This window comes from Talpa occidentalis, unplaced genomic scaffold (assembly GCF_014898055.3).
Source record: "Talpa occidentalis isolate TD23 unplaced genomic scaffold, MPIMG_talOcc4v2.1 talOcc4.7, whole genome shotgun sequence".
In the NCBI taxonomy this organism is placed as follows: domain Eukaryota; kingdom Metazoa; phylum Chordata; class Mammalia; order Eulipotyphla; family Talpidae; genus Talpa; species Talpa occidentalis.
Window position 1 is genome coordinate 68,939,979 of NW_023605083.1, and position 72,089 is coordinate 69,012,067.

Below are 72,089 nucleotides of genomic sequence, written 5' to 3' on the forward strand. Positions count from 1 at the left end.
GTAGGTAAGAGGATAGTTCTAAGGTATCCATTTTCTGGACTTTGTTATACTTGATGCAAGCAAGATCTGCCATTTCTGGTTCTGTAATAGGTATCTGGATCAATGCATACTATCTTTATCTCTATTTCTGATATTTATACTGGACTGTGTTAGAGCATTTTCTAATATATACAAAAATAACCTACCTATGTCTAGCTAGCTAGCTAGTTAGCTATCGATTCCAACTAGAGATAGATAGAAGAATTTGCATTATACAAAGAGGTCACAATGGTATTTCCTGGTCCACAAGCTCTTCTGCAATATAACTTTGCAATTACTCCATGAGAATGTGGAGCTTAACTCATCCACTTGAATATGGGTAATTGGTTTGACAAGTAGAGTGTGGTAGAATTGTGCCAGTCCTCAGCAGATCCTTTATTTGTTTATGCAGCATCTGCTTTCTGACACTAGGAGCTAGTCACCATGTGAAAATCATGAGTACCCTAAGATCACCTTGCTGTGAGCCGCCCAAGTGAGTGGAGTCATCCTATCATTTTATATTAGAGCAATGATATGCTAAGGTGAGAGCAAGAGCAAGCAAGTAAGCAAAATAGCATCCAGGGGCCAGACATATGCATTAAGAAGACATCTTCCAAATGTACCTTCCAGCCTCAGATTGGAGACAAGCTGCCCAATGAAGTGTTTCCAAATTTGGAACCCACAAAATCTTGAGAAAGGTCTAATGCTGTTTTCTGGTACAAATGGTTAGATGACAGTTTGTAACATAGAACTGTATAACCAGGAAAAACAATGTGAACAAAATCATGCAGGCTTGAAATGTCACAAATTGTTCAGAATCCAAGTGAGATATCTTTTCAATTCTATAGGAACATGAAAGTGTCCGAGCCCGTGGACTGGTCAATGAGGTTCTCGGGGGGAGAGCAGCGACCTGAAAGAACAGGGGTACACCACGGAGGGAGACACGTACACTCGGTTCAGCTAAAGCATGTCTCTTTTACTTTCGGTTTCGGCGGGGCTTTATAGCTGGGGACCGGAAGCGGAAGAAGCAGGCCAACAGTGCCTAGCCAATGATTAAACACATAACCTTATTTGGTGCGCCAGAGGCCGTCATGCGCACTGGGCCAAAAGAAGCACAGCTAATCCCGGAAGGGCACATGCCCTTATTTGGTGCGCCAGAGGTCGTCATGCGCACTGGGCCGAAAGGAGCACAGCCAATCACGGAAGGGAGAAGTATCCTGATGCCACGAGGTAAGGCGCCAACAGATCCCCCTTTTCTCTTTATTAGTGAGGAGGAATGTGCCTGTCTTAGGTTGTGAATTGCAGGGACGAGCCTTACCCGTCATCACCCGACGGTCCTAGATGGAAAGGGAGCACGGGCTGTCTTAGGTTGGTCTTGTCCCGCATTCCATCTTACCAGTCATTGGCTATCCATTCCAGCATCCTCAAGGGGGCCCAGGCAGGAAGCTGGATAATGACTGACGTTAAAAGGCTACCAAGGGTCAGGACGGTGGGACTCCCATAGCATGTAGGCTGTGCTACCTACTGGCCAGGCGCAGACGGCGACCCGAGATCCGTATATGCATCCCCACTTTCCAGCATTTCCAGGTGGTGATAGTGCACCTGGATAGGTCTCGCCTGAAGGGACTGTGTTTAAAACACAAGGACCCATAGCAAGTAACAATAAAAGGGATAACAGGGGACCCAACAGGGGAAGCAAATACGGCAAAAGTCCATTAAGTTCAGTCCATAAGGGGTTGGTTGCAAGATCCTGCCAGCGTCTGTCTAGGTCTTCTTGGACTTGGCGGATTTTATTGCGTACGATGCCGGACTTATTGGCATAGAAGCAACAACGCTCCTGCAGGACCACACAGATGCCCCCTTTATCAGCGGTGAGGAGGTCAAAACTGCATCAGTTTTGGAGGGTAACTTCGACAAAGAGTCTAGTTGGTCCTGAAGATCTTGGATGGTGCTAGATAGTGCCTGTACATCATCAATGAGTTGTTGAGACAAGGTATGGTATTGAGAAACGGAGATGGCCAAACCAGAGGCACCTGTGGCCAGGGCAGAGGTAATGCCTTGCAGTTGCAGGGCGAATCCAAGGAAGAAGACGCGGATGCGAGAGAGGCGGGTGGTCCAAGGCCGGCTAAGACACGGGCGACAGGCTACTGTAGAAGAACCAGGAGAATCCAGGTGGCCACAGGCATCCTGAAAAGGAAACAAAAAGAGACGCCTCAGAGGGACTCAGCCACCGCGCCTCGGCGGCGTCCGGAGGTTTTGCAGTGGCGCTGGGTGGCGCAGGTACAGCGCGAACCAAGCGCTCTGGGAGCCAGCGAGGAGAGTCAGCATCGTGGGGGTAGACACAAACCGCTCCACGAGCCAAATCAAAACAGGGTCTGGACCATTCCAAGAGCCAGTAAGTGGGTCCTTCCATTTGACCAATGCAAACTGAGTGGAGGTAGAGGAGTGCCAAAAGTGGTCGGCTGCACTTTTACCAGCATCATCTAGGCGGAGGAAATTTAAAATAAACAAGGCATGACACAGGACATTGCGGGGCGCCAACCGGGAGGGGTACCAGGAAGATTGGCGGATTTTGTGAATAACGGTGTTGAGTGTCTGGTGGGCTCTTTCAACGATGCCCTGTCCCTGCGGATTATATGGTATGCCAGTAGTATGAGTAATGGAAAGGGTGGAAAATTGATTTGGTTATTTTGGTCAGAATAATTGCCTTCTCCAATTAGCATTTCAAGGATCCAGCCATTGGGGGCCTCGCGGTTTTGTCTTTCAAAACGTTACAATTATCAATAAACTCAGCCTTCCAAAGGAGGTGATCGCCCCCAGAAAGGGTGGCCTTTGCCAGGGAGTACCAATCCGACGGAGTGAGAGAGGATTGGGCTAAGGTGTCCAAAACAGTGAGGGTGAAGGGCGCCGTGACTCCATAAAGGGACACAGCCTCTTTTAGTTCTTTAATGTTGCGGAAATTATGAGGCTCATGATGACGTTGAACAACGCCCTGGGCGTTGGTGGTTTCAACCACTAGAAAGAGATGTAATGGAGCAGGACGCGAAGGAGGAGGGAGGGACGGAGAGAGGGCGGCTGAGCAGGAGGAGTCAAAGAAAAAGGCGGCAAGGCAACAAGGGAGGAAGAAGGAGGGCAAAATGGCGGCAAGGCGGGAACAGAAGAAGGACAAAATGGCGGCGGATTAACTTGTGGGGGAGGAGCAGAAGGGCTGTCAGCAGACACGAGGAAGGCCGCACACAATTTATCAAAACGGTTAACAAGAGTATTAATTTGGTTTCCCAAGGTCTCAAGCGTTTGTATTAAAACAGGCTTTTTTACGGGGTCCTTGGCAATAGAGGTGGGGGGAGGCCAGTAGCGACCCTCTTGTTCTGCCAACTCGTCCCAGTCTACCTCGGAAGCCGGAGGGGACCTACAGCGGGGTCGCGGCAGAGAAGGGTAGAGGCTTTTGCATGGGGGAAGTGTATTTGGACGGGGCTCCTTTACGGGGGTGCCGGCAGGTTGGGGGGTACCATCTGGTACTGGGGGCGCATTATTTTGGGGATTAGTCTCATCATAAGGGTTGGGGGCCCCTGTCGCATGTTTTGGGGGCGAAATTTCTTCATCCTCACTATGGGATGAAATTAGGTCCTCACCGCAAGCCCCAGAAGGGGGAGCCTCAGCTACACTGGAGGGGGCACTTTTAAGGATATTTTCAGTATGGGAGATAGCATGTTGTAAGCCAGGATCAGTTTTTCGCTTAGCCAACAGATCATTAATAAGATTCCAATATGAAAAGGCTGTTACGGGAATCTTTTCGGGCCCAAAAACTCGGTAAAACTCGTTGAGAGCATCTCCCACTCTCTGCCAGCGTTTTTCATCAATAGTTCCTTCTTTAGGGAACCACGGGCATGTTTCTTGGACAAAATCAAAGAATAAAAAGAGGTCCTTGGACTTAACCCTAACTCCGCGTGTCCTAAGAGCTTCCTTGAGCTGGGAAACATAAAGCTGGTGCTCACTAAGTGCCTGTCCCATTTTTAAAAATATCAGACGCCAAAACTTACCTAATGACTGTCCCGCCGGGTGGGTCGGGGCCTGAGTAACTCGCGCCGCACGCCGCGTCTGGGTCTACTGGAAATCTCTCGTACCTCGAGCGCCACGTTGGGCGCCACCTGCCCGAGCCCGCGGACTGGTCAACAAGGTTCTCGGGGAGAGAGCAGCGACTTGAAAGAACAGGGGTACACCGGAGGGAGACACGCATACTCCTGGTTCAGCTATCGCAGGTCTCTTTTACTTTCGGTTTCGGCGGGGCTTTGTAGCTGGGGACCGGAAGCGGAAGAAGCAGGCCAACAGTGCTTAGCCAATGATTAAACACATAACCTTATTTGGTGCGCCGGAGGCCGTCATGCGCACTGGACCAAAAGAAGCACAGCTAATCCCGGAAGGGCACATGCCCTTATTTGGTGCGCCGGAGGTCACATCCCTTATTTGGTGCGCCGGAGGTCGTCATGCGCACTGGGCCGAAAGGAGCACAGCCAATCACGGAAGGGGGAAGTATCCTGATGCCACGAGGTAAGGCGCCAACATGAAAGAATGTTATGAGAATAAGAATGTTATAGGAATAAATGTAGGCTGGGCTTAATTTCAGAACCCTTACTTTGTACATTCATATATCAATGGGCATATGTATTATTTTCATATTCCACCTTTGAGTAATATGAATAATTCTACTATGTACATTGTTGTAGAAATGTCTGTTTCAGTTCCTACTTTTAGTCATTTGGGGCATAAACCCTAGTAAAGAAAAAAAGTTTCAAATGGAATTCTTCATACCATGTCCTAGCCAGACTAAATGCCTGACCTAACACAGTTTCAGCCCCTCCCAAGGACAATCTTTAATCAAATCAATCTGGAGTTTCTTGATCAGCACTAGTGAGGTCACCTGTCTGATAAGACATCCCCAAAAGTCCCCTGAGGGGAGGTGACTTTACCTAAAATATCCTTCCCTTTCCCTTCCCTTCCCTTCCCTTCCCTTCCCTTCCCTTCCCTTCCCTTCCTTTCCCTTCCCTTCCCTTCCCTTCCCTTCCCTTCCTTCCCTTCCCTTCCCTTCCCTTCCCTTCCCTTCCCTTCCTTCCCTTCCCTTCCCTTCCCTTCCCTTCCCTTCCCTTCCCTTCCCTTCCCTTCCCTTCCCTTTCCTTTTCCTCTTCTCTTCTCTTCTCTTCTCTTCTCTTCTCTTCTCTTCTCTTCTCTTCTCTTCTCTTCTCTTCTCTTCTCTTCTCTTCTCTTCTCTTCTCTTCTCTTCTCTTCTCTTCTCTTCTCTTCTCTTCTCTTCTCTTTTCTTTTGCTAATAACAAGCACCTTGGTAGTCTAGTGGATAGAATCTAGCACTGTAAGCCCTTCTGTCTCGCAAGGGCACATCCCCCCCCATAATAATTTTGCCCCACCCTCTTTCTGGCTCTAAAAGTCCTACTTTTGTGAAAATCCTTGCAATGTCTTTCTCCTAGCTACATGGAATACTGCCTGAATCATGATTCTTTTAATACAGCTAATTGACTCTAAATTCATGAATTTTGGTTTTTAACAACTTAAAGTGAAATTGCTGAATCATAAGGTAATTCTGAGTTTGAAGTTTTGAGGAACTGCCTTCCAATGTTTACAATTTCCATCATTTTACAACTGTCTGCATCATTTTACAATTTCATCAGCAATGCCTAAGTGTGTCACTGGCCAATATCCCCATCAATGCTTGTTATTTCCTCCCTCCTTCCTTTTTCCTTCTTTCTTTCCTTCTCCTTTCCTCCCTTTCCCCCCGCTTCCTGCCTCCTTTCTCTTTCATCTTTATTTTTCAAAATAGTCACCCAAATGTGAGTGAGCTTTAGTTGAGGCTACTTATAACAGGCAATCACAAAGTTGAGATTTTAGTAAGTAAGCCTTTGGTAGGAAAAACTAGTGGAGGGCATCAGAATATTCTCAAAGAGGGCAGATCCTATGAAAGACTGAGGCAACAGAGAGGGCATCATATAAACAACTCATTAAAAGGCCAGAGGGATACTATGGGGAGTGGTGAGATGTAGGGATTGAGGAGGTAGTGGAGGTACATCTTGAAGTCATGCTTTATGGGTTGAATAGTGTGCCTTACCTCCCCCACAAAAAAAAAAAAAAAATGTTGAGATCTCTACCTCTCATACATCAGAATGTGATCTTATATAAAGAAGTAGGATTATTGCAGGTATAATCAGTTAAGATGAAGTCACACTAAAGTAGAGTGGGTTCTTAATCCAGTATGTCTGATATCCTTGTAAGAATGAATATATGAAGGCAGAGACTCAATAAGAATACCATGTGATGACAGAGGGCTGGAGTAATTCATCTGAAAATCAAGGGTAGGTCCTCCCTGGTGGTGCAGGGGCTAAAGGCAGCACTATCAAGTTATCACCAGCCTCTGCAGCACTGGTTTAATCCCTGGCTGGCCAGGGAGCTACCCACATGGCACAGCAGAACTCTACTGCCTTGCTCACTGCTCCCCTCAGCAGTGTATTTCAGTCAGTCTGCCCATTCTGTTCCCCACTCTGTCTCTGGTGAATCATCTCACCCCCTGTACCTCTGGCCTATACCCCAGATCTTGTATGCATAAATAAGTAAATTTTTAAAAAAAGAAAAAAAATCAAGGGTCACTAAAGACTACTGGGAGTCACCAGAAGGTAGGAGGAGGCAAGCAGTGTGTCCCTACAAGTTTCAAAAGGGACATGGCCACCCTACTAATATCTTTATTTTAGACATTTGGCCTCCAGGACTATGAGAAAACAAATGTATGTTGTTCAAGTCACTCAGTTGTTTGTGCTGCTTTGCTATGACAGCCTGTATATAGGAAATGCATGCACCTTGTCACAAAAAAAATGGAAGTTATCCCAGGAGAAAGAGTAGACCTGTGGAAAGGACTAGAGAGAAAAGAGAAAAACTGGTGAGGCTAGTTGGGTTTCTCTGGGGAGATTTACAATGGAAACACTGAAAGGGTACATTCAGAAAGATGAACAGAACAGATGTGAGATGTTTCATCAGAAAAATACCAGTACTCACTCAGGAGAATAATAAAAACAAACAGAAAATGCTGATGATAATAGAATAATAATAAGTATTTACTTATTGTTTATTCTTCTCCTAACACTGAGATAAACACTTAATGGTGAACTATTTCATTTACTTTATGAAACACACCTATCCTATAAGTTACTATTTGAAATATACTGATATTATAATGAAAGTGAGTCTTGAAGAAGGCAATTGTCCAAGGACAAATGATAATTAACTGTTCAAAACAAGATTCTAACTGAAACAGTTTTTTTCCTGGAACCTGAGCTCTAAACCAATTGTCCTTACTTATCGCAATCAGAAGGAACAGTGTGAGGCTGAGACGGTAGAACAAGGGAGGCTTTTATATGAAAAAAAAAAAAAATTAAAAATGATTAAAACTGAGATCATCGGGGCAGAGAGAAATTGACAGTGTCACTCACATAAATAGAAATGTTGGTATTTGGAGCACTTGCCAGCCAGTAAAGAAGGAAACTGAGTTCTTTTTAATCAGGAATGGGAAATTGTCTCATGTGCCCAGCCTTGAATGAGCCTGGTCATTTCCTTTGAGTGGTGCCCCCATCCGATCGCAGCCACTCCATGGATGATGTGCAGCTGTGCTCCCTTCCCTTGTTCCAGGAAAGCATCTGGAAATAAACAGCACTTAGCCTTGCTGCCGAGACAAAGGCATTGTTTCTTTAATAACACGTCTCTTTGGAAACCGTCTCCCGACCTATTTCAGAAGCCAGGCCGCACTGACCCTGACATGATGTAGCTTGCAGAATTCTGTTGGGCAGAAGAATACATGGGAGCTATAGTGGACACCTAAAGAGGAAGGAAAGTGGGATTTGGAGGTGACTTTGGTGAGAACCCCTTGTCTACTTACCAAGAATGCAGACAGTGGGATCCCAGTTTTGTTAATTACAAGTGTGTGTGTGCATTTTTGTGTACACTCACTGAAAATCCAACAGAAGTGAAACATCACCCAACAAGTGTAATAATGACAGTACACAGTGAGCTGACACCTCCTGATATGTACATCACACAGGTAACTGTGGAGGAGAGAATGTCTACCATTTATTGAACACAAACTCTATCATTTACTTAGTGGGTGCTTGCACTCTGTTATCCCACATATGGTCAGTGCATCAATCAGCTGCTGCTACAGAACTGTTGTAAAACCATCAGCAAAAATCTTTATAAACTAAGCATGAATTCTTGCTAATGTGTCTAGAATCAATCAATCCGTTCTATGCTGAGCTAAACTTAGAGAAACTCACTCAAGTATTAGCCATGGGCTTCCTACTGCATTTTGCATGTAATCCAACATCCTTAGTCAGGCCTCTCATATATTTCATGGACTGGCATCATTTTGTGTCATTCTTCTACTTGTTCTCTCCCAGCCTAAAATCAGGGGCCATGATGGCCTCTCTCACCTTCTAGCATTTATGCATGACCTCCCTTATATTTGGGACACATTTTTTCTAGCTTCTCACAATTTCTTTATTTGGTTAACCCTTGTACATTCTTTAGTTTTTGGTTATATTAGATTAGTTAAATCCTTCCACATTCTAAGACATTTCCATAATACGCTATACTACTTCCTAACACTCTTATTTGTAGAGATTTGCTTCATTGATGGCCTTCTCTCTAGAACATGGGCTAGAAAATATTTTCTTTGAAGAGCCAGAGAGTGTGTTATAAGCATGTGGGCTATTCATTGTTATTACCCTGCTATGGTAGTGTGAAAGCCCTTGATTCTTGGTTTGATAACCCTTGCACTAGGTTACAAATATCATGAGATCTGGGATTTAGTCCATGTAGTTCACCACTGGCTTCTAGCATCCTGTACAGAAATAGCACATGTTTTCATTCCTCCACCCCACACTTCCCAAATGCCTCATATTTTTTGTTCAGCATTCAAGGTTTTTCTTTGTCTGACATTTTGTTTGGTTTCTCTATATTCCACATGTAGGTGAAACCATCTAGTATATATCTTTCTACTTCTGACTTTTTTGGCTTAGCATAATCCCTTCCAGGTACATCTGTGTTTCCTCAAATTCAACTGGCTAAAACTAGACACAACCTGCCAAAACTGGCCCAAATTGGTCAGAACTGGCTCAAACTGGTTTCAGCCAGATGGAACCAGATGAATGGAGCTGCAACCTGCCAAATCTGGCTCTTACTAGCTTGAATCGGCAACAAATAGCTGGGGCTGTGTCAAATTGGTTTGAAGTGGATCCAACCAGCTCAAAACAACTGGTAACTGGTTCTAACTGGGTTAGGGTTAGGGCCAGTGTTAGAGGGTTTAGGGTATGGGTCAGGGTCCAAGTTATTTTCTTATAGACTGAACCATGTTGAAGAGTGTATTCTAGAGTACACTATAACCTATCCAATCTAGAGAGCCAAGGCCTTGTGATCATTCTCCAACTTAATTGTTTCAAAACTGGAATATATTAGTCCTCTCCACGATGTCCATTAAAAGATTAAAGGAAATATCTATAGAGGGAAAATCTTGCAGGGAAATAAAGCATAGACTTTGGCTAGTCCAGATGTCTACCTAGTCATATTTATTAGATTTGCATACCTCAAGCTTGATGACTTAAAGCAACACAAATTCATGACTTTATAGTCTGTTGTTAAGAAATCTGACATGGCTCTCCTCATCAGATGTATAATTTTCAAATACATTTCATAGATTCCCATTTCACTCTGTTGACTATCTTGTGTTCTGCAGAAGCTTTTTAATTTGATATAGTCCTACTAATGTTTGGTTTCATTGCTTGTATTATAATATAGGAACTCATGCAATGTGAGAGTAAGAAAGGAGAGAGACCATTGGAACTTAATTCATAAGAAAGCTGTTTTGTTTTTCAATTTTTGAAACAATTGGATTCAAATCTGCATTTTTACTTTTATCATAACTGAAGTTTTATTATCATTGACCACTCTGGGTTTCTTCAACTGTAAAATGAGAATGATATTAATCCTTACCTCATAGGTTTCTTATAAAAATTACTAAGGAGTCCTCCCTGGTGGTTCAGGCAGTTGAGAACAGCACTGTTAGGCTGTCCACAGCTTCTGCAGTGCCAGTTCCATCCCAGCCAGCTTTGGAGCAACCCACACGGTGAGCAGAGCTCTCCTGTCTCGCCCGCTGCTCCCCTCAGCAGTGTGTTTCATTAGTCTGCCTATTCTGTTCCCCACTCGGTCTCTGGTGAATCCCCTCGCCCTCCCACACATCTGGACTGTACCCCAGCACTTGCATAAATAAAAAATAAATCTTTAAAAAAAATTACGAAGGTCATGCCTGTTAAATATTTAGCATCAAGTAGTTGTTCAATAAATATTGGTTATTCCAATTACATAGTAGTCAAAAGACACAGAGCACAGGTTAGCAGAGGAGACTTCAAATCCAGACATCCTGTGTTCTCAGGGATATCTTGAAGGTATTTGCATTACAAAAGTAAGCCACAGAAGGAAAATGCTGAGAAAGTGAAGTAAGTACATTGATAAATAGTTCTAAGAAAAAGCAATTTCAGTCTGAGACCCTTAGGCTGTCTTCTTTCTCTTTGGGTGACTGTCAAATCCCAGAGATATGGCTTCTTACAGCTACAGACATGGAGACAAATTATCCTTTGGATAAGGCAAGGTTTCCTTTAACTACACATGATGTCCAGGTGGGCCAACTTGCTGTCAGAATGCAGCACAATAAAGCTTGCTACATTAAGGCAAAAGGCAAATTAAGGTGTGTATATGTATGTGTGTATGTGTGTGCACACATATGTGTGTACTTAGCCTGTAAAGCAGGTTTATTTTTGGAAGATAAATCCTGCCCTGTCTTTTCCTTCTAGTTTTTATGAAGTCAACCAGGCACTTTTCCAATTCACTTAATTCTCCATTGCCCATTTATTCCATGTATTGAATGCTCAGGGGATCTCCAGAGTGCACCCGCCAGTTGTGCCGATCACGCCAAGGGCTGCACAACTGTCTTTTAAGGACTTGACGGCATCAGCTCCTTTCACATCCATAATGAAGTAGTTCCTTCTTCCCAGTGACTTATGTTGGCAACTGTCTTGAAGAAACAAATTAGGAGGTGTATTGGCCAATTTGTGAGATTGAAATTTGAAGCAATAAAGGAAATAAAAGAGAGCAAAAAAAAAAAAAAAAAACTTTTCCTAAGGTAAAATATCATGCTTTTCACATAACTTCTAACAATTCATCAAATCAATTAACACATTTTCATTTGCATTACTTCTTTGAATTTCAGTGTATTTTCCTCACATGCATAAACTAAAGAACATAATAACCTGAATCTAGGTGGAACAGATTGATTATACATGTTTAACAAATGTAAAAAATATATAATCACATCTATCTAAATATCCAGAAAGTATTTTCTACTAAATTTATTTTATTCTAAACTTACTCTCAGTATATATGACTCCCTTGGGACCAAGACAGTCTTTAAATTAAATAGAGGATATTTGGCTTGCAAGCACAGACTTGGCGGTGAGTTTGATTAATTAATTCAAACAAATCACTGCAAAAACAGGTCATCACTGGTTCTCAGTTTACAGTATTACAGTTCCCTAGTGCATATAGAAATATGTAAGGGTGAATATTTCTGCATGAGTATGTAGAATTTTTTTAATTATTATTTTTTTTAATTCTTTACATCACTGTTCATTTTTAAACAATATTTGCTTCCCCCCACCCCCTCAGCCCTCAGGCATAGTCCCCATAGATTTTCCTTTATGAATGCACCCATGCACCATCACCTCAGTACCCTGTGCACCTCCCTCCCTCCCTCCCTTCCTCTAATCCCTCTCCCTCCTCCTCCCCTGCAATATATCTCTGATTTATAATTGACTGTTTTTGCTTTGTTGTGTTTTGTACTGTAAATGTGGAAACAACCCAAATTCCCAAAAATAGATGACTGGATCAAGAAGATGAGGTACATATACACAATGGAATATTATTCAGCATTCAAAAAAGATAAACACATGCCATTTGCATCAACATGGATGGAGCTAGAAGGAATTATGCTCAGTAAAATAAGCCAGAAGGAAAAAGAAAAATATTGGATGGTTTCACTTATAACAGGAATATAGGGGAACCAAATAAGACATCAATGTAAAAAAATAATAATGGCATATAGAATTTAACAAGAGGTTAAGCGCAGCACTGTGAAGCTATTTGCAGCCTCTGCAGCATGAGTTTGATATCCGGCCAGGCAGGGAGTTACCCACATGGCACAGCAGAACTCTCCTGTCTTGCCTGCGGCTCCCCTCAGCAGTGTATTTCAGTCAGTCTGCCTGTTCTGCTCCTCACTCTGTCTCTGGTGAATTCTCTCACCCCCCCACACCTCTGGCCTGTACACCAGTTCTTGTATGCATACATAAATAAATCTTTAAAAAAAAAAAGAATTTAACAGGAAATTAATGCCTGAGACCAGAGTTGCTTAATTTCCTGCAACATATGAATGATACAGCCAGGAACTACCCTGCCAATTTTGCCAAACTCTAGTCTATTAGAGGTAATTGAAGAAGATTCTAGAAAAGGTATTTTGGAATACTGGTCTGTGGTTCTGTGACTTCATGAGCACTCACTCTCATTAATGGGATAGGGTCATTTGGATAAAAATGAGCACAGGCTATAAAGGAAAAGGTCAGTTTGTGAAGTCCAATAAATAAATAAATAAATAACTACAGGCAGAATGCTTCTTTGCTAAAAATGGTGATTATAAAGTTCATTGAGGCCAACCCCTACATAATAATATTAACACCGCTACATGGTCATTAGCACATTCTGATTTTAATAAGACTGTTAATAGCAGTGCTAGATGGGGTTTTGTTAGGGGTGGGGGTGTGTGTGTGTGTGTCCATTAATAAAAGCTTAAAGGAATAGATGGGGGAAGGGAAGCTTATCAAATCCTTACCAATGTATCTGTGGAAATACATTGTGGGAGCTTTCTGTGACTGTAACATCATGGAGGAAAAAAGTTCTGTGCTCTGTGAGGTGGGAGGCAGTGAATTGAAACAGTGAGTTAGGGCCTGTTGACATAAATGAGAGGAGACAAGGCCGACCTATGTGCAACAGCCTCTCCACAAAGTTTAGACAGGGCAAAGATGTTTCTTTTCTCTCTGTCATTCTTTCTCTGCAGCCAGCAGATGAGTATTTCATAGTAGAATAATTCAAAGTGAAAGAACCCATGGGTAATGCAGCAGCAGTCATCGAACATTCCCTAAGCCATTTGATCTCACTGGAGCATCCACAGGCCATAACTGCCTTTTTGCAGGAAAATTCTATGCATTCAATTGGATTTAAAACTTTCTCTCCAGTCTGCCTTTCCCCTGCCCCTAGATCTGGATAGGATTATCTAGCATCAGGCAACATACTAGCATACGTTTTAAAATAAGCTTTTTTAAAGTCTGCATCAGTGCCCCATGCCGAACCTGGTTAGAATCACACTCAGAATTCTGTACCCCTCCATTCCCCAATTCCTAAATAGTTACACATATGGATCTAAGGATCTGGTAGTCATGAGGCTTACTCACATTTTTTTAAAATTTATTATTATTTATGGTCACTTTTAAATATATGCCCCCAAAATATATGGTATTAGATGTGACATACATTAGGTCTTCAATAAATCCTTTGTCATAAGTACACTCTCTTGAATATATGCTTTATGTGACCAGAAAGTCTCATAAGCTCAGTAACTAATCTTGGAGCTTAAATAGAGGAAGAAAGTTTGAACATTCAATACTCATGAAGAAACATGTAGCTCAAATGGCGGAAATGAAATATTATATTTGTTTATGTTACCTGAACATTTCCAGTTGTGTTTTGGAAAAAAAAAAAACAACAATAAATAAAACTGTCACATAGATCTGAATGCTATAAAATGACATCTACTCTTAATGCTTAATCTTTACACACATTCAGTTTTCTGTTATACATTCCAGACTGGTTCATGTAGAAATCAAATTCTGTATGGATTCTTGGACATGGAATTAATGCTTTGCCATACTCAAAGAAAATCACGTTCAGCTCCACGGACAGAGCAGAATCACTCCTTTCTTGAAGTACAGCTGTTTCCTGAGTTTTTTTTTTTTTTTCTCTCTTACTAAACATCCAGACAAATGTCTGTCTCTTTAATTGCAGGATGGGTTGTTACAAAACATCTTGAATTTTAACAACCTATTTTAAAATGAAGGAAATGGACTAAAAACAGACTAGGGAAACTTTAAGTACTTTTACAGGATTTGAAAATTGACAACCCAGAAAGTATGTAAATAAATATCTTCATAGGCAAACACTGATATATCTATATGGAGGGGGAGCAGCAATCAATGATTAACACATGGACTATCTCAGAGCAGGAACACTGATGTTTATCAGCTATTAGGTGGATGAGACTGACAATTTTGTCATCATTAATGAAACAAAGTGCAAAGAAGGAAGTGAAATTTACGTTTGGAGGTAATGGAAAGAGATTTGAGAATTTGTTCTTATACATGGAAAAGAAATGATCAATACTGTCTAATCCAGGACTGAAAAATAATACCATAATTTTGATCAGCTCTTCATCTATTTTGACTTGACAGGGTGTTAAAAACAGCCACAGTGTCATTTTCATCAGGTCTGAGAATCAGTTAATTATAAAATATTACTCATCTGTGACCAACATGTGAATTTGATGATAAAGTGCGTAATGTTCACAGACTGTGGGCTCTACTTGTGGAGAAAACAGTCATTTATTTTCAACTCTCTTTATTTCTTCATGAACACATATCTTTGTCCAATATGCATTACAATTTTTCTATGTTTAAATAATTTTGGTAGGTAGCAAATCTATAAGAGTGCCCAAGACACAGCACATATTTCTGCAACTAATAGCTGCTGGGAAATGAAGTTAATTATATGTCAAGAGCATAGCATCCTGTGTGCCAAGAAGTCAATAAACTATTGTTTTATTCTGCTTTCTTTTTTGTATGTAGTATGTACAAAATGCATACTGTATTTATTTTCTTTTGGTTCTAACATCTCTATCTGCTCAGCTAAGTAGCCTTCTAATGTCTACAGAATTAAATATCCTGATTGCCTTTAATGCATAATTTCTTTCTCGAAGAGCCCCGATTTCTGCTAAGGACAATGCATGTTCATTATTGTTTATTTTGTTGCTGTATGTTTATCTGTATTTCTTTTAGTTAGGATGTTAAAAATGACAAATAATAATTAGGAAAAGTATCAATGAGGTAGTACCTTGTTTTATTTGAATATAAAATACTATAAATCTACAAAATTATATTTTTAGTTTAGGGGTTTCTTCCAGAGAGCTTGTTCTTTTTATCAAGTCTAAAAACTTTTCATTGAAAGTAATTTGGTCTTATACAGAGTAATTGTAATAGTGATAATGATGAATAGAAAACAGTGTTTGACCACTACATAGAAGATAAATTTCCATGTGCTTTTCTTGGTTCATCTCACTTCATATTGAATCATTACTCCTGTGGGCATATAATATGTTCTCTACCTTATAAATAGGAGAATTGAGTCTTGCAGAGATTATCTAATCTTTGTTGTACCTACTATTTGCAAACTGTTTTAAACAGTTTGTAACAATAAAATGAATTATTTTGTTAGTGTTGTTATTATATCCATTTTGTGAATGTGGAAATGGAAGTAGCATAATGTCAAGTTACCAGATCTAAGATCACACATTTACAAAATGATGAAACCACCAGAGTGGAACCCAGTCTGACCTCAAAGTCCACATTCTTAATATCTTAAGTCTTTGGGAGACCTCACTTTAATCCATTCAACTGTACTTCTTATTTAGCTATTTACAGGAAGTCCATCGTCTATCATGGATATAATTTTTGATGCAAGGGCTTGGAACCATGATTTTATCATTACACATAACCAATTATCAGAAATTGGGGGAATGAGACTTCTCCTTTCCTCAGAGGTTTAGATAGCCATTTCATTGCTTCCCAAAACACTTGGGATATCAGTTCAGTGGTTCTGAAATCTTAACAACACTCAATGCAATTTTGTTCTCATCCCAAGCATCGTTGTCCATCATTGAAATTCAAGTCCTTTCAGCCCTTCCGCCCCCCTACTGTTACATATCTTAGCATGGATTGTTTATTTATTGTGATCTAAGATTTCTGCTTTCTGAGATTTCTCTTGACTGCTAGTTCTATGCTAGTTATAACCTGCACTCCATTACAAATGCCTCCTTTATATAAAAAACCCACTCACAGGATGTTCATCACCTTCTTTTGTTTCTGAAACCAAATCTCCCCTGGCAACACTTCTGCCTGAAGCCTGTTTATTATTTCTCACCTTATGGTCTCGGAGGTGATGTCAGTATTCTATAGCTTGTTTTTGCTTCTATTACATATCTTTCTTATTTTCCCTTATAAAAATCTCTTCTTTGTGTCTCCCAATCTCCAAAGGTACATTTTTATTGATTTATAACACCTTTTAGTGTCTCATATAAGTAACCAACCCTTTGATTCCTTTCAAAAATGCAATAATCTTTTTAAAACAGTATTTGATTCTTAGTAATAAATGTACAAATCTCACAGTATCTGTATGACCCTTCACCCTGATTTTTAAGCACCCTTTACTACACATTAATGTCATATATTGAACATTATTTCATCATATATATTTTTTAAGACCTTTATTCATATCATTCTCTGAACCCCACCCCTCACCTTCACTACTGAGTTAGACCATCACTGCAGCCATATTACACTCAATTATTTCTCAATCTCTTAGAATCAAACAGCCTTCTAAGTTGCTTCCTTAAGCAATCCACATTAGGGAATACCATTATTCAACAATAGCCATATCAAATATTTATTTGTCTTCAAATATATATGGAAGATACCATAATAGTATCTGTGATGCAGTATGCTTTAAATTACACTGAGCAGCTTGTATCTGTTAACTCTTAGTCCTCATCATTCTCTCTATTAATATGTTTATATTTTAATATGGAGGTAAGCCAAGATTGTTAAGTCATCTGTATGAGCTTATACAACCATACCTAGGATAGAAACTGGAACTTAAACCCAGAAAAAAAGGTCACCATAGTACTGTAATCTCAAGTTTTTCCAAATTCACCATTGTCCAAATTTTGTGGTCTAATGAGAAATTCACATAAAAAGAGAAATCAATCGTGCTAGATACATAAACAATCTAATCAACATTTTGTATATAGTTGAAATGTAGTGTGTTTAACATAGACTAAAATATGGAAAGCAATCACAAATATTGTTACCTCTCCTTCCATGTTCTTCAGGGTAACTTCACATAAGGATTATTCAGAAATTAAAAAAAGAGCTAACAGCAGCCATTTACATACTGAAGAATAGATTTTAAGTGTGTGAAGATTTTAGATGTGAATATTTCAATCTTCAATCTATGTGTAGCAGTTTATACACATTATCTCATGCCTATGCCAGATTGAAATGTCTCAGGCAAACTCCATTTGTTGAGAACCTGAAACCCCAGGAATTTTTCCTTTGACAAAATCCCAGCAGCTCTTAAATCATCTGTCTTCAAGGAAAGTAAAAGAAAAGGGACACATTGGAGATATGAAGAAGAAATATTATTTTGAGAGACAGAATCCCTAGAGAAATTGGGTTGTTCTGTTAAAATGAAGTTATCGGGCTCTTGTGATGCACCCCCCCTTACTAACATCATGTACTGTTTACTCTGTTCTTTTATTCCTTGTCCCTGGGAGGAAATTTGGTATTGCACTTGCCTTTTAAGTGATTTCAGAACTTCTATTTACTTCCCACTCTTAACTCTTCTACCTACAATGCCTGATAAGACATTTCTAGCTACTTCCTATGGACAATATTTTCCCCGTGAAGACTCTCAAATAACCCAAATACCTACAGAAAACAAAGTTATTTAGGCTGGCATTCAAAATCAAGAAAGTCAGAAAAAAATCATTGTTATGTGGTGCAGAATTTATCATAGAATTGTTATATGGTGCAGAATTTATCATAGAAGCTAGAATTTCTTTTTTCATTTTCTGTCTTTCTTTTCATTGCTTAATCGAATTATCAAAGGTTGAAAGCTTTTGGGGAGCTTATATTTATTTCTTCACAAACACCAAATGTTCTAAATAATCTTAACTCTCATGGTTTATAAATAGACATCTCCCATCTAGAACTCCACACTGAATTACTGGCCCATCTCTGTAACTGCCTTATTTGTACATCTACTTCCATGATACTTACTATTTAACTGAAAATATGTTCCTTCAACTCTTCTTGCTTTGATCTTCCTCATTTATTAAATGAGAATACTGGTCATGTCTCTTACTCAAATTAAAGATTAAAACATCCAATGTTGGTAAAATACATAAAAGGGTGTCTGGGATATAATGAATGTATGTAAATGTTACTGCTTTTTTTTTTCCTGTTTAATGTTGCAGTTATACTCTGTCATCTTATTGTACTTGACCAACAGCATGCAGAAGAATCTTCCCCCAAAAAACTCTTCTATTTAACTATAAAATACTTCCTATAATTAATTGCTCTGCCCAAAATTTGAACATCTTGATTTCTCTTATTTATCTTGATTTCTCATTTTCCTGCAACTCTCACATTTCATTGATAAAAGCATCCTGTTTTCCCTAAGAAAACATTTCCCATCAATTCACTTCTTGTTTTCCACTTCTACAATCATAGGAAAGCCATTATATTACGTCACGTGGACTTCAGCACTGGCCTACTAATAGATTTCTTTCTTTCTACTCTTCTGTTCATAAAACAGACAGAGTTATCATTTAAGAATATATTTTAGGGCCTCCCCTGGTGGCGCAGGTGGTTGAGCACCGCGCTGTGGAGCTGTCTGCAGCCTCTGCAGTGCCAGTTTGATCCCAGCTGGTCGGCAGGCAAGGGTCCCACATGTCATGGCAGACCTCTCCTGTCTCGCCCTCTGCTCCCCTCAGCAGTGTATTTCATCAGTCTGCCTGTTCTGTTCCCCCTGTGTCTCTGGTGAATCCTCTCACTCTCCCGCGCATCTGGCCTGTACCCCGGTTCTTGTATAAATAAATAAATAAATCTTTAAAAAAAAGAATGTTTTAATCTTGAAATCTCACCCATGGTTTCTCATTATTTCTAGAATGAAAACCCATGCATTTTACCAAGGGTTAGAGAATGTTCACAACATACTTCTGTATAACTCCAACTTCACTGAATAACACTTGCCCTGAATCTTACTTGTCCTGGTTTCCTTGACCTCCTTTTTCTTCCTCCAACATGCAAGAATTTTTTCTACATCTGAGACACTGCATATGGTATTTCATTTATTTGCTAATATTTGCATTGTATATTTAGGTGCTTCTATGTTGAGCATTTATATATGTACACTGTTTTATTTTGTTGGATGGATTCCTTTATCAATATGTAATGACCTTTATTGTCTGTCTGTTAAGTGTTGTTCTAGCTTTATAAGGAGCCAATCCACTACTTTTTCTGTATGTTTACCTTTACTAGTAAGTCTGTTCATATGTTTTATTATTTCAACTTAGTGCCATTTCATTTCAGCTTAAAGAACTGCCTTTATTATTTCTTGTAGAGGTGGTTTAGGGTTGATGAACTCCATTAGCCTTTTATTGTTTGGAAAACTCTTTATGTCTCCTTTGATCTTAAGGGATAACCTTGCTGGTAAAGTATTCTTGCTTGTAGTTTTGGGTTCTGTTTTTGTTTTAATTTCAACACTCTGAATATAGCTGTTTTTGTTTATATTTCAACATAGCCTTCTAGTCTGCAAAGTTCTCATGAACAATTTACTGATAGTCCATGGGGGTTCCCTTGTATACAACTTGTTGTTTACTCCTGCTGCTTTTAAGATTTCTTTTTTACTTTTGACACTTCAGATATGTTTGAGTGACTTTCTTTGGGTTCACCTAATTTAGAACTTTCTGTGCTTCCTGAAACTAGATCCATTTCCTTCTCCAGATTGGAGAAGTGTTCAACTATTATTTCCCTAAATTAGTTTTCTTTTTTTTAATATTTATTTATTTATGCATACAAGAACTGGGGTACAGACAAGAGGTGTAGGGAGTGAGAGGATTCACCAGAGACAGAGTGGGGAACAGAACAGGCAGACTGACTTACTGAGGGGAGTAGTGGGCAAGACAGGAGAGGTCTGCTGCACCATGTGGGTCAGATTCCTGGCTGGCCTGGGATCAAACTCTGTGCTTCACAATACAGTTCTTAACCACTTGTACCACCAGGGAGGCCCCAAATTAATTTTCTACTCTCTTCTCTCCCTCTTCTCCTTCTGGATCCCCTATCACATAAACGTTACTTTAAGCTATTTTTATTCCTTTTTTTAAGATTTATTTTTTTTATTTATACAAGAACTGGGATATAGGCAGATTCACTGGAGAGTGAGAGGATTCACCACAGACAGCGGGGAACAGAACAGGCAGACTGATGAAATACACTGCTGAGGGGAGCAGCAGCTGTGATAGGAGAGGTCTGCCGCACCATGTGGGACCCTTGCCAGCTGGGTTGGATCAAACTGTGGCTGCAGAGGCTGGGGACAGCTTCACAGCGTGGCGCTCAACCACCTGCGCCACCAGGGGGTGCCCTATTTTTATTCTTTAAAACACTTTTCTTATTTTTGTTGCTCTATTTGAGTGAGCTACATTCCTGTCTTTGAGCTTGTTTATCCATTATACAGCATCAATTCTTCAATTCTTCTACTGAACCCCTCCATTGTATTTATCAGCTTAGTCATCATATTCTTCAATTCTGTGACTTCTGCTTGGTATAGCCCTATAGTTTCTATGTTGATGTTTGGACTTCATTCCTGCATTCTTCTCCTTAGTCCAGTGGACATCTTTGTAACTACTACTTTGAATTCTATATCTGGAGGATTGTTGATCTCAATTCCACTAAGATCTTTTCTGCGGTTTTATCTTATTCTTTCACTTGTACTTTGTCTGTTTCTTCATGTTGCTTGACTCTGTATTTGTTTCTATGTAAAAGGCCAAATAGCTGCCTCTTCTATTCCTGAAAGAGTGGCCTTGTATAGGTGTTGAACTTTATTGTTCAACTTCGCCACAGCTTTTACTATCTCTCAAATCTTTGTGGTTGTCTAGGCAGTGGTTGTATTCTTGAGAGATCCCCATTGTTGGGGATGTGACACAAATTGTCATTGTTCCAAAGGAAAGGGTTTCTTTAGCATCTAATTTCAGGCTAATTGTGGCCAGACTCAAGCATTTTTTTAAACTTTGCCATCTTGAGAGACATGGTTATAAATCCCATTAGCCTCCAGACCTACCAATAAGTAGGTATTCCACGGGGATAGCTGCCAAACTGGGGTTCTAGAAGAACGTGTAATTTCCTTTTTGGAAGGTGCCAGTGAGTTGCAGTGATGTCAAGGGTGAACACAGATGACACCCTCTCTGCCTACCTGCCTTCCCTGAGATCTCCTCCAACTTCAGCAGTCATGCTGAGGAAGGTGTATGTGTGTGTTGAGGGGTTGATTGGAGTCCAAAATATTGTTCAGGGCTTCACAGAGTAGGAATCATGTGGGGGAGTGGTGACATGACCCTTTAAGATTAATGAATGAATCTCCTTCATGGGCCATGTACTCCTCACTCCTTGGGGAGAAGTCAGTGTCTGTGAGCTGCCTCCAGATTGGATCATGGATTTGTAGAAAATCAATCTCCTATGCTTTCAGGGGATACATTTTCCCAGTCTCACAATTATGTGAACGTACCATTATACTCGAACCTCATATAAAATGCCACCTCCTCAGAGATGATTTATTTGACCACCCTATTTAAAATTCATTTAAAATGAACTTCCCTATTATGCGCTATCTCATTGTGTTATATATTGCCTTCTTAACACATAACTCAATTGTAATGATCATGTTGATTTACAGTACATCTGTTAGTGTGTGTCTTTCCCTCTAGAATAGAAGTTCCATTAGGGCAAGAGACATGTCTTATTCACTGCTATCTCTCCATCATCTGATCCTTAGTGAATATATATTGAGTGAATGAGATGTTCATGTTTTCTTTTCCTTTGAACAATCCCTATGCCATTCAACTAGAAATTTCTTGTAATATATAATGCATTAAAATTTCCTTTAATTTTAACTTATTACTTTCTTATTCCTCTTATGGATTCTAAGCCTTTTAACTGAATGGGATTTTCATATTTACCATTATATTCCTAATGGCAAACACATGGCCTGATATATTATGATGCTAAGTAAATGACTAATCAGTAAGTAAATGACCTATGTTTGAAATACAGTGTATGTGATCATCCAATCACTCCCTTAATTAACATGTATTAAACACTCTCTAGATTAAGCAAACTCAAAGCCCTAGAGAAATAAAAATGTTTAAGACAGGCATCATTTCAGCCTATATTGTGGAGCTTATACTTTAAACCAAGATTTCTCAACTACTGAAGTCATTGCCACTTAGAGCTGGTTAATTCTTTGCTGTGGGGGACCGTCTTCTGCAGTGTAAGATGTTTGGCAGCATCCCTGACATCTGCCTACTGGATGCCTGTAATATGCCTCCCCTTCCCTGATGGAGTATCGCCATACTTTGTCAGAATCACCTCTGGTTGGTGACCACTGGTCGCATGGAAAATACAGATGTTGCTCTGCATGCAGATATGCATGAAGCTGCAAATTGTGATCCATGCTACCGGAAAAAGTCAGCACTGAAATTTTAGTCTATAACTGGGGAGACTGAATTAAATTGGTGGGTATACATTGCCAATGGGATAGATGTTACTGACAGTAAAGGGACAGACTTTAGCCTATAGGATGAGTAGGATGCTTGGTAAAGCGTAGGAGGAAGGTTTCAGGCAGAAGGAGTAACATGGATGGAGGCCTGGGGCATGACAATTTGGATTATATAGACAATTGGTGCATAGTGGCTGGAGTACAAATTACCATGCAAGGAAACTGGAAGTCAGGCAGAAGCTAAGTCCCTCAGAATACTCTGAGCCATTATGAATTTGGGTTTTCATCCTAAGATTAATGGAAAGAAGTTAGAGTTTTAAACAGCGGGAGTGGAATACAGGAACACAAAACAAAATTGGATTTCTATAAGCTATATTTTGTGACTGCATAATGGAGAAGGCTGTTCAGGACTTAGAGTGAGAGATAATGGTGATTTAATCTGGAAAAATAGTGTTGGCAATAGAGAAAAGTGGAGGTCTGATTAAATTGCCTAGCTTGTATATATAGAGGATTGGCTGAATTCATAAAGAAAATATACTCTAATTGGAAGATACCCTGTGTTGAGAATGTAAGGAAAGTTTGGGGGCATAGTCACTGATTTGCCTGCTTTCTCCTTTCACACTCAGTCTGGTTCAGTCAGTCTAAAGGTTTCTCCCTAGTAGAGAACAACGCAGATGGCTCCTACTCTTTCTCTTCTCTGCAGAAGTCACTCCTTCTTCTTCCCCTAGGTGTGAGCATGTATGTGTGAGCTCACAGTGTGGAAAGTGGAGAGCAAATCAGGCAGAATGAGTCCTAGTGTCCAGGGACCTGCAGCACGAATGATCACAGGGAAAATTGTGGGTTGTTCCCTTTAGCCATCCACCTGCTTTGAGTGGTGCAGGTAATTAGCAATGCAAGTGCAAGCTGACAGCTTTGGCAGGGAGCAATAATGCAGTGGGAGTTAAGGGAAGGCAAACTTGCTGGGGAAGTTGTTCCTGATTTATAAATACACCTGATTATTATGGCAGCACCCATTCGTGATTTCATAGTTAAGGATCTGTCAGTTGTCCTGATCCAAACGCCTTGTTTTCACAGCTTTCTAATACAATGAAAGAATTTCACTGGAGCACCAGACTCAGCCTACAAACCGAGCACTGTTTTCAAACATTAAAATGAATCCATTAGGTTCACATTTACAAAGAAATAAGGACAGGTTGTTGAATTAGTTCAACTAGAGATTGTTTATAATGTTTTTTTGTCTGTTTGTTTGCTTTTAATCACAGAACATACAGTGTCTTAACTAGATCAGACAATAACAATCTATTGCTTCAACTCTTGTTAAAAAGATGAGTACAGTGAGGATCACTGCTGAGATTTTAGAAACTGCTTTCATTCATTTGTATATCCATTTAACAGTCATTTATTGGACTGTGATTTAGTACTGGGCACTGGGCCAGAAAAGGGGCAGAAAGAAAGAAAAACTAAGGCCCAGTTGCCATCTTGATGTAACTTGGTTTGGAGGGGCACACATATAAACATTTCACCCATAGTGAAAAACAAAACAAATGAAACCCAAACACAGAAATGTGTATAAAGAAGAAAGTGCCAGAAAGAAAAGTGGTCAGCCCTGGTGGGCATCCACAAAAGGAGAAAAAGAAAGAAAATGAGTTAGGAAGGGAAAGAAGAAAGAAGGAAGGAAAGGTGAGAGTAATCACTTCTCGAAACTGTCATACTCAAAATAGGAAGTGTGAGGGAGGTTTTACATTTTCAGCCCTTTTTGATAAAAAGGCTTAACTATTTACTCACTGCTGAAAAGTAGGGCATGTGGGATTTGAGGTCTCCCTCACTTGCTCTGTCCCAGAAGCAAAGATTAAATTATTTCCCCCTTAAGTTTAACCCCACCCAACCCTGGAATAATTAATTAAATTTAAATTTGATCGCTTCTGGGCCTTTTGACTAAGATCAAGTAAAATTTAAATTTGCTTTATATATCGGGACTTTCTGATTTACCACCCAACATAAATTTGAGGGGAAAAAAAAGGTTTTTAATTTTTTTAATAAATCTTTTTATTTTAAAGATTTATTTATTTATTTATTTATGCAAGCACTGGGTAGTCAGAAGCACAGGAGGGTGAGAGAATTCACCAGAGCCAGAGTGGGGAACAGAACAGGCAGACTGATGAAATACACTGCTGTGGAGAGCAGTGGACGTCAGAAGAGGTCTGTGCGCCATATGGGACCCTCGCCTGGTGGCCAGGGATCGAACCGGCACTGCAGAGGCTGCGGGCAGCTTCACAGCCCAGCGCTCAACCGCTGCGGGACCAGGGGAGGCCCAAATCTTATTTTTTTAAAGTTTTATTTATTTATACAAGAACTGGGATACAGGTCAGAGGCACGGGAGGGTGAGAGAATTCACCAGAGACAGAGCAGGGAGCAGAACAGGCAGAATGAAAGATATACACTGCTGCGGGGAGCAGTGGTCAAGACAGGAGAGTTCTGCCGTGCCATATGGATATCTCCCTTGCTGGCTGGGAATGGAACCCATGCTGCAGAGGCTGCGGACAGCTTCACAGCATGGCGCTCAACCCACTACACCACCAATCTTGGGAGGCCCAAGATTTTTAATTAATAAAGTGGTGCAGCTAAGAAACTCAGTAAGACTAGGGACAGATATTTGGAAAGCCTATCAGTCAAATATTCAAAACTAATAAATTATGCCCTTTCTGGAAAGACTATCCATGAAAAAGTGGACACAGAGGCAGGGAAAAGGAACTCTGGAGAGTCCATGATTTGAGCTTAGCATCCTTATTGGCTCAACAACCTTGTCAAATAGTGACTCCTGGCCCTTGAGACTAGGATGTTTGCAATCCAAATCCTTTCTTCATTTTCTACTCATAGATTTCCTGCATGAACACCTGCATGAACACAATTAACATCAATCATCCTTACTGCTCAACAACCAAAAGGGAAAATAAAATCCAACCCATGGCCTTTACTCTTCCACCCTTGGTCTCTCTTGTGAAGTTGTTGCCCTTAAGGATAAAAAGAGATTACAAGAAAACCCTGGACATGATATGAGAAAGAGTTCCCGCACTTGAATTTGGGACAGGATGCTGAACTGAGTATGCCCAAGTACCTGAGACAGTGGGGAAGTTTAGAATTATTTCAACTATTATCATTCAAGTTCTTCTACATGAGGCTCTGGTCATCATTGCATGCATCATCTTATTTAATAGTCTTCAATCCCTTTTTGATCCTAATCATACACTTAAGAAAAATGAGACACACAGAGAAGAAATTTTCTCAAGGTCATATAACTATTTAGGCATAGATAATGCAAATTGACTATTCAACATCAATATTGTTTTGCATTTTCTCTGCTGTAACTTACCCCTCAATATTATTGTAACTTTTCTATGAAATGAGAAAATTGAGCATCCTGTCTTGTTACTTAGTCTGTAATAAGGGCATCTTTTTTTTTTCCCCCCTAGGGTAAGTTTTCCCAAAGTATGTTCCTTAAAACATTAACTCAAAGGGATATTAGTAACCTTTTTGTTGGAGGTTGGAGAGGTTTTTTATTTTTTTTTTTAAGATTTATTTTATTTACACAAGAACCAGGGTACAAGCCAGATGCGCGGGAGGGTGAGAGGATTCACCAGAGACAGAGTGGGGAACAGAACAGGCAGACTGATGAAATACACTGCTGAGGGGAGCAGCGGGCATGACAGGAAAGATCTGCTCGCCATGTGGGTTGCTTCGAGGCCGGCGGGGATTGAACCGGCACTGCAGAGGCTGTGGACAGCTTCACAGTGCGACGCTCAACTGCCTGTGCCACCAGGGAGGTTTTATGAAGTTATCTGCTATAAAAAAAAAAAAAAAAAAAAAAAAAACTTTAAACATGGTGGGGTTAAAAAATTATTTTTGTAACTGCAGGATTTCTCAGAATCTTAAATTTATTGTGAAATGAACATCTATAGACGAGGCAGAGGTTGAGAATTTGAAATGTAGCATTAGCAAACAGATTGAACCCACACAATCTTTTGGTAAAATTGTTTTGTTGTGTAATTTTGACTTTTATTGGCTAAGGAATACATTTTGGGATGGACTAGCAGAGTAAATCAAGCCCACATTTAACAGCACAGTCTATAACCAATCTTCCCCCACTCCAGCCTCTGCCAACCTATTTTGCTTACCCCTTTACTGTATGTACACATACCCATGTTTGTGTAACCTTTCTTCTTTTATTCCTAACTCACCCCAACACAGACACACATAGAACTTCTGAATTCCTTGAAGACAGTGGACTACATATCTTGTCCAAATATTTTGGCAGAATGCAACCTTTTCCCAAATTGCCTCTTTAGCCACCTTTGTTACCACCTTTGTTAACAAATACATGTTCAACTTTCCACAACTACTCAGCTCCAACTCTCCTGGTTCCTACACAACCTCAGCCTTACCACCCTCCACCCAGTGTGCATTTCTGTGTACCTTGGTAACATCCTAGGGCAGATCTTAATTTTACAGGAATGAAGGACTTTGATATCAGAGCCCTTTGAGGGATCTTGGTCTAGAGCCCACATAAATTCTGCAAAGTAATTTCTGTCTGTAAAGGCATGAGAGTATTAGAAGTCCTGAAGATGCAAGTGAAGTCTTAATTTGAGTCTCATTTTCTCATTGTCATCAAACACAGGACACTTTTCATAACCCTATGACCCAGCTAATATGATCATAGCTGAACTGTTCCCCAAATGTAATCCTGTCCACATAACCCTGTACCCAGCCTAATGATATCCTAGACATTATATCACCAAACCAACCCCAGCCTTATAACCCATTAGCCCATTAATACACTTCTAATCATTCTTTTATAAAACATAACCCACCCAAACAACCCTATAACCTTTCTAATGGATTCAGAACTAGCCAATTACCAAACTTGATCTCATCTGCATAGTTCCCATCACCTCCTAATGAGCTCTAACAGGCCCTGCAAGTTTCTGCATTAACAAAAACTATTCCATTCAATCTGTGGCCTTTTATTTGATTTTTATAAAGCATCAAATACTATACCCTTTTTTTAAAAGTCCATTTTTCCCTAACTTACCCAATTATCTTTTTTCCCTGTTTGAGAAAATTGGAATATTCCCTAACATTACAATTTATTATGTTTCCCCAAAGGATTTGAGTGTTGTACAGAAGACATATTTTCAGGTCCATGGAGTAAATGAAGATTGCTCAGACTTTTGTGCCATTGGCCTCTGTGGCTATCACCTGAATGTAGGAGGCGCTTGGGATCACAGGCTCTGGGTGTGTGCATGCCTGAGGGCAGGCACCTGGAATGTGGTTTGGGCATGCATAAGTGGGCACACCTCTGCCAGGAAACTGAGCTTATAAGGGCTGCATCACAGGGGATGGTGCAACAGAAGACTGTGCAGTGGAATGTGTTGGGGAATGGCTACAGAGGAAGAGCAACGGCTGAGAGAGGAAGAGACCACGAGAAAACTCCAGAGAGATCCCAAAGAAACAGTAGGTATTTGGCGGGGACTGGGAGACATGTCAGCATTCTAGCTCCCCTGCCTGCCCGATTTGTGACAGTGCAGAGAGCCCAGAGGGCCCACCCTGGCCTGCTTGCCTGCCCTGCACCTGGTTACCTCACTACAAATGTCATAGGAAGAACATTAAAAGCCTGAAAAAGCCACTGAGAGCTCCAGGAGACCCCTCTGCCTGCTCTACCCTACTGCCTGCCAGCACTACAAGGTCCCACTATTGCATTTACATTCTCCATTGGATCTAATGGGGGTGTGCTCGTGTGTGTTGGAGGACAAGCCCTATATGATCTGTTTTAGTGGATGCTGATGGGAAACCCACTTTGAGATGACACATAAGATCCTGGCCATTCCATATGGGGTTCAATGAAATTGAGCATTGATTATCCCATGAGAAATGTTCCTTCCACTAATTCCCTTACCTAACCAGATAGAACTAAGAAAAGGAAGAAGAAAAAACAGGATAATCCAAGGCATATGGCAAAATCATGTCTTTGTTGAAAATTCTACTTCCCTAGGGTTTGCATTAAAACTGTGGATCTCTATTTATGAGGATGGGGGTTGTTGTGACCTTTAGTCACATGACAAATGTTTACTACTGAGTGTCTGTCTACTTTATGTTAGTGGGACTGTGTAGGCTTGGGCAAAAAATTCACTCACCTAAATATTAGCCACATTTTTATTATTGACCCTGTTTTCTATCTTCTCTAGGTTTTGTGTGGGTATACTGGCATAAATGTAAATATTTGATTATTTGATTATACACATACTGCTGTGTGGTAAATTAACATATATAAAATCCAGCCATGCAGCAAATATTTAGCAAGGGCGTGCCAATTTGCATCCCCAGCATCCTAAAAGGAATGCAGTATTATCCTCAGTTGTTTTCAGTTGAGGAAGTTAAGCTCAGAGAACTCAAAAATCTTGCTTGAAATCTTACAAGTAGCTGAGGCAGGACTTGAATCCAGGTCTAATTTGAAAGCCCTGCTCTTTCTCTCTCAACATACTCCCTGCCAAGCAGGGTCATTTTGGAGACATTTGTCTCTTGCAAATTCCTTATAGGTCAGGAAACTAAGGCCACAGAAGGGAAGGGAGTGGTTCCAGGCTTTTTGTATGCATATGTATATGGGCTGGGGCATAGGAATTCTGGAGCTCCCGGTGGCTTTCTCAGGCTTTTATTGAGCTTTACATATAGTGCAGCAACCAGGTACACAGTAGGCAGGAATGCCTGGGGGCCAGGAGGCCGGCAGACCTCCAAGGCCCTGGCAAGTCTTCACTCTGGGCTTCTCTGGTGTTAGTTCTCCCCTTCTCTCTCATTCTCTTCTGCTCTTTGCTCTTCCGCTCTGCTTCTGCTGGCATCCCCGTGACACTGCCCTTATAAGCCCAGTCTTAGCCCACATGAATCCCATCTACATATGCCCACACCCTATTCCAGGTGCCCACTAACAGGCATGCATTCAGGACTGCAAGGATCCATTATCAATCCTAATGGCAGGAGGACAGAAAAGCCTGATACTTTTTCTCTTACCCTACAGCATAGTACTTAATCCAGAGAGAGGTGGGTTCCCTGGGGTAGAAGATGGTTGCCCTATAACACAGCACTCAGGCATGCTCTTGTCTGTGTGCATATCCAGAAAGGAGGATGGAGACCCTGTGCCCTACCCCAGCAACTGGCCCTCCTGGTGCTGATTCATGGAATTCCCCCCCGGGGAAGAAGCAACTGCTCATAAAGCTGGCCCAGATGCATCATGTTTATGGATGTGAAGATCCACATATCAAAATTAGCATTTGTGCAAATGATCACACAATCCCTTCAGGCCCGCTGTGTCCCCTTAATGGACCCATCTTTCAATGATGAAGTGATGGATCAGTCAGTGTTCTCTAGCACCTCATTATTTGTGTTATGTTGACAGTATAGAAGGATCTTTCTCCTTCCACTTGAAGCCAGGTCCATCAAAATGAGATGGTTATTGAAATTATAAAGGTAGAAATGGATATGTTTGTTCTTATTTGTACCTTAGCATTGGGATGTCTTTGGTTGGTTCTTGAGTAAGAACGAAAACATCCAAATTTAAGATCCAACCTCCCTGATCACATCCATTGGCCCAATTAACTATTTCTGTTTCTCGAAGACTCATCAGTATTCAATATTTGAGTTTGAGGGGAATTTAGAAATCAGGCAGTTACCTTTCTCTGATGCCATTCACCTCTTCTAGCACATACTTAACCTGTTAATCACAGACTTGATCAGCTGTCACTGTGGACAACTCATTACCCCCCATGAGACCCCCTTGCATGTTCTGTCTTCTGGAATCCAAACTGAAAGCTTTAGTCTTCCATCAGTTTGCTTCTCTGTTCGGCCTCCAAAAATAAATATAACCACTCTCCTGTTAAAAAGTCCTTAAAATAGTCCTTAAAAAAAGTCCTTAGTTTCCCCTGGTGGCGCAGGCAGTTGAGTGCAGCGCTGTGAAGCTGTCCACAGCCTTTGCAGTGCCAGATCAATACCAGCTGGTGAGGGTCCCACATGGCACGGCAGACCTCTCCTGTCATGCCCGCTGCTCCCCTCAGCAGTGTATTTTGTCAGTCTGCCTGTTCTGTTCCCCACTCTGTCTTTGGTGAATCCTCTCGTCCTCCCATGAATCTGGCACTGGGAGATTCACCGGTTCTTGTATGGATAAATAAATCTTTAAAAAAAAAGTACTTAAAATATCTGAAGATAAAACCATAACACATTCCAGGCTAATTGAGCCACCTTTCTCTGTTAACTGAATAACCTGTACATTCAGTAGACCAATGGTAGACCCCACTGACATTTATTTATACAAAAACAAATTACCCAAGAATTTTGTAAATGTGAATTAGCTTATGTCTGTGGGTAGTCCAGGAGTGCTCAGTGTCCTATAACTGCATGCCGTCAGGTAAGCTCTAGTTGTCTTGCAACAATATGTAACTGATAGTACTAGAGAAACCTTCTCTGTAACATTTCCTCTATTTAAAAAAAAAAAATTAAGTAATTTCAAACTTACTAAAACGTGAGACAACAGTCCAGACATTATTTTTTTTTTCCTCCTCTGAAGCACTGAAAGTGAGTTCTGAACATGTCAAATCACCTGAACACATTAGTGTAAAAGTCCTGTGACATGGACATTCTCCAGCAGAACCACCGTAAAAGCTCCACAATTAGGGAATTAACACTGATTTGCTACTGACACCTCATTTCCTAAATCTTTTCCAAGTATCTTTAATTTCCTCAAATGTCCTTTCCAGCAGAGTAGTTCAGTGCAGAAGGATGTGTCACATTTAATTGTTGCCTATTTTTAGTTTCCTCCAAAGAATGCCAGTTTTTCTGCTTTTCCTTGTCTTTAAAGACTCAGATGCTTTTGAACATCACAGACCAATTATTTTGTAGACTATCACTCAACTTAAATTTGTATGATATTTACTCATGTTTGAATTTAGGTTACAGAGTTTGGGCAACTAGATAAAATTAGAGATTGTGTTCTTCTCACTGTATCCTGTCAAGTGGTACACAGTTTCAATTTGTCCCACTCCTCCTGATGTTAATTTTAATCACCTGATTTAGGTTGTCTACAGCGCTTCTGCCCTGTAAATTTACTTTTGCAATTAATGGCAAATGGAGAGTTACTTTGAGGCCAGGTAAATATTCTATTCCTTATCAAGCTTTCATCTACTAATATCAGAACACATTAATATTAGTTGAGGAAAATTAACTACTATAGTTACAGAATGGTGATTGTCTATCACTATCATTCCTTCTTCGTTTATTAGTTATCATCTTCGTATAAGGGCAATATTGTAATCTTCCCATTTATTTGTATATATCAGAATGGAATTATCAGTGTATTTTACTGAATTGTCTAAGAGGTTTGCATGGATGATGTGAGGACCACAAGGCAATAGGTTGTAGCCAGAGTAACAAGAGATAAGTTAGCACAGAGGTGCATCATGGAATTTGACATGGTAGTGCCAGGAGAACCCATGATGGACAGGGGGGTCATCAAACATCTGTCCTGCACAAAGAACCTGGATGCTAGTTCTCCAGTAAGTCGAAGAACTTTTTGACTGCTCCTTTCCCTTTCCTCTTAACACTTGCTCCAACAATACAGCATTTAGAAGGCAAACAAAGACAGAGCCGTGGATGCTGACTATATACCCATTTGCCCCTAGAAAATATTAGACTGTTGCAGGTCTAGAAGAAGGGAGGGGAGAAGCCATACTTTAAATTAAGTGCAAAGTTGGGAGAATTATACTGGACAGGGCATATTAACTATTCCACTGAGGCACAGTTTTATAATTCAGTTACCTTAGAACTTTTTCTATGGTGACAAAATCAACGAAATAACTAAAGGCAGGGGAACAACTAATGTAATGGAAGGACAGAGAGCTGATTCATGATTATATTGTGTGTTATATGTGTGTCAAATTGTTAGGGGGAAAAGGATGTCCTAAAGCTAATTTCATACAGGCTTTGTGGACTCCACCCCCACTCCAGACTAAAGCCATAAGGACATTGGGAAAGACAAATCCCATCACCACCAAAGGGAAGGTTGCTGGAACCTGAGGGTGGGGTTAAGCAGCCAGGTTTGGTATAAAACCAGACACATGGGCTTTGAGGGGGGGGTTCCCTTTTTGGCTCTCCGCCAGCTCACAGCGCTCGGCCAGCTCTCAGTGTCATTGGGTTTCCTGGTCGATGGATCAGGTAGGATGCCTTGAAGACTTTATTTCCCTATTTTCTCCCTGAGTTGTACATTTCCTCATTTCCCTTTCCCTTGTAAATAAACCTTTTATTAACCTTTTGTGTGTGTCTGTAGTGGAGTATTAATAAGTTCCTCTTAAGCGTGCAAGTGAGGACCCACAGCCAGGCAACCCGTTTTATATTGGGGCTGCTCTTTAACAGTTTGGTGCCCAACGTGGGGCTCGAATCCACGACCCTGAGATTAAGAGTCTCATGCTCTACCGACTGAGCTAGCTGGTAGAGCTCTGTAACAATATCATTGCATCTTCACAGAAACAATTCAATTATACAGAGAAGGTAAACAACTCTCAGAAAGGCAAATAGTTTCAATTTAGATTCAGATGCTCCTTAGGCAGAACAAGCATTTGGATTCATGTTTAACTGGTACTGAAGTCCAAATTCTTCACTACTGGGAGTCTTGTCAATTTATGTAAGCCACACAGATCATATGATTTGATCACTTCATAAAGTTTTTGAAGGAATACTTGAGACAGAAATGCTTGGGACCCTAGTGCTTCAGAAGCTGAAAAGGAGGTCTCCCTATAAATAGAAAACAACAGGCAGAGTATACAAGCGAAGACCACTTATGGACCACACTTAGTAAAGCAGTGGGCTCAGCTGCTTAGGAAATCAAAAACGGCCTCCCCAGTGGGGCAGTGGGTTGAGCACAGCACTGTGAAGCTGTCTGCAGCCTTTGCAGCACAGGTTCGATTACCAGCCAGCCAGGGAGATACCCACATGGTGTGTCAGACCTCTTCTGTCTCACCCACTGTTTCCCGCAACAGTGTTTTTAGTCATCTGCCTGTTCTGCTCCCTGCTCTGTCTCTGGTGAATTCTCTCACCTTCCTGCACCTCTGGCCTGCACCCCAGTTCTTGTATAAATAAATAAACCTTTAATTCATTATAAAAAACTAATATACTAATATATGTTTCAATTTTTTAATCCAGAGGTCATTTTATTTAAACAATTATGTCATTGAAATATACATGTACCACCTCCTTGTCCCTCCCCAATCAACTAGTAAAGTTCAAGTTTATGCACAATCATTTTCCTCTATTCAATTCAAGTTTTCAGTATTCTGTATCCGCCACTTCATTTCTATTTCCACAGACTGACTGTCTCTCTCTCTCTCTCTCTCTCTCTCTCTCTCTCTCTCTCTTATGCAAACATAAAACACAAAAACAGAAAGACAGAAAGCTCTATAACTCTCCTTGGATATGATGTAATAGTGATTACTCAATTAGGGTAATATTTATAAAGTACTCACCTAAGTGTCTAGTATATAATAAAATCCTCTAAAAACTAGCTCTACTTTCACAATGCAAGGCCTTATAAATATTAAATGATGTTCTGCATTAAATGATGCAAAGTGTGAACTTGGTCCACATTACTGCTGAAAAAATTGGAGTGCCCCTCATATATGCATATGCATTTACCTTCCTAGCATACCCATCCTTCAATGCCAAGTTTAAACATCCTGTTTTCCCTGAGGCTTTCTCTGGTAAGTCCTGTTCACATGAATTTCTCTCCTTAACATTCCCTCTCATACTCTTCAATTAGCATTCTGTTATATTTTTAAATAGGCTTTATTCGTATTGCATTATTTTATTTTAAAGATTCGGATGAACCGATAGAACCATTTTATTCAACTCCTCTAACAATTTAGGACCTTGGGTCAAAGGAATTAAGAAACTTTCCCCAAGTCACACTATGTTAAAGGCAAAATGGTTGCCCTAATTCATCATTAGTCCTTAATTACTTTACTGGGAGCTCCACAAGGACGAAAGTTATACTCCATTCTTTTATTATTGTAATTCCCTGAAGCTAACAGCAGTGGCAGGACCACCGATCAGGCCATTCTCACTGTGTTAAATTTTACTGACTCAGCATATACTACTGGTTTCCAAATGTGGCTTTGCACAGACTTACCTCATCCTTGTTCAAATATTTAGCATCCTGTGCCCACTATCAGAGATTGTAAAGGGCTGAAGTGGATCCCAGAAATATGTGTTTGTAAGAGAGGCTCCAAGTGAGTTGATCTTAATAGTCCAGGAAGTAGTGCTTGGGAACCACTGGTGAGCATATATGCCCAACTCTGGAATATTTCCCATGGAAAAAGTTCACAATTTTGCTTAGTAGTGTGTTTTGGTGTCTAATAGACCTGATAGCTTAAAAAAAAAAAAAAAAAAAAAAAAAGAAGTTCCCCATAATGCTGTAACTAAATTCTCATGACTATAATTTCCTCCCTACTACCCCTGGTGGAAATGGGTAACAGCTGGTCTTTTAATAACCCTTGAAAATTATTATTAAGTTACTCACCCACCTTCTCTCAGCTAAATAGTCCCGATCTTTCTAAGCTATCCTGCAGGCCCTATTTCCCAAATCCCATTCTCTCCCATAGTTGCCTAACTTTTGAACTAAGACTAACAGTCTATTATTGTGCTGTGTTATGTGAGGTATAATGAAAAGCCATTTAACAATTTTGAGAAGAAGCACCATAGGAGTGGTATGATTGGGTTTGAGAGCCATAGTCTTGCATGTCTTGTCTGCACATGGCTCTGTTGTATTTTGGTATCTGTAGGCAGAGTGGCAGGCAGTGCAAGGGGTAGAATTTCAACAGCCAGACAGGGCAGCAGAGTTCCAGGCCAGTGGTTCTGAGTATGTGACTTGGAGCAAGTCTTACTCTCTTTCTATCATTTATTTCCTTACAAAGAAGGTGATATAGATTCTACCTAAACTCCAGCCAATCAGTGTAGCATTATGCATGTTGGAAAGTACAAAGTTCAATCTATATCTTGGCTTCAGGGCTTGGACACAGAGGAGGCTGGTTTGACAGAAAGTGATAGAGAATCAGCGGAGCATCAGCAGCTCGGGGACAAACGTTGCAAGATTACTCAACGAAGTCCAGCATCTGAGACACAATTAGGACAAACCAGCAGGGAAATTCATGGCTAGTGGAGCCAAACTTATAATGGCAGTGCTTCTTCTCCAGCAAACAAACTGGTGGTTTTCTTAGAAGGAGTATTCTTCTCTGATTCCTCTCCCTGACCATCCTGGGTCTGATTTATCAACATGGTCTTCCTCCTACTGCCATGCAGCTGTTCCATCATTCCTGCTGTGATATCTCCATTGGAGTTGTGCCAAAGTCATTATATTTTGTAACATGATGATTTAAACATGGGTTCATGGAATAGCAGTATCCACTGTCAGAAAAGAAATTGCATGTAGGTTATCGGCTGATGGAGATAGACTGATGAAGCAGCAGTATCATCAACCAACCATATAGGTCGATCAGTTACCCAGTAATAGCTGAGCATTATTCAAGAACGGATCGACCTTAGTACTAGGTGATAGTGATGATAGTGATGCCAGACTCCATTCTGAATGATGCGATATATTATCTCATTAATCATCATATACCATTGTGAACTAGAGATCATCATTACCTCATCTTACTAATGAAGAAACTGCAGTAGAAAAAAGTGAAATAACTTGATTGAGATCCCACAGTAACCTGTCCTTCCAAAGCAGACCGCTGAACTCGAGAGCCAGTGCTCATGAACACCACTCTGCAAATTTAGTTTGGAGATAGAATTATGCCATGATGATAAAAGAAATACTAACAGTTCCATCCTGTTCAAAGAAACCTATGAAACTTTATTACTAGATCCTGAAGTCCTAACTTATTGACTTAGCATCTCAGACTTTCAAAGGCTTGTATTCAATTTTTTTCATAAATTTTTCTCCACCAAACCTCATCTCCATACTCATTTGTTGCAAAAACAAATGAAACAGTGCCCTGTTTTTCACTTGAACACCAAAATACCACCCCCACTTTTGTTTTTCAATCCTTACAAAGTTAACATGGCCCAAACCTAATCTTTTCTTAGTAAATGATATAAATGTTCCCATTTTACTTCCTAATTCCTGATCCAAGGAAATAGATGTGAGCTACGAATTCCAAGACCCATCACAAAAATTACATACATTTTTTCACTCTTAGAATTTTTTGTCTTACAATGTGAGATGATAATAGCACTCTTGAAAATCAGTGCTGTTGAGAGCATGTACTATGTGCTAGAGAAAATGTCGCATGCTTTCGAAGCCCTCACATCAGACTATGGTGTTGGCACTATAATTTCCATTTCACAAGGAGGGAACTGAGATTCATATAGGAAATTTAAGGTCATACAATTTGATTTTGCATCAGATTTTTCTAAATGCAAAAACTGTTTCAATAACCACACGGTACAATTGTCTTAGTCTATAAACTTCTTAAAAACAGTTTCCACTTTTTTTAAAAAACAGTGTTAGCTTCTTACTCATGTTGAATTCCAAACACACTGTACATGGTAGTCATAATGCATTATTCTTTCTTTTTTAAAATTTCTTTGCAAATCGATGTAAACTGAATTGTGTCTTAGAGTATGGGCTTTCATGAAGTTGCACACTTGTTCTAAACAACATAAACTGAAACTTTCTTTGCCTTTGTTCATGGTTGATGAGTGTTTTCTTGTTCCTTTAGTTTCCATACTCTTTTATTCAATCTTTGCTTTAAACTGGCTTTCATGTTCTTGCTGCTGAACTGACAATCCCTCATTTCAGCTGTTTGACAGCCTGCACGCCCTGCCTGCCAGCATCAATATTTACTAATGGACCCTTTCTTTTACAAAAGCTGTTTGCAATAAGGAAAGATAATGAAGAAATTACTTGACCCCAGACACACAGCTAGCAGTAACGACGGTTCCTGTCATTGGGTCTCTCTGCCATCTGTGCCCAAGCTAGGGGGCAGGGCAGGGAGAGGATGGGGGAGCTGAGACAGTGGAGAACTCCAAGGATAGATAAGGTTGATGATTCAGACACAGGAAGGGAATAACCTTTTGTAAGCTTGCTTATATGGCCTAGACATTTTATACGCATGATCCCATTTAATTCTCAAAACAATGTGCTGAGATAACTGTATCAAAGAAGATAAGTCAAAGAAGATAAGTAAATGGCTCAAAGGAACAGAGCTAGAAAGACAGAGAAACTAAGCATTACGCTGGTTTGGTTAAGTCCCTGAAATTTGGAATTGTCCAGGAATGAATTTTATTGTTTTCCAGGAATGAATTTAAATGCAGGCTTCTGACACAGAATTATGTGACCTTGAAACAAACTGTGTGTGTGTGCATGCATATGAGTGTGAGCATTCAAATTCAAACATGCATTTAAATTTTTCAATACTATTTTCCACGTGTAAAATGAGAACACAAGAGGATCAACTTTGATGAGTAACTGAACATTAAATGAGATAACATAAAATTCTTAGCCAAATCTTAACCACAAAATAACCATTGTATAAATGATCTGCATTCTGTTGTTATTCTTGTTATACTACAGTTAGGTAGAAAGAGGGAGGTCTAGCATTGACCTCCATACTAGCCTGTGACCTTCAGAATTCCATGCTATTTCCTACCAAGCCTACCCATCTTCCTGGATAGCACAATGGTAATTCACTTCCTTATTCAAGTTGTTGCCATTCTATGTATACCACAGTTTTGTAGTGAATCAAACTATTACTACTAAGAATATCGTTAGAGAAATGGCAGGATATAGTATATTTGAGGGGTTGAAAGGAAGCTCTTTATTCACACTACTATGAATTCACAGACTCCTCCATTTTGTAGTCTACATGTAAAAAAATAAACTTAATACTTTGAAGATGAAAGAATGTAGGACACCTAAAAATATATATATAATCCTAAAATCCTGTTGATGCCCATTCTAGTTTTAATTCTGCTTTGTAATGTGTGAACTCCATCACATTTTTCAGCATCTCTGTTGGTGTTTCTAAAGATGTAAAAATGGGGCCTCCCTGGTGGTGCAAGGGGTTAAGCACCACACTATGAAACAATCTGCAGCCTTTGCAGCATGAATTTGATCCCTGGCAGGCCAGGGAGCAATCCACATGGCTCAGCAGACCTCTCCTGACTCGCCCACTGCTCCCCTCAGCAATATACTTCAGTCAGTGTACCTGTTCTTTCCCCCACTCTGTGTCTGGTGAATCCTCTCACCACCCCCTGCCACCACATCTCTGGCCTGTGCCCCAGCTCTTGTATGCATAAATAAATAAATCTTAAAAAAAATGAAGATGTAAAAATGGGCAAAATTAGCTCCTATAATATATTTTATAGCCAACTGTAATATAAGTATTTTGTACAGCTCTCATTTGTATATTTGAGTAATTCAACTTCTCTTCCCTTTCTACTTGTTTATTAACTTGACCAAGTGTATTGGTAAAACTTGGATTTAGTTTGCTTATGGTAGAAGTTGTATCATCAGTATCTAACTACAGGACATGTTATTGTACTGGAACCCAAACCAATCCTCCTTTGTTATAAAAATCCATATGGACACATTCTCATGAACTTAGACCTGGATTTTAGCAGAATTCTGCAGCCCTTGAGACCTACTGGTATGGACCTAGGGGACTAAGGTCTGCCATTCTCTACCCTTCTAGCCCATATGCCACAGAATTAATGAGTATTATTTCACAATTAGTGTGCCAGGCCCTCTCTTTATTCCCCTGATGTCAGCTTTTAAAGAGCTGATACTCCATGTGTCTTTGAGAGTAGGTGGACATGATTATAATGAGAAGCTGGAAGAAATCACTGAGGTAGCAGAGCTGCTGTGGGCTGGTCCTGAAAGTTCACAGTACCATGGAGAGTTCTCTGCATCACTTTGCTGATGGCAGAAATCCATGACCTGGCTAGTCACTAACTGTACTTAGTTCTGCCTATAAAAACCAAGTGCGCTATTCTCAGTCCTCTTCCTGGCAAATCCTCATCACATGCTTTCATAGAGCAGAGAGTCTCTGAAGCTGGAATCCATCCTTTCTCTGACTATGTTGAAGTCCAGGGTCTTTGTCTTGCTTCCTTTTCAGATGAGATTATTTCACTGATGATATGGTCTCTCTGCATTGTCATCGAGTCTGGTGAAATGTCATTGTTGAAACAAACGAAAGCTAGTTTTCTTTTGGCTTTCTCTGCACCATCCCCCAGCAACAACTTCTTACCCTGTTCAGTACTGTGTAGGACTCTCATCAGTCTCCATGACTCTTATCCTCTCTGCTCTACAAGGAGTTTCTTGACCACATGTATACCCTTCTAACTGCTTATGCAAAGCAAGATGTTGAAGGCCTAGAGTACAGGTGTCTTAAAATAAAGAATTAAGAAAAGAAAGGATGAAAAACAAAATTAATAAATGTATAATATATGCAAACATGCCTTATACAAGGCTTAAGTTATAGATCACTCTTGATAAACATTCCTCCTCAGAGAGATCAACCTTGACCACATAATACAACATTTACAGCTGACTATAATATTTTTGTATTTATTCACTATTTTTTTTCTTTTATAAACCGCAGATATTTTGATTGTCAATATACATTAGTGGAACAATAAATGTATCTGACTCTCCTCCTCACCTTCCCTCTCTTGTATTTCTCTCCATCTTTTCCTTTATACCTCTTATTTCCTCTTTCTTTTCTTTAAATATTTATGTATTCATGCATACAGGGTACAGGCCAGATGTGCAGGAGGGTGAGAGGATTCACCAGAGACAGAGAGGGGAACAGAACAGGCAGACTGATGAAATACACTGCTGAGGGGAGCAGTGGGTGGCAGGAGAGGTCTGCTGCGCCATGTGGGATTCTCACGGGCCGCCTGGGATTGAACTGGTGCTGCAGAGGCTTTCGGCAGCTTCACAACCCAGTGCTCAACTGCCTGCACCACCGGGGAGGCCCCAAGAGGAGGTCCTATTTCTCTTTCTTGAGTTCCAATAATATTCACCTCTTCTTCACTCTTTCCTTTTTTTTTTCTTTTTTATGCTTTTATTCTTCTTTCCTGAAAAAAGAAATTATACCTGTTGATGATGATATTAGTAATCACATGTTTGTGATGTGCTGTTTGCCAACTACTAATGTAAGCATTTTACCTAGTTTAACTTACTTAATGGTTCCAAAAATCCCATGAAATAGGTGCTACTCTAAATCCAGCTTGCATGAGTAGACACTAAGCTTCGGTGGGGTTAACTTGCTCTCTCAGGTCATGAAGTTAGTAAGTGGCAGAGATGGCTGCAAACACAGTGGTCTTACTCCAGAAGAGCACTGCTGAGATGCATGCCCCCCCCCCACAAAGGCCTCAAGTAATATTGTAGGAATCTTTGGAGAGCTTTGGATTAAAAGATTGAAATAGGATTGGATGGTTCTTTGGATTTTCTTTGTTACTCTCTCACTAGATTTTTAGAAAATTCACTTCAAATTAATCAACCTAAAAATGGATCTGACTGGACTGAAAGTCTGAACCACTCTAGCCTCCCTTGCTGTTACAGACAACCTGACAACCTCCACAGTTCTTGATCTGGGGAATTATGGGAGAATCTTGAACCTGTCAGGATGCTTGACCAGGCCTTTGTCCTGAGGGTGAATGACAGCAGCCCTTTTCCTGTTCCCACTGCATGTGCTGTTTGGGAGCAGCCAGTTCTCAAAGACCTATGCAGAATTGCTGCAATTGGGATCCCTGTTAAGATATTTGTTTTGGGAAGAAGGGTGAGCATAGGTACAGAGAGAGGGAGAGAACACTGGCTAGAAATCCAGTGTACCTGAGTTTCAGTGCTTCCTTGGGATCACCAGCTGTGTGATATGGTGCAAGTCACTTAACTGGAACTCCATTTTCCTAATTACTATTTAAAGGAATCTGATTTCATATCATTCAAGGTCCCGTGCAGCTATCAAATTCTCTGGAATGCATTCATAACAGGACACAAAAGAAGAAAAGCAAAGAATGAATTGTCATTTCAGGCAGTTTGACTCCAAGGTGGACAGCTGCACTATAAGAGGAATCAGAGCCTCTGTGAGACTGTTCTCCCTCTCCAAAGGGTATCCCTACTGAGTATTAGAATATGAAAAAGAGTAATAAACTATGACTTACTCAGGGCAGTAAAACAAATGAAAATCGACTGTGAAGGTGAATCTGATGCTTGGGAGTTGGTGGAGATCTGTAGGAAGTGAGCATTTAAATAAATAGAACAATGAAGAAGAAAAAAATGGGCCTGATGTGATCTGAGAGCAGGAGTCAGTCTTTATGCAGAGCATGGTGGTGAGTAGAGCAGAACTTAAGTCTAAGGCTGGATGTGCTGTTGCATGTGACTTTAGTAACAAACTGATCCTCTGACAGAGGAAACTCAGAAAGTGCAATTGCAGAAGTAGGAAGCACTCTAGGTGTTTCTTTCATTTGTCAGCTCTGCTTTATGGTTTTTTGGTCTGATTTTTTTATTGTTTCTTATTTTGGTGACAGTTTCAGGTCCATTGTAAGACTTACTTCATTCATGGTGTTAACTTCATTAAGCTGTTTCTCATAGCAAATTACCCAGGAAGAGCTAAAGGGATGGTGTTTGGTAACTCTCCTAGAAATTCAAGGGAACAATGCCTTAAAAGCCCTTAGACAATCTATTTTTAAGACTTACAGATGCACCTTCAGTCACAGGTCTGTTCCTAAATCAATATCACTGGTCATGGATACAGAATGCCTCTGTTACTCATATAAGTTACTATAGCCTGGAGATTAGGTAAATTATAAACAGTACAGAAGCTTGGGCACTTGATCTCCACTAAGCTCATGTCTTCTCAGCACTAGAGGAAAGGAAACATGGCTGCTGAGAGGCAACGTTCCCATCATTGAGCAAAGGAAAACACTGAGAAGACATTCTAAGATGTGACGTATTCCATCCTGAGAATTAACTCAGAATGATTGGCAGAGGTTTCCTGAAAAGTGATGTTGGCATGATATTTTAATATCTTGTGAGAACATACTATGTTTGATTATAAATATATGCTATGGGCACTGAAAAAGGCAGTTTGCCTGACATGTTTTTAACAGTCTTGCCATAGCAGGAGATTAAAAGGTAGAAACAAGTTTCCTAAATACTGAAATCTAGTTCATTTGGCTCCAGAAGAGATGAAGGCAATACCAGGTAGCCTTTAGTCCTATGTCCTGTATCATGGACCCTGGCACTACACTAAAAGTTAGGCTCACTGAATGGGCTTTTCAAATTCTGAACACTTTTTGCCTATAGAAACTCTAGAATGAATGAACATGAAATATATTTAACACAGCAAATGAAGTGAGACAGAACTAAATTTGATGCATAAAATCTTTATTACATCTAGGAAGTAACAATATGACACAGCAAGCAGCTTAGAAGATGGGATACAGCCCATGATCGGCACAACTGTCTCTCCAGGTCATGGTCACTGGATGTCTGTACATCAGAGGTAGTTGGGGACATTACCCATCTAGCCTTCTAGGGTTAGACCTACCCCCCAAAGTGTGATGATGTACTTGGTGGTAGGGACAAGCAGAAGTTCATAAATCACTGTTTTCTTTCTCTCTCTCACTCTCTCATACCCCCCACTCTTTGTCTCTGCAATCCCCATCCCCAACTCTCAAGAAGGAATTATTATGTCTATTTCAATCAGTTTCATCTCTCTAGTCTAGTCATCAATGAGGAAAAAAATTATGCATAAGATCACATGTATTCAAGATGGTAGGCAGGGACTCCCATGTTGAGAGCTGAGTGAGAGTACAAGTTAAAGGACAACACCACTTCAAATAGTATTCCCCACCATACAGTTGTGTTAGTGTAAGAACCGCTGTCCTGTCCTGTGGACAGGACATTCCTCTCATTCAGGAATAATGTTTTATAATAGAATGGCCATTAACATGTGTACAAGTAACAGAGTACCTCCATCACCTCCATTTCATTTGGTTCTCACAGTAACTTTTATAATAGGATGTGAAAGGCTATTCATTTGCCTATTTTAACACACGTCTATTGAGGTTAGGAGAGGTTCACAGCATCTCCAGGTAGTTTGATTAGATGCCAGGTCTTCTTATTTCAATCTAATTCTCACCTTATAACATCATTTTTCTATTTCCTTCTTTTCTTAAGTTACCTTGACCACCACTTGGGTTCCCATAATCTCTTTGAACATCTTTTTCCTTCTACAACTATAATTACAGGTTATAATCAAGTGTCTCCATTTACTACCATGGTTTTCTTTCACTGCTCGCCATCTTCCTCCCACAGACACATGTGAGATGTGGGGTCAGCATTACACCAGGTGTTTATATTCTGGTATGTGAGAAGAAGCCTGCCTGATGAAACCATATCCTGGGTTAAACAGGACACCAGAACACAATACACACTGAAGTGAGACAAACCCCTGCAAACCTTGGATTATTTTGGTTCCTTGTTGGAGTATTATTTCCAGAACTCTTAATTTCCTTTCCTTTTTATCCTAAATCTAATTTCTTTATAAACATTTTTCAGATTTTTCTTCAGTTGATATCTAAAGGTGTGGTACCTATTTTTCTTTCTTTTTTTTTTAAAGATTCATTTATGCATATAAGAGCTGGGGTGCAAGCCAGAGATGCAAGGGGTGAGAGGATTCACCAGAGACACAGTGGGGAGCAGGACAGGCCTATCCACTGACATACACTGCTGAACAGAGCAGCAGGAGTGACAGGAGAAGCCTGCTGCACATGTGGGTAACCTACCTGGCCAGGAATCAAACTCATGCTGCAGTGTCTGAGGATAGCTTCACAGTGCTGAGACTTAAACCATTGTGCCACCAGGGACACCCCTGATTTTTCTTTTCAAAATTTGATGTTTGGCTTTGAAGAAAGTCTTCATTAACTCACTGGTACCTGACCATACTACTATTTCTCCACTTTAGGAAGTTGGTTTTTCTGTGTATGGCTATTTAGACCTGTACACTCTTAGAACTGTCATGTCATGATATTAGGAAACAGGGCAGGTGTGGTGGTAATTTTCCAGATGGAATACTACTATCCACATGTGGGTCTTAAAAGCAAAAATAAAAGCAGAGCTCTCTGTCTACCAGAATGGAGTTGGGAATTATGAATGACAGAGCCAGAAGCCTAACAAGGGGATACCTTGGCATTGTGAAGTTGAGGAAACTGAGGTAAAGCAGAGCAGAGAGATGTGCAGGAATCAACCTTTAGATCAGCAGCATCTGCCTCCTGAGCAGGCAGGGTCCTAGGTCCAAGCACACCATCTTCCTGTGGTTCACAGCCCACCTGCCCCATTTTGTTAAAATAAAACATTCAGGAGGACTCAGTGAAATCAACTTTGGAAATTTCCAGCTGGGTTGCACCCTCATAATACCAGGGTTAAAAGCATGGGGTGGGTGTAAAGAGCATTTCCAAAGGGCAGGCTGCAGGGGTGCTGAAGTTGGGGGTGGAGAGGAGTGAGATGGAAAGAAAAGGTTTTTGTGATGCATCTCTCCCTGGGAGCCCAAATCATCCACTGGGGTGGAAGGGCCCTTTGATGTATATTTAATTAGGGATAGCTATTTAGGCCGGGAGAGCTGGCAAACTGCTCCTCTTGGGAGATGGTTTCACCTTGCCTCCTCTTTCCCCCAGCAGGAAGCAAGTGGAAGGGAGCATGGGCTGCGGGGGCAGGAGTGGAGAGGATAGAATGCCATTGTCCAGTCGACCAGAATTCAGGCGGTTGCTAGGTAAATCATGGGTTCTCCCAGCACAGACCTAGGAGAGTTGCCCTGAAAAGGGAGAGAGCTGTCCAGTGCAAGGTGTTTGTGTACTGTGAGAAGCTAGGCAGAGAGGAGGTCATCCAAGGAAGCCCATCTCAACTGATAAGGAGAGAGTTAAACTACTGAAAGGTCCGTGGACCTTGATGGAGTCCAGTCATATGCCAGCGTTACTGACCCTTGAGCGCAAAGCTCTCATTGAGTCTTCACATCCACCTTATCTATGAGAAAAGCAGTGTTGTCTGTGCGACAAAGTAAGACAAATGGGGCCAGAGGAGTTAGTGATTTGCCAAGGTCGCCAGACCAGCGAGAGGAGACGTGACGTGGTATCCCAAGGCCTGCTGGGTAATCGGAAGCAGACATTTTACCGCGTTCTTGTGGGACAGAATGAGTTTGCTTTTAAAGCTCAATTCCAAGTCCTCTCTGGCTCCTGAATCTGTGCTTCTCGCTCATGGTGCTGCATGCTTGCTTTCCAGAACTGTGGTCAGCCCAGGCTGCCTGAGAAAATAAATCAGCAAATGGGAATCAGGCAGGGTTGGGTAAATAGTAAAGTGCAGTGAAAAGGGAAGGATCAAACAAAATGGTTATGGAAGAAGAAAACAGAGATGAGAAACCAAGCAGACAAGCTGAGAATAAAATGCTCATAGTTATGACAAAGAATTCACTTTAACAGGCGTGTGTTTCCATTTTCTGCCCCCAGCTGATCTGATGATGACAATCTCATTCCAACTAAATTCTCTCGTGTCGTACATCTCCGCTTTTCCATCTCATTTTCTCTCACCTATTTTATTTCCATTCCATTAAACACTGCCTCCTATTCCTTCCTGGTCACCCTGGCCTGGAGATGCCCCTCCCCCCCAGCACCAGACTCCCTCACACAGCTCATTTGCTTCCTCTGCTTGGGGAGAGGGGCGGGGCTGTGTGAAAGTTTTAGCAAATCTGCTAGTCATGGAGGACAGGGCAGCTTCTCCCCCACACAGGACCCCACTGGAGAGGGGACTCAGTGCCAATGGCAGGAAAGGGCAGAACGAAGGAAAAAGAAAGAGGAAAATGCAAGAAAAGCCAGGAGATAGAACAAGGAAATGGCAGAAAGGAAACAAAATGAGAGGAATACAGAAAGGAAAGAAAGAAAATAAAGATAGAACATTTTAATCCAAAAAAAGAAGGGATAGAAGGCAGGAAAAAAAAAAGAATAATGAGCGAAAGTAGGGATAAACAGGAGACAAATAGAACACATAAAAATAAAATATAAGGCAGAGGCTAGCTGGGAACAAATCTTGAGACAATAGCAAAGGCAAGAGGCTAGGCATGGGGAGGGTTGAAGTTAAGCTGAAAGGGATGAAAAATCAAAATGAAGTACTCAAGTGAGTAGGAAAAGCAGTGAGAGACACAGATTGCCAGCAGAAAGAAATTTGGAGAGAAAAGGAAAACAAACCCAGCAGGAAGAAGATAGATGTAAGCAAAACAAGATTGAGAGAGATTCTTAGATAAAATGAGAAGATTATTTTTTGGGGAGCCTATCTTTTCCCCTGCCTCAACAAACACACCATTTTATTTAACAACAAACGAGCACATTAAAATAGCTGAAAAACAAGCAAGGCCATGGAGCTGTGAATAGAGGGGATATTGTTTGGTCAGTGATGTCTCCCTGGAGACCCCAGGGCTTCATTTAAGCTTTAAAATATGCAATCATCATAATAATAGCTAATATTAACTGAAAATGTACTATGTGCTTTCCCTGTGCTTAGCACTTTGCATATATCATTGCATATGATTCTCACAACAAGCCTATGGTGCATTTGGTATTATTATCTTTGATCCTTAGATGTTCTCTAAGCTTATGGGATTCATGTAGCTTATCCCAGGTTGCACAGCTTGCTGTACTAGACCCACTATCAAAGTCAACATCCCAAATCCAGAGTCCATGATCTTAACCACTGAAGGTGCCCAAATCATAGAAACCTAAGATTCTTAGAATTGTTCTCAAAATATCCTGCACTGGTAAACAGAGTATTGAAAGCTGAGAGCAATTAAGTTCCTGGGAGTTCATAAGAAGCTTTTCTTCTGTGGCTGCTTAAGTCCTTCTTCCTTCTCTAAGTGAAGATCATCAGATCCTAAGGTTGTGTCATTTTCCTAATTGGAGAAGCGATTGCTGTTTCCCCTTTTATGATCTAGAAGAATGTAGTTTGGGGGTCTCATCCGGTTGTAGGTTTATCAGTAACTGTTCTCTCTATTTAAGAATCCCTTCTTTACTCAGAGTGGGGATGAGGTAAAACCTCTTCTTATCTATCACGTGAATCTCACCTCTCTGTCCTTGATTTCCCAGGTTCCTATATGCAAGGTAAACAATGTCAGTCTGCTCCATTATTTTCTGGAGAGGCACGATATGATTTGGTTTGCACCTCAACACCAACAAGGTCCAGAAAGGAAGCACAAATCTAGAAGCAGGTCTTGGAAGTGAATAAATCCAGATATTGTTGACTGATACCCGCTGTGTACCAGTTACCATCCTGGGAGCCAGGGAATAATCAGAGTTAAAGATGTAACTGTAGTTTCCACGAAGTAGTGGCGAAGAGTAGAGAAACAATTATTAAATGTATGGTCGGCATGATGTGGGGACAGTGCTTTACTGGAGATAAGACTTTTTTTTTAATATATCTTTCTCTTCTATTTTTTTTTACATTTTATTTATTTATTTATTTATTTATTTAGGATTTATTTATTTATTTATACAAGCACTGGGTACAGTCAGAAGCACAGGAGGGTGAGAGAATTCACCAGAGCCAGAGGGGAGAGCAGAGCAGGCAGAGTGACGAAGTACACTGCTGAGGGGAGCAGCGGGCATAGCAGGAGAGGTCTGCGCGCCATGTGGGACCCTCACCTGGTGGCCGGGGATCGAACCGTTGCTGCAGAGGCTGCGGGCAGCTTCGCAACCCAGCGTTCAACCGCTGCGCCACCAGGGAGGCCCAAGACTAACTATTTTAAGGATGGAGACAATAATGCTCCTTCTTGGGCAGGGTTTGAAAGAAGGGTACAAGTCTTGGCATAGGTTTTCTATAAAAAAACGGGTGCTAAATGCTTTACTTTGCAAACCACAGGTCTCTGTCAACTGCTCAGCTCTGCCTTTGTTTGTATCAAAATATCCACAGACAATATATTCAGTATAAATGAATAAGAAGTTATAGATCCATCCCCTAAAGACTTATATCAATAACAGTGAGATTTGAATTTCATACAATTTTCATGTGTCACAAAATACTATCCTAAAATTTTGTTCTCAATCATTTGAAGATGTAAAAGGCATTCTTGCCTCATGAGTGGTCAGCTGGATTAGCCCCAATATTGTAGTTGACCAATTTCTGCTCTCGATAAAAATGAAGGAGAGCATTGAATGAAGAGAGAGGCATGTACAAAATGAAAGGACTCATGTTCTTCAAGTTTGGCCTCAGGTTCCAGGTGGAGCCTTGGGCATGACTGAATTGGGACTAGAGGTGTGGAACAGGACTGGGTTGGGAAACATGCAGGCTTTCTGATAAAGAACTTATATTTTATTAAAATGGGGATCCCCTTGAAGGAAGTTTTAAGCTGGACTTTACCATAACCCAAATTAATTTTAAATATATTTCAGCTCAATTTTAGATATAAACAAAAGGGGGAGGTTGAGGACTCTTGAAGTAATTGACACATGAGCTTATAAATGCCTCAGTAAAGCAGGGACACCAGATGTTTAGCAGAAGGATTTCTGAATGCTGTTTCCAAGGTAGACTTAAATGGCTATTTTGGTGCTTGAATGGTTGAGATAGAAATGAAGACTCTGAGATACCCACATGTCCACTTCCAAGGTGAGACTATCAAAAGAGGGATACTGAGCTCTTTTAGAGAAGAGAGAGAAGAAAATGGGGGGTGGGAGAGAAGTTTTCTGATTGTCACGCTAGTAATATGTGCTTATTCTAATTAACATGCTTCTGAACTATTTCAAATCCTTGGGACCTCACCTCTTATCCCAGCCCCTTCAGTGGTGAATGACCTAATTCAGCTGTTAATAAGCAGACGTGCATTAAGCACCTCTAGCTTTTTGCACAGGGACTTGTAGGACTGATCATCAAAGGACCCCTACAATGAAATATTGTATATGAAAACATATGTAACTTGGAAATGAGGGTCAGTGCCCAGCGATAAGCTCTCCAGTATCTGGGAGTGACTATAGGAACACCTCTGCCAGAACAGAAAATTCTGAGATGAATTTATGAATCTTGTTATTCTTAGTGGGATCAAGCACTTGTTCTACTTTGTTGACTCATTACACTGACTTATCACCCTTGCTCCCTGGATCAGTTCCCCTCCCCCCAAAATGGAAAACTACCTCTCTAAAATTTATTTTAAAGTCCAGTTTCTTAGGAGAACTTGGGTAAAGGAAGTTGATTAACAACAGAAGGTTAATGGGACCGAGTTGGCCAATGTAACTTCCAACGATAATTAGACACCTGGGTTTTTTCCACTGTTTTATTCTGACATCTTTTAGGACCTCAGAGTCTCCTATGAGGGAAATGGATAGAAGAGCACACCTGCTTCTTTGACTACCTTGTGCCCTAAGTGACATGTGGTAGATCCTCTTGCATTCCACAGTTAAGCATGGAGTCACATGGCCCTACCCATGGGGCCTGGGGAAATGTAGTTCTTGTTGAGTAGTAGTGTTAGCAAACTCTGCACTATGGAAACAGAAGAAGACATTTTGGTGAACAGTTGGTATTTCTGTCTTGATGTTTGATACTTTATTTGTAAAATAAAGTATAAAAATAAGTTGAAATCACTATGATTCCACAGGTATTTCTACCTGGCCTTTTTTCTGTAGTTCTTCATATGTTCAGAAATGTACATGTACACACACACAAATGTATAATTCTGCAGTAATTATAATTTTATATCCTGCTCACTTCACATAATATTTTATTATATTAATTTTGCAATGACTTATATTAATAACATTAATATCAATAGTATAATATTTAATGTGCATTTCCTCATTGCATTTATATCCTTATTGAGATGTTAGGAAAGTTGAGTGAAAGTTGATTGATCATGTACTGAGTGCAGACAAACCCCTACAGGCACAGATGTAACTCACAGTCTATGGGACAGAATGAGACTGGAAACAAATAAACATATATTCTGTTATGTTGTGAGATATCTTATGAATTGGTAGGCCACTGATCCAGTCATCAACACTTTATGTGTCATAACTTTAGCCACTTAATATTTCTATTTTTCTTCTGAGAGCTTAGTGAAAATAATGAAATACTTTGATGTTGGTTGTTACAGAAATGGAAGTCCAATTTTCAATTAATAATATTAATGCTACCAGTATTATATTACCTATAATGCAGCCTCACAGACAATGGGAAATGGGAATAAGAGGTGAGAATCATGTCTACTTTAGGACACTGTGCAACTCCTCTGAAGTCAAACATTTAGGCAGTCATGGGGATTTATGAATATGGGGGATCATCCTCCAGTAGGTGACAGAGAAGCCTATTCACAATTAGCAATGATCAAATTTCTAAAGATTGAAAAAACTCTTTTGTTAGGGGGAATCATTTATTATGTTATACTCTTACAACCTGTACAATATAAGTGTTAATACTCATCCCACTGGATTACATATCAAACTCAAGCAGAGCTAACCCAAGTCTAGGGGTGTTTATATTATTTATTCTATTTATCCCAAAATTATGCCAGCAAATATTCCAAATCTTCCTTCTGTGGGCAAAAGGTGCCAATGAAATTTTTCACCTTTACTCCAGCAGAGAGCAGTGTAGATAAAGAATCATGGCCATTCCAAAAAGAATTTAGGACTTCACTAGGGATAAGAGTGTAGAAAAGTTCTGACTGACTTCCTGGGAAAAAAAAAAAAAAAAAAAAAAAAAAAAAAAAAAAAAAAAAAAAAAAAAAAAAAAAAAAAAAAAAAAAAGAAAAAAAAAAAAAAAAAAGAAAGAAACTACAAGAGCTCAAGGTCCAATTAATGTTTAATTACATGAAAAGAATAAGTATGGTTAAGATCTTGCTGTTGTGTCAAATTGACTGAATAGAATCCAAATGTGAGGCTTATAAGAAAGTGATCTTGGCAAAGTCCCCCATCTTATCAGTATATCCTTTATAAAACAAGGCTAATGACATGGAGGTTCTCATGGACTTTCTGGGAGAAGCATGTGCAGTAATGTCACAAAGAATTTACATAGTGACTGATCATGACAAGTGCCCCATACAGGTTATTCCATTTTGTCAAGCACTAAGAAGATGTTAAATGGCATTTGCAAAATTATCTCCAATCCTGAATTGCCTGGGAAGTTTAACATTTACTTTAACATTTCTGAAGGCTTTGACAAATTTTCTAAAATGCACATAGAAAAATAACGTCACAAAATCCTATGTGAATTTTGTAAAAGAAGAGCAAGAAAGGTGTTGTTCCTATCAGCCATGAAGACAAAATCATAGTAATAAAAAGTAAGGCATTTCAATAGAAATGGTCAAACAAAATAAAGAGAAATAATTTAAAGAGTCTTGATAAAGGGCATAGAGAATATAGAACCCAACCCTTATGAGTAATGTGTAATAGAGTTGCTACCACAAACATATGGGGAGAGGACAAATTATTTAATACATGATGCTGGGAAAAAATAATGGTAAGCCTCTGTCTTAAGTGGGAAGATCAAAGGCTTATATATAAAATAAAAAATACTATATAATCAATAGAACACAATATCAGAGAAATATGACTTTATGGTAGAGATTCTTATTAAATATGACCCCACATGAATAAACTATTGGGAAATGTATGCAATTTTATGTCAAATGTAGTAGATTTTCATTCACAATTTAAACTATAGACAAATCTAACAGATGAACTATATTTTAAGATACTGTCCTTAAAATGACACAACATGTCAACATCCTTGCTTTATACTGATATTAGGGGGAGGTGTCTAGTTTCTGATTACTTAGCATGATTTGAGCTATATCTGTTCTTATTTCCTATGGATATTCCTTATCAAATTGAATAATATCTCCTTTACTCTTAGTTTGCTAAGAGTTTTTCATGTTTTTCATCATGATTCACTGTTGGGTTTTGTCAAATACTTGTTCTGCATCCATTGACATGTTCCTGTGACTTGTCATCTTTGATTTGTTAATTCATGGATTACATTGATTGATTGATGAACCAGCTTTGCCTACCTGAGATAAACCTCTCTTGGACTTATTAATACCTGATGCACTCAGATTTGGTTGGGTAATGTTTTGCTGAGGTATTTTTAACATATGTACATGAGATCTATTGTTTTGTACTTTTTCTATAAGGTTTTTTTAATCATTTTCTTATTATGATAATTCTGACCTCATAGTATGGCTTAGGAAATGGCTTAGGAAACACTCTGCTTCACTTCTATTATTGGGGAAATGTTATGGAGAATTGATAATATTGTTTTGTTAAATGTTTGGTAGAATTCACCTTAAAACTATATCTACCCAGTGTTCTTTTTCAGTTTATTCATTATCAAATCAGTTTTTTTTTTTAAATGTGTAGTTTTACTACCATGAGTTACCATCTTATACCAGTGAGAATGGCACATATTAAAAAAAAAAAAAAAAACTAGCAACAACAAATGTTGGCGAGATTGTGGAGAAAAAGGAACTCTCCTGCACTGTTGGTGGGAGTGCAAAATGGTCCAACCACTATGGAGAGTTGTGTGGAGATTTCTTGACCTACCTACTAAACATAGAGCTTCCATATGATCCAGCAATTCCCACTCCTAGGTATTTACCCAAAGGACACAGAAACATCAATTCCAAAGAGCACCTGCACCCCTATGTTTATAGCAGCACTGTTTACAATAGCTAAGCTTTGGAAACAACACAAATGCCCAAAAATAGATGACTAGATCAAGACGATGTGGTACATATACACCATGGAATATTACTCAGCATTCAAAAAAGATAAACACATGCAATTTGCAGCAACATGGATGGCGCTGGAAGGGATCATGCTCAGCGAATTAAGTCAAAAAGAAAAAGAAAAATACCGGATGGTCTCACTCATAGCAGGAATCTAGAAAACTTAAATAAGGGATCAGGAAAAAGAATAACTATAAGAAAGTAAAAATCAAAATCAACAAATAACTATGAACCAGAGACAGTCTATGGGGGGTGGGGGGCGAGGAGGGGAGGGATTGAGGTCAAAATAAGGGAGTTGCAATTGTATGGGGAATATAAAAATAAAGTTTATAAAAAAAATTTTAGTTTTAGGTGGTCTGTTTTTCTTTGCATGAACTTTGAGTTTTTCAGATATTTAATCAAATTCATCTGCCTATTAAATTTGTGGCTGTATAGGTTTTCATTCTTTTGCTTTATTTTCCTTTTAATAGTATTAATAGTGATGACTCACTTATATTTCTAATATTAATAATTAGGGCATTTTGTACCTCAAGGTTAGCCTGGCTAGTTGTTGATTAATTTCAAGCATCTTTTTTAGTAAAGTTTGGTTGCTTTTGATTTTCCCTATTTTCCTGTTTCAAATTCATAGATTTCCACTCGTATTTTTATTATGTACTTTATTCTGCTTGTTTTAGACTTAATTTACTCTTCTCTATGTTACTGATGTGAAGGCTACCTTGTTGGTTTTACATCTTTTTTTTAAAATAAAAATTAGTGCTACAGGACCTCCTCGGTGGTGCAGCAGTTGAGCGCTGGGTTGTGAAGCTGCCCGCAGCCCCTGCAGCACCAGTTCAATTCCTGGCCACCGGGCGAGGATCCCACATGGTGTGCACACCTCTCCTGCCATGCTCGCTGCTCCCCTCAGCAGTGTACTTTGTCAGTCTGCCTGTTCTGTTCCCTGCTCTGGCTCTGGTGAATTCTCTCACCCTCCCGTGCTTCTGACTGTACCCAGTGCTTGTATAAATAAATAAATCTTAAAAAAAAATAGTGCTACAGATTTTACTCAATACTGTTTTAACTGCATTCATAAATGTTAATCAATTGTATTTACATTTTTATTAAGTTCAAAATATGTTTCAGATTTTCCCTTCTGACTTTGTATTTGACCAATGTACCATTTAGAATACTATTTAATCTCAAAATATTTGGAGATTTTTCCATTCATTTTTCAGTTTTTGATTTCTTGTTTAAATTCATTGTAGCCTGAGAGCAAGTTCAGAAATATCTGTATAATTTATATTGTTTTAATTTTTAAATATATTTTATGGTATAGAATGTGAGCTAACTTCTTGAAGTTCCTTCTGAACTTGAGAACAATATGTTCTATAAATATCAGATCAAGATGATTGATAGTGCTGTCCAGGTTAACTTTTTTCTTATTTATGCCTACATGATCTACTAGTTACTGAAGAAAAAGCTGTATTGAAATTTTCAATTATAATAGGGGCTATGTCTCTCTTTTTTATTCTATCAGTTTTTTTAACTAATCTAAATCAATCTTTACATTGCACTATACTACTTCCTACGTAGTGTTATAACACAATATTCCAAATTCCTCCATCCCATCCCTCATGCCATTGTTATTACTTATTTGACTTATCCATCTATACTATAACCACTTAATACATTGCCATTATCTATAGCTTAAACAGACAGTTATCATTTAGAGCTAATTCAAAATAAGAAAAATAAGTTTCTTCATTTCTATTTCTTCATGAATTTCTTCTCAACTGTTTATTCTTTTTTGGTGTTAATCCAAGTTTGTGATCTTCTCCTTCTCCCTAAGGAACTTTAGCATTTCTTCATTTCTTAGAAAGATTTATTTTTATTTAGTCATTCATACAAGAACTGGGGTGTAGACCAGAGTTATGGGGGTGAGAGGATTGACCAGAGACAGAGTCATGAGCAGAACAGGCAGATCTACTGAAATACACTGCTGAGGGGAGCACCGGTCAAGACAGGAGGGATCTGCTGTGTCATGTGATTCTGCTTCCTGGCTGGGGATAGAACTCATACCAAAGTAGTTGGCAATGGCTTGAAGAGTTAAGACTTTAACACTTACACCACTAGGGAGGTCCCAGTCTTCTTCATTTCTGAATCACTTTTATTTTTTTTTTTTTTTTTTTTTTTTATAGAGGCATGCTTTATTTATTTGTTTGCTGGTTTCTTTGTTTGTTTTGTTTATACATGCACTGGGTACAGTCAGAAGCGCGGGAGGGCGAGAGAATTCACCAGAGCGGGGAGCAGAGCAGGCAGAAAGACCGAAGTACACTGCTGAGGGGAGCAGCGGGCGGCAGGAGAGGTCTGCGCGCCATGTGGGACCCTCCTCCGGTGGCCGGGGAGCAGCCGGGGATCGAACCGGCGCCGCAGAGGCCGCGCGCAGCTTCGCAACCCAGCGCTCAACCGCTGCGCCACCGGGGAGGCCCATTTCTGAATCACTTTTATTTTTTTAAAGATTTATCTTATTTATTTATACAAGCACCGGATACAGTCAGAAGTGCGGGAGGGTGAGAGAATTCACCAGAGCCAGAGCGGGGAGCAGAACAGGCAGAAGGACCACAGTACACTGCTGAGGAGAGCAGCGGGCGGCAGGAGAGGTCTGTGCGCCATGTGGGACCCTCACCTAGTGGCCGGGGATCAAACTGGCGCTGCAGAGGCTGCGGGCAGCTTTACAACCCAGCGCTCAACCACTGTGCCACTGGAGAGGCCCTCTGAACCACTTTTGAAGGGTGATGTCTCTCAGTGTAGACCTCTGCATTGGTATTGTGTTGCTTTTTTTCTTCTTTCAACACTTGAAATATGTCACTACATTATCCCATTGTTTACATAGCATTTGAACATCTATAGTTATTTTCCATGTTTATACACAGGCAAGCTGCCCCCTCTCACTGCCTCAATGCCTTTCTAGATTTTATCTTTGTCTTTGGTCATCTGCAATTTCAATATGATGTGCCTCGTTATAGATTCTTTTGTTGGCATTTGTTCTCTTTGGGTATTCTCTGAACTTCTTGGATCTCTGGTTTGCTCTCTTTCATTAATTTTGGCTAACTCTCAGCCATTATTGCTTCAGCTATTTTATCTGCTTTTTGTTTTCCCCCATGGTTTTCCAATTGTTCTTATATCTTTTAGAATTGCCCCATAGTTCTTAAATGTTGTTTTTTATGTTTTAGAATGTATTTTTCTCCACATTTCAGTTTGGAAAGTTTCTATTGAGCTATTTTCAGGGTCACCATTCTTTACTCAACTATGTCTAATATAATAATGAGCCAATCAAAGTCATTTTTCATTGCTATTGCAATTTTTTTTTATTTCTAGCATTTCCATTGGATTTATTTTTTCTTTTTCAGCTTTTTTCACACTGCTTACATTGCCCATCTGCTCTTACATGGCATATACTTTTTCCATTAGGTTATTTAGTATATAAAACATTGTTACATTAAATTCTCTAACTGATAATCCCAACGTTTATATCACATCTGACACTTGTGTTTGCATTATCTCTTCATACTGTATGTTTTCTCAGTTTTTGGAATTCCTAATTTTTGGCTGAGCTCAAACACAGTGTATTGGTCATGATGACTGAGGCAAATCAGCTTTAATATGGGTTTTTTGTTAATCTGGTTATAAGTTGGACTGTGTTTACTGTCAGCTTTATCTGTGGCAGATGTTACCATCCTTCTAGTAGCCTTGCTTGTCCCTCACCTGTTGTATCTGGGCTACTCTAAGTATTCCTCTTCAGAGAGTCTATGTCCTGTTGCTCTTTCATTTGTAATCCAATGTTAATTTTATGGATCCCTTTTGATGTGGTGGTAAGGTGTGGGGGAGGGAACACATTCTATAATTATAGGATGCAATCTCAGTCTTTCAGTGGACTGAGGTCCCTGGTGCTAACTTCAAAAATATTTATTAGGGCCTCCCTTGGTGGCGCAGCAGTTGAGCGCTGGGCTGCAAGTCTGCCTGTAGCCTCTGCAGCACCGGTTCATTCCCCGGCCACCAACGGTCCCACACACACAAAAAAAAAAAGAACACAAAAATATTTATTAATGCCCCTTTCATCTTAGGTGAGACAAGAAGACTAGCAGTTGCTGAAGTTGGATAAATGATCTTCTCTGGGTGGAATAAGATTCAGGTGGTCTCTTCTCTTATAGAGTAGAATTCTATGCTGGATCACTTCATGGTGGTTACTCTTCTGCAAGTACCATTAGTGATTTTTTTTTTTTTTCTTCACTTTACTGTAAGCACCTGGTGGTTTCCCTATAGGCAAAACTCCTGAATGTGTAGGCATCCACTCAGTCTGTGGCCCCAGAGTTGTCTCATTCTCATTAAAGCCCATTCTCTGTCCCCAGAAATTCATCATTATCACATTTTTGCATCCCGACAGTTCCTAGCTCCTGTAGCTACTACTCCAGGTAAGCAGACATCAACTGTGACTCTGTATTTGCTTGTCTCTCCATAGGAAGAGGTGATGGATTGCCCTGCAGCCCAAATTCTCCAGTCATCTTAGAAAATTGTTAGTTTTCAGTTTGTTCAGCTTTTACTTGTAAGTTCAGGAGTGACAACTTTCAAACTCTTTACATGTTGGAGGTAAAAATAATCTTCTTATTTTTCATATCCAAAATCATATATCAAGCACATTAGAGTGGATGCCTGGGGCAGAGTGTGGTGTTGTGCATGAAGAATGGGAGTGGAGAAAAGGGATGTAGGGTGATAAAATAAAACCTGATAACATAACAAAAGAGGAGGTTTACTTGGACCAATGATCAGAGCATGCTTTGAACTGAGGAAAATTATTAGCTCTGCGTTGTACCTAATGACCCAAGTATATATGAATTGAATCACTTACTAGGAAATGAAAACATAAATCCATTATTTTTTAATTAGATGATCAGAATGTTTTGAAATTACCATGTAGGTGTCTGGTATTCTATTCTTTGAACCTGACCTTTGGTCCTGGTATCCTATTGTTTTCTCCTACTCTGCTGAACTTCCTATTCTCCTCCTGAGCTTCCACTGAAGGACTTTGTGAGTGCTCCATCTTTCTCTATAACCACAGCCAGCCACTGGCTGCGCTTCATTTCCTGCAGAAACTCAGCCGCTTGGGTACTTATCAGGAGCAGCTGCTAGACAATCTGGAAGGGAAGCCAATGATGCTTTACTTTGGGGAGGGCTGCTGATAGAGGAAGAAAGCAGAGATATTGGAGGTATCTAGAGGTCTTGGATGGAGGGGAGTGAGGGGAATACCAGGAAGGAAAGAGAGGCGTGAGCAGAAGTCTCACTGCTTGGTGCTTCCACTCCTTGGACTAAAGTCCACTGTGGGCTGCCTAGGCCTAAGGCTCAGAGGCAGTTAGGGTCAGTTAGGGCCTTCCCTGGTGGTGCAGGCGGTTGAGCGCAGCACTGTGAAGCTGTCTGCAGCCTCAGCAGCAATGGTTTGATACCGGCAGGCCGGTGAGGGAACCACATGGCATGGCAGACCTCTCCTGTCATGCCTGTTGCTCCCCTCAGCAGTGTATTTTGTCAGTCTGCCTGTTCTGTTCCCCACTCTGTCTCTGGTGAATCCTCTCACTCTCCCGTGAATCTGGCCTGTACCCCAGTTCTTGTATAAATAAATAAATCTTAAATAAATAAATAAAGTAAAATACTTCTTAAAAAAAAAAAAGTAGTAGAGGCCCCCTTCCCCACCCTCTGTATCTGGAGTCACCCTGGGAAAGCCACTTGCTTCCAAGAAAAGAAAAGTCACTTTATATTGACCACATCCTGGCCACATGCCCAGTGCCTGAATCCACGCCTCTTTTCACATTGAGAATGACCTTTGGGTTTCAGAGGTGAGATGAAAGCAGAAGAGTTTAAAGCTGTTAGAGCCATCCTGTGAAAAAGCAGCATGAAAAAACATGTAGTGGTTGAAAGCAGCCATGGCTTGGGAGTTCCCAGACCTGCTTTCTGCGCCTGAAACCTTGGCCCAACCTTGGCATAACCCTGAACAAGCAACATACTCTCTCTTAGCCTTTGTTTCTACATCCCATTTCATTTGATGAAATGTGTTTTAGTAACAAAAGTTAAAGAATAAAGAAGAGAAAAGCCCTGAGTAATCATTAGTTGACTGTAAACTCAATATTAATCTGTGGTAGGGTGTAACTGACGATAGTGAGGTGATGTTCTGCTGCTTAAGGGGAGAGATGTCTGTTTTGCTTTGTCTGAACTGGTCAGAATCTGAAATACAGAGACTAATTCTGAATCACATGTTTAGAGGGTATATTCAGGGGAGATGATCAAAGAGAGTACATGAAAAAACTAAACTTAGGGAGATGGGCAATTTGGTGCAAAGAAGACCAGGGGACAACAGATTAATTTTATGACAGTAATGACTACAGCATGACTACTGCAGCTTAGCAATTGCTTGTTTTGTGCTGGCCACTGTCCTAGTATGTCCTTTGAATGCACCATTTCACCTAAATCTGACAACTTGGTCTGAAGGAAGCTGTGTGTGTGTGTGTGTGTGTGTGTAAGAGAGAGTGACAGAGAGGATGCACATCTCTGAAGGGAAACTGAAATGTAATGAGTTATATAACTATTTTTAATATCACACAGAGAGTAGAGGGTACCTTGATTTCAGGCCATACCTTTCTGACCCAGTTCCTAGCTCCTACCTCATATCTACCACATGTAGTCTGCCCTATAGGGGCAGAGTTAACCTGACAGAATTATGAATTTCTTAGCTACTGAAAACTCTTTAAGATAACTGGATGGGCTGCTTCACTAGAATCAATGTCCCCAGTTTGACTAGAGGTATAGAAACAGAAGGTAGGCAGATATTTGGCTGGCATATCTTTGTGGTCACTCAGGCATAGCCAGAGATGGGTACAAGCTTCATGGTCCCTTCTGACCCTAAGAGTTTGTGATTCTTTGATTGTTCTTGTGTGTTAACTGTTGGTGCTCTTAAGACTCCACAAAGTCTGTGGCATTTCCTAATGATTGATTCGTTCGTATCAACATCCCTCAAATGCTCAGAAAAACCTAGATATAAAATAAATGAATGAAAAGAAAACCTTAACAGATTTATCCCTTAGATATTCCAGGTACTAAGTGCTTTACATAATTTAATCCTCATGACTTCTTGGAAAGTCTTTTCTATAATCACTTTATATGTTATATGTTATAATCCTTTTATAACAGACACCCATAGAGGTTGGGCAGCTTCTTCAAGGTACAGGGTTGAACACGGCAGAGGAGGAAGTAGAACCCGAGCTTGTCTTTACCATTCTATTATACCAATTCCCTCAAAAGGGTAAAATTGCACTGTTATAGATGAGAAACCTGAGGCTTAGGCTAAAAAGAACCACTCATGTATTCATGGTTTCCTAGGTGGCCTGTGCTCTGGTTGTACTTAAAAAAAGAAATGTATTTATAATCACAGTGGTCCTTTTAAGTAATTCTTATTACACTTAACTTATAAATACAGCACTGAGAAACAAAGAGACTGAATAATTTCCCTTTGTCACATGTGATAATTGGCCCGACCAGAGAACTTTAACAAACTGGGTGTCTTTCTAGTAAACCACACTGAATTGGCCAAAGGAAATACATGGGATTGGCCAGGTGCATGGTTATAAGGCTAAATGACTTCCTTGGATCCTTGAGACTTGGCAAATCTGCATCAATCATCCACTTTTAAAATGTTCGCAATTCCCTTTCTTTCCACACCAGCAATGCCCACAAGTCAAAGCTTCTGTGGCCTGTTTTATTACAACTAGCACTTCATCTCTTACCTTCTCATTCACTCAAACTGTCCATACAAATTGAATAAGTGCTTGTTATGTGCATTATACAAGTTGATATTATAAAGCAGTTTTGGGAAATCCCATTTAAGGGAAAGATGAACCTGGGCTAGGGCTCTGATGGCAGAATCCAGTCCAGAGAAGGTCCCTTTCCACCAACAGAAATTAACAGCCCAAGAGGATTTTCTTCTGCTAAGTTCAGGCTGAGCTCTGGAGCTCAGCAGAAGACAACAAGGGAATGGAATAATTTCTGAAGCACAAAAAGTTCTCTGAGTTTTTTTAAGCATTGAAAGATTTCTTATGCATATTGGATAGAGGGGTGAAGGAAGATGTGGGTGGGGCAGGATCCACCAGTTGAACACCCATGATTTGCTTCAGTCTTCCACATATCTCTTAAGAGTTCCTCTTAGACATGGGAATAGAATTAAAACAAGCTCGGCAGCCCAAAGAGCTGTCACTGCAGGTGCTTACTTCATTCTTATGGGTTAGGGAATGAGGATGCTGTTTTTCCTACCACAAATTACAGAAGAAACCTGAAGATCAGTCTGTCTGATTGATTTCCATTTTCTAGCACAATGTTGCACAAAAGGTGAACTTGTACCCTCAGTGTCCTCCAGATGCCCCTCTATAATACTTAAGAGGATTGAAAAAGTTATCAAAATGACTACAAGCAGCATTAGGGAAAGTGAACCACATGATGAGAAAATTATTTTCATTTTAATTTCTATTCAATCCTTTCAAGTAAGTCAATGAAAAACTCCCAGTTTGGGGCTAATGGTCTTTAACACCTAATTTTACCATCTTTTTAACAAAGTAAAATACTCTGAGCATCTCAGACCAGCAAGAAAATCTAGGTGAATTCAATCAAATTCAACTGTTTTTGTTGCATTTAATTTTAAAGCCATAGTTGACACTCATTATATGTAGACTTGGTGTTACAAATCCACCTACTGGCCAAAATTTCTTTGCAACCCCCAAATCAGCACTTGCAGCATCTTGCAGTCATTTGTAGACATGTGCAAGATGGTGGAAAAACTTGAAAATAAGTGGTATTTAGGATCCCAGCTGAGGACAAGCATGGTGACAGTCTGCCTTGGTGTTCAGACCTCACAATGGAAAAGAGTGTCCTTTCCATAGTCTTTTTAGTGCTGCCATTTTTTTTCTTTCTGCATTTTCGTGGGGTTTGTGTTAGTGGTATTGCCACTGAAAGTGGCCCATCAGTGTAGTGCTGAAGTGTCACCTCGTGTTCCAAAGCACAAGATTGTGCCTTACAGAGTGTAGGCAGACCTCATTCGGGCATGAGTTACAGTGCCAGATTGATGTACAGTGCCTGGATGTGAGGTCAATGATAAAGAACCAACAACTTATATGTAATTCATAACATACATTAAATAAAATGTCTTTCAACAGAAATACACATAAAAATGATTGCATACTGCTCAATCGAAGGAAACACATGACCAAAGACTCCTAGGAAACTCCCCTGTACTTCCTCTGCATGCAGGGATCTGGTATTTGCTACTTCCATGTTTGTGGAAACTTTATAGACCTTACCTATCATGCACGGTCAGAATCTACTACATCTCTATTTTAGGTTCATGGTTTGAACCTTTACTTATGTTGGTACCGCTGTTTAAAGTGTATGACCTAAAGAATACTATTTAAAATTAAGTTAAAATTTTGATTTAAATTTAAAAACATAAGTTAAAAATAAATAGTGCAGGCTGTTTGCAATTCTAGTCCACATTGAAAACAATAGGGGAAGTCTGAAGTTTGGGGATCACTGCTTTGCTATTTTGGGTAACCTATCAAAATATTTAATCAATCATTGAGCCCGGATGCCCTTATCTCTAAAATGATTGTAGTTTCTCACACAGTGAGATGAGTAGAGGAAGCAAACAGAGGAGCACTTTAAAAACTATAAACAATCTTACCAATATGCATGAGGAATCACCACAACCATTGTTAGGACTTCTAGCTGACAAACTGTGAGGATTACCAGTTCCTCTGAGCTCCTCTGTTACTGCACTCCCATCTGTCAGGAAAAGAAAAAAAAAAAAAAAAACACATTTGATATGCCCCCCCACTCTTATCACCCACTAATAATGGAAAAATAATGACCTTTTTTCCTACATTGGTGAATATTTTCCCTGTCACATCTGATATGCTCATAATGTAGGCAGACAGATTATTTATGACCAGGGAAATTAAATATTATTTCATTTCTCCTAATACAATCTGTGGCGTCTCCCAGCTCCCAATTCCTTCCCATTAAGGTTATTGTCTTTTCTGCTCCAATTGGCCGCGTGCTGTTGGGTTGTAACAGCACTGGCAAAATGCTCGGAGCATAATGGAGGTGGGAGAAATGGTGTAATTTGCAAGGCTGCCGTTCCCGTTTCATCTAAATGAAGACATTTGGTCCCTGCAAGTCAAAACCCATTTTGATGAGCCTAGATGCATTTGGACTAATGGAAATGGACAGCTCCGGCTGTAATGGGTTTCCTGAACTGGGTTTTCTTATTCAGAATCACACAAGTTCAGAACTGGGAGGGTCATTTAAAGCCATCTGTTTCACGTCTCTAATTTTGCATGTGGGGAAACTGAGGAGCAGAGAAAGGGGCTGATTTAATGAGGTCTCTGGTGAGTGAGCACTTTCTTCCCTACTAAACCCCATTCTCATAATTATTCTGGTTTACAGTTTGCATCCTTTTCAGAGGCCCATGCCTTTTCTCAGAACTCAGAGATACAATCACATTTCATAAGTTCCAGAAAAATCTTTCCCAAACCTGGAATATACTTCATGACACTATGCCTTTGCTTCTCTACCTCTTCATAAAATTTAAGCTTTGGTGTGACTCATGGGGCCAGCTTGGTTTTGTTGGATTTTATGGTGGATTGGACTTCACCCTATGTCCAATTCTGCTTTCCTCTGCCCTTTTCCATAGCTCTTGATTCCCAATATCAAACCCATCTCAGCACCTGCATCAGAAAGACTCACCTGTAACAGAGGAGGAAAAAATATATGGTGAGTTCTTTTCCTCCCCTACTGTTACATTTATTCCATATCGTCAATGTGCCATAACTGATGAAAGACCAGTGTACAAAATACAGTCCTTGCCAACTTAGAGAACCCACCCTGGTAGTAGAAATGGATGAGTAGAAACAATGACCTTAAGCCACCACTTCACCCAGACCACTATTATCTCTTGACTAGACTACAGCATGGCCCTGGCTTGTGCTTACTTCTCTCCTTCCTCTTTTTATTTTATTTATTTTTTATTGACTTATTCAATTTATTTCTTTTTTTATATTTATTTTTTTACATCAGTGTTCATTTTTATTTTTTTGATAATTTACATTTATTTTATTTTATATATTTTTGCATCCTTTTTCATTTTTGCATAATGTATGCATTTACATCTTGGTTATATTCCCCATACAATCCCCCCCTTATTTTGACCCTAATCCTTTCTCTCCTCCCTCCACCCCCATAGTGTGTCTCTTGTTTATAGTTGTTTGTTGATTTTGATTTTTACTTCATTATAATTAGTCTTTTTCCTGGTCCCTTATTTATTCACACAAGTGAAAACTAATCCTACAATGTCATTGTTTGGCTTAAAACCTCTCAACCAAGCACCATTGCTGTGAATACCTAAAGCCTTAATTTCTGCTGTAGCCTCTGTTTTTCCCAGTCTCATTTCTTTCTAATTTATCATGCCTTAGTGACACTGATCTGTGTTCAGTTTCTCAAACCCCTGTGTTCTTCCCCATTTCAGTCTCGGAACTTGCTTATTTCTCCTTCCAAAATGTTCTTCATCTTCCTTCTCTGAATGACTGACACATTCTCATCATTGATAACTTGTTTCATTTGTTGTCTCCACAAGGTCTCTGCACATTTTTCTAGTTTCTCTACTACAAATTCTAGAGGGTGCTGTGTGCATTTCTAGTCATCACTGATTTATGTGTTTATTATAATAATTTGATGCCAGTTGTCAATAAATAACCTTGAGCAATAGTGTTGTTTGTTTGATTTTTTTATTTGCACAAAAGAAGGTCTGATATAGGCAAAATAACTACTGGTTTTGACTGTGAGATAGTTATTCCCCACACAGTATAGATTGTTTTAATTATATACTTATTTGATTGTTAACTTTGTTTTTCTATTTCAATGGATTATAAGCACCACATAGTTAGGGATATAATTTTTTCTTCACCTACAAATATACTGTCTGCAGTGCCTGGCATGTAAAATATGTTCAATAAATAGTTGCTGAAAAAAAAATACTGTTGAGTAAATGAGAAGGTAAATGCTGGTATAGGAGCTGAACTATGCAGTAAGCCAAGGATGTAAATACTGCTCTGTAAAGGAGAGGCAATTTTTGTCATGGTGGGGAAACAGCTCCTTATCTGTGAAGTGAATCCAAAAAAATCAATCGTAAACCAATGTGTATACACATATAAAATGCTAGTGAGAATGCCTGATCTGACAACACTCAAAAAAATTTCTCTGTTAACATTGGCATCATTCTTTTACTATAGTTAATGTATAACAGAACTTATTCTCATTTACTGATTAAAAAGTATGTTATTTTGAAAAGTATAAAGTCAAAGCTTAAAATTGGCTCATCTAGTTTAGAGAGTATCTGGAGGAATTTGGATTTTATAACTTCTGAAGTAGTTTCCAGGCTTGCGATTTACTTTGAAACAGTGGAAAAAGTTGACTTCATAGAAGATTAAGCATATCACATAGCCTAGGATACTAGGGTTCTAAAAATAATACCTATATACTATTTCTTATGGAATTTTTTTCTCCCCACTGTTGCCATGGGCTACTGAACAAATGCCACTGGGAGACCAAAAGGAAGCCAGACAAAGTCTCATCACCAACTTTAGCAACTCCCTTTAAACTGTACACACCGAGGAACAGCGCTCAGTGGCAAGTTTTCAGCAATTCGCCTTTCTATCTCAAGCTCTAGGTAGTCAAAAACACTTTTGAAATATCCTTTGCTTTAAGAAGAAAAACATTACCAACTTCAAAATCCCCAAGTACATGGTGAGGACTCAAAGTTGAAATCACTTGCTATTTTCTTCCAAGTAGCTGATCACCGTTCTATTTCTCACTTTTTTTTTTTTTAGATCAGTGGACTTTTTTTATTATTAAATACATCCTGTCAATACATTGTACTTTCCAAAAAAGAAAAAAAAGAAAAACCAGCTGAGATCATAACACTTTGATCTTTCCAAAGGAAAATAAAATGCTAGTGGCATTTGGGTTGCTAAATGATTTGGACAACAGAATGAAAACCAAACCAAAATTTCAAAGTTTTTTTATCACCTCACCTCCCTTGGGTATTTGGTATTTATTTTCTTTGGATGAGCCTCAGCCTCATTTGAATGAATAAAAGATAAGAATTGTAACTTTTCACTAAAGTAAAATTCTGTAGCATGAATGAAAGAGCCTTTACCCATAGGTGGATTTCTCTCTTGGTTTTCTAGCAGTTCTTCACGATCCGAAAATGAAATCATTATACCCAGAAGTACAATGCTGTCTGTGATACCGGTTTTCCTGGGTCATAAGAGCCAGTTAGAATGCTGTTCTCAGCGTGGCCCAAATCATCCTTCTCTTTTCAGAGGCCATAGAGAGTGAGCCTTGTTCACCTAGTAAATGAGTCACAGAAGCATATATAGGAACAATCTATTTTTCTCCAATGTTCTTCAATATTTCAATATGAAGCATCTTACTTTTATACAGTATTAATCACAAGGAACCCAACCAGCTCTTTAATCTGTAGAGGATCTCCCAGAACTTCAGAAACTTCACTGAAGTCCATGTACTTCTTAGAGTTCATTGTATACCTTCTAACCTGCATGTCACTGATAATAGATAAGCAGAGATACCAGCTACTTCCCCCTCTGCAAATCCTATCAGCATCATGTCCCCAGTTGCTAACAGTAGTGTGGCAATTCTGTCTCTAATCACTCTCTATTGAGTGATTACAATGTTCCAGGTACTATTATGACACCCTTACACACATGAATGGATTTAAACATCACAATAGCTTCTACGAGGTACATATCATCATCATTCCCATTTTAGAGAAGATAAAATTAATGCAACAGGATAAAAATTACTTGCTTAAACTCACAGCACCATCCCAATGTACAGTTGAGGTGTGAATCAGGTAGCCTGGCTCCAATACCTGTACTCCTTATCTCTACGTTACCAGACTTGCCCAATGTAAGTGAGCAAATCAAGAAAAGAGACCACTGGAAATGAAACAATGTCTACTTTTCACATAAGAGAACTGGAAACAAGTGCATTAACATTAGAGTTTCGTATCTCATAGAATCTATTATGTCATCAACTATGGTTTTGTAGCTGCAGAAGAGAAAAGTTTTCTTTGTTCAGTTTTAGTTTCTTGTAGATCCATAGAATCTTGCAATTCCATAGAACTGTTCCAGGAATTTGTCTTCATTATTTTTCTTTGTGATTTTAAAATGCTATTAGGGGTAAACATCCCACCCTGTTGGTCCTGTACTTTATGACATTTTGTCACTACGACTCTGCAGCTCCCAGTGCTTTGATTTTAATGGTTATTCATTTAAAGAACACAGATGATGTTTTAATTAGCTGTTCTACTGATTCCTTCCATGGGCACCCACAGTTTCTTCCTTGAATCCTAACAGAAATACTACAGCTCTTAGCTCCAAGTAGGTCAGGCGGTCAATCACAAATTCCTCCTTTCTTATTGGCAATCATTTTCTGTGACTGCCCAGCAACCAAGAAAGGCTGGGCAGTGAGAGAGGTTAGCTGTCCACATGAAACTCAGTGCTCCAGCCACTGGGAGACCTTGGATATTGCCACCTGACATTGAATTCTCACCACAAATGCTATCAAGGATTTGTTAGTGCTGCTGTCAATGCCAATAATCCTTTACCATCCTTGTGATCTCTGCATCAGTTCATCAGGAGTCAAAGTAATGGGTGGAGTCACTGATTGGCCTATTCTAGGTCAAGTGTCTATACCCACACTTTATCTCCCAGTCAAATTTACCTGGAAGAGGATAGGGAGGATTTTCCTCCCTATTTTTTTTTTCAAAATGCAAACAAGGTTTGAATATGGGAAATTGAAGTAAATGGTGAATTCTAGTGGCAGAAAGTAAGTAATAGGTTTCAAAATATGTCCTCATGTTTTAATCAAGTCCTCCATCACAAAGAGAAATGAGAGTTGAGATAAAGTGAGAGGTTCTCCAAAGAGTTGAAGTTGATGGAGATTATAAGACAACCATTCCACTAAGCTTCATGCCATAATTCCTCACAATCCAGCATAAATCACAGTTAAATACAGAACATAACTGTTATTCATTCATTGCAAAAATAAGGGCTGATTTTTAAGCAGTGCTTTCACAGGTAATGTGGATTCAGTTCCTATCCTCATGCAGTTTTACTATAGAGGTCATTGCCTTCGGCGACTCACTAGAATAAAATCATTGACTGCCTTTAGTTTTACATCAATGAAATTGAGACTCACTATGTCTTTGTCTACTGTTGTGCTGGCAAGAGGAAATTTATCCATCCTGTTCACTTAAATGCCAGGAAAGGCTTTGAGCAAGAATGGCAGACAAAAATATGTGATTAGGGCTTGGGTTTAAGGGTAGAGATTTGGGTCTTAGATTTTCTGTGAGAACACTAGGAGTCATGTGGTAGATCCAAGAATGTCAATGTCGGCTTCTTTAACATATCAAATGTGGTAACACTTGAATCTATTTATCTTGTTTCTTTGTCTTTTTGTCTACTTTGGCTGGCCTTACTTTTGAGTCTGCATAATAAACAAACAAAAAACTATCTTTAGGGACATCAAATGACAGATATTGATAAAGTATTTTGCAATCACACTTCATTCTCTGCCTCCAGGTATCTGAAAACATTTCAATATCATTCATGTTTAAGACCATTTGTATGGGCCTCCCTGGTGGCACAGGCGATTGAGGGCAGCACTGTGAAGCTGTCCACAGCCTCTGCAGTGCTGGTTCAATCCCCGCTGGCCACAGAGCAACCCACATGGCAAGGCAGACCTCTCCTGTCTCCTGTCTTGTCGGCTGCTCCCCTCAGCAGTGTATTTCGGTCATTCTGTCTGTTCTGTTCCCCGCTTTGTCTCTGGTGAATCCTCTCACCCTCCCACACATCTAGCCCATACCCCAGTTCTTGTATAAATGAAATAAATCTTTAAAATAAAAAGACCAGGCATGCAGACCTGTCCTGCCGCCCGCTGCTCCCCTCAGCAGTGTACTTCGGTCCTTCTGCCTGCTCTGCTCCCCGCTCTGGCTCTGGTGAATTCTCTCACCCTCCCGCACTTCTGACTGTACCCAGTGCTTGTATAAATAAATAAAAATAAATCTTTAAAAATAAAATAAAAAGACCATTTGTTTAAGTGGTCTCTCTAATAAGACATTTTGAAACATCAAACCTTCCAGTCATTCTCACCATACATACACCATTTCCTTTTAAGTGTTAAATGGTCCATGACAAAGGTTTCTGTTGCAATTGGACAATTGCTTGAAAATTTAGAAGTTGTCCCTCCTATTTAATTACTTCTTCTATAGACAGTGAGTTCTGATTAGGGCTAATTTTAATATTCTTTTCTAAGGAAGAACACAAATTCATCATTCTTCACATTCCCATAGATGAGAAAAACTTGTCTTTTCCTAGGAAACTAAACTTGAAACTGCTTCTGATTTATCAGGATGCTTCCTCTCCCATTATGGAGAGAGAAGTGAGTTTCCTTCGTGGAGGGAATAAGAGAAGGAACTCAGGATGGCCAGCTCAGGACCTCTGTGGATCACTCTTTCAGAGTTGTGACTGGACTAAAGGTCTAGATCTGCCAACTTAAAACATCTCACTGGTTCTGAGGCTATATGCATGCCGTCACAAATGCCAGCAAAAAGGCATTAGGTGCATCAAAGGAGAAAAAACATTGTTCTAACCAACAGGGTAGAGAGACAGGGAGAAGATCAGTTGCCAACTGATGGTGTGAGGTGGAGTTGCAACTACAGAAGCTGGTAGGGCTGGGCAAAGCTGCTGAGGCTGTGGGGTCCCTTCTCTTGTTCTCAGGGAGGGGAGCATAAGGGCCCACTACCCAGCAGGGTGGCTCCCTCTTCCAGAAGATCCTTGAAAAGGAGCCAGAGTACATGTTCATTGCTCCTTTTTAAAGACTCGCAAAAACGGCTGTGTAGCTCCACTCCTTTCCCATCAGTCCTCTCACTCAGGATATCAGGGGCAGAGTTCAGACCATGCACAGGGCAGGCTTGGGCAGTTCTGGGGCATCAGAGGGTGGAGTTCAACCCCTCATCTGCACCCAGCCAGTCCAATAGAATGTCAGAACATAAGCTTCTTTCTTCTTTTGTGTCCTAAACTGATAGGAGATTGGGTAATTCAGTAGATCCTGAACTTTCAAGTTCAAGTACTCACTTTAGAGAATAAGTTCTCAGAAAACCCAACAGTGATTAACAGACAAGGTTACCTACTCTAATACAACTTTATAAAACTGACATTGAATGTCTGTTTCACTCCCTTATCTTATTTCTTAATGTGGTTTCACTCAGGAAAATAAGGGCAGGATTTTTTATGGGATATCTGAAAGCTCCAACCTAGTTTCTTTGAGGTAGTAGTTTCATTAGCAGTCCCTATTTACTCTCTAATAACACATTATCGGAAGACACTTAGCATAATTTCCAGAAAGACAATTCTCACAGGAACATGGTTAGAATTACAAGTTCTGTTTTTTAAAGTACATGTGATTTTTTAGGACAGGATACACAAATCTTTCTTCTAAAAAGTACATTTTGCCATCTCATTCCCCCTCCCTGCAAACATAGGAAAGCAGCTCTAACATTATGACAAGTGTCAGTGACTCCTACTAGGGAAGCAGACGAGGAGACTTAACTAAAATCCCTCCACAAGCCCTATATTTGTGATCGTTTGAGTAGTAAATTACATGTAGTAAAATAACAAATTGTGTTGCTAGGGGTCTCCATGAAAATTCCCTTTCTGTGGTCTGGAACTGCCAGACAAATGGTACCTTGAAATAAGGCTTCTTCCCTGTGGTCATTAACCAATTCCATAAAATATATTTAGGTTGTAGATAATAGATTATACACAATATGACATGATTTTGCTCTAGCATTGTAGTTTAGATTTCACTGACTATGCTATGCTTGGATAATAAAAGGGAAATTGGTTTTTAGTGATGTTACTTAAGAAGATTGATGGATTATTTGTGCTTGGGCAGACTAGTCCTTTAATCCCAGGTTGTTCTTGCTAAGAACCTAAATCACATCAAATTAACCTCATTCATTCATTCATTCATTTGTTTGTGTATTCATCATCCATCCATTCACTCACTTAAAAAATATTTATTGACAGTTGACAGGTTTCAGGTGTTTTTATAAGTATTAGTAATACACCAGTCAACAGTACAGACAAAAATCTAAAATCTAGTGAGAGCGTGGCAATAAACAAAATTAGTAAGTAAAGGGAATATGTTTCAGAGGGGAAAAATAAAGTAATAAAGATATATATATGGATTATCAGGGGCAGAAAACGCAGTTTA

At 39.8% G+C, this 72,089-nt stretch overlaps 1 long non-coding RNA gene and 1 other non-coding gene across 3 annotated transcripts in view; both read right to left on the bottom strand.

Annotated features, from left to right (window-relative positions):
• The window catches only part of LOC119232458 (uncharacterized), an 8,772-nt gene extending 4,485 nt beyond the window's left edge, over nucleotides 1–4,287 (bottom strand). For both annotated transcript variants that reach the window (XR_008549684.1, XR_005122096.2), the window contains exons 1-2: nucleotides 4,059–4,287; nucleotides 642–2,205 (exon numbers count right to left, since the gene is read on the bottom strand). This is a non-coding gene — a long non-coding RNA (uncharacterized LOC119232458). The remainder of the gene's footprint in view (nucleotides 1–641; nucleotides 2,206–4,058) is intronic.
• A 28,988-nt stretch (nucleotides 4,288–33,275) lies between these two features.
• Nucleotides 33,276–33,352, bottom strand: TRNAK-CUU (transfer RNA lysine (anticodon CUU)). The gene has a single exon. It is a non-coding gene; the product is annotated as a tRNA-Lys (tRNA).
• Nucleotides 33,353–72,089: the final 38,737 nt, after the last annotated feature.